General features: G+C 37.8%; 8 protein-coding genes across 19 annotated transcripts; 4 read left to right on the top strand and 4 right to left on the bottom strand.

Annotated features, from left to right (window-relative positions):
* Positions 1-330: 330 nt before the first annotated feature.
* On the top strand, positions 331-10,248 carry LOC137952160 (uncharacterized). The gene is made up of 2 exons (XM_068799228.1): positions 331-641; positions 9,683-10,248. Exon 2 carries the CDS (start codon positions 9,704-9,706, stop codon positions 9,878-9,880), a length of 177 nt encoding a protein of 58 aa, XP_068655329.1. The 5' UTR covers positions 331-641; positions 9,683-9,703; the 3' UTR covers positions 9,881-10,248.
* A 762-nt stretch (positions 10,249-11,010) lies between these two features.
* LOC137952299 (uncharacterized protein At2g29880-like) lies at positions 11,011-12,795 on the bottom strand. The gene is made up of 2 exons (XM_068799426.1): positions 11,918-12,795; positions 11,011-11,822 (listed from the first exon to the last, which is right to left on the bottom strand). The coding sequence occupies exons 1-2, from the start codon at positions 12,248-12,250 to the stop codon at positions 11,280-11,282; spliced, it is 876 nt and encodes a 291-aa protein (XP_068655527.1). The 5' UTR covers positions 12,251-12,795; the 3' UTR covers positions 11,011-11,279.
* Positions 12,796-20,166: 7,371 nt separating this feature from the next.
* LOC137951893 (mediator of RNA polymerase II transcription subunit 19a-like) lies at positions 20,167-25,086 on the bottom strand. Of its 4 annotated transcripts, none has more exons than XM_068798868.1 (7): positions 24,925-25,086; positions 23,644-23,709; positions 21,726-22,015; positions 21,427-21,651; positions 21,274-21,328; positions 21,027-21,177; positions 20,167-20,597 (listed from the first exon to the last, which is right to left on the bottom strand). In XM_068798868.1, exons 2-6 carry the CDS (start codon positions 23,672-23,674, stop codon positions 21,173-21,175), a joined length of 606 nt encoding a protein of 201 aa, XP_068654969.1. In that variant the 5' UTR covers positions 23,675-23,709; positions 24,925-25,086; the 3' UTR covers positions 20,167-20,597; positions 21,027-21,172. The 4 variants fall into 4 exon arrangements, with proteins under 4 accessions (XP_068654969.1, XP_068654966.1, XP_068654967.1 ...); XM_068798865.1 differs by having other exon boundaries at positions 21,269-21,328; XM_068798866.1 differs by lacking the exon at positions 24,925-25,086 and adding an exon at positions 24,565-24,583 and having other exon boundaries at positions 21,269-21,328.
* An 802-nt stretch (positions 25,087-25,888) lies between these two features.
* On the top strand, positions 25,889-31,197 carry LOC137951980 (BAG family molecular chaperone regulator 2-like). Of its 6 annotated transcripts, none has more exons than XM_068799005.1 (7): positions 25,889-26,327; positions 26,404-26,664; positions 26,773-27,034; positions 27,377-27,633; positions 27,754-27,900; positions 28,028-28,579; positions 31,168-31,197. In XM_068799005.1, the coding sequence occupies exons 3-6, from the start codon at positions 26,830-26,832 to the stop codon at positions 28,163-28,165; spliced, it is 747 nt and encodes a 248-aa protein (XP_068655106.1). In that variant the 5' UTR covers positions 25,889-26,327; positions 26,404-26,664; positions 26,773-26,829; the 3' UTR covers positions 28,166-28,579; positions 31,168-31,197. The 6 variants fall into 6 exon arrangements, with proteins under 6 accessions (XP_068655106.1, XP_068655105.1, XP_068655108.1 ...); XM_068799004.1 differs by having other exon boundaries at positions 26,407-26,664; XM_068799007.1 differs by having other exon boundaries at positions 26,414-26,664.
* LOC137951979 (pentatricopeptide repeat-containing protein At4g21065) lies at positions 30,875-32,667 on the top strand. The gene has a single exon (XM_068799003.1). The coding sequence runs from the start codon at positions 30,946-30,948 to the stop codon at positions 32,563-32,565; it is 1,620 nt and encodes a 539-aa protein (XP_068655104.1). The 5' UTR covers positions 30,875-30,945; the 3' UTR covers positions 32,566-32,667.
* Positions 32,668-36,626: 3,959 nt separating this feature from the next.
* On the bottom strand, positions 36,627-42,798 carry LOC137951383 (hydroxyproline O-galactosyltransferase GALT2-like). Its single transcript, XM_068798000.1, has 7 exons — positions 41,010-42,798; positions 40,606-40,838; positions 40,195-40,485; positions 37,744-37,872; positions 37,434-37,607; positions 37,168-37,275; positions 36,627-37,092 (listed from the first exon to the last, which is right to left on the bottom strand). Exons 1-7 carry the CDS (start codon positions 41,908-41,910, stop codon positions 36,886-36,888), a joined length of 2,043 nt encoding a protein of 680 aa, XP_068654101.1. The 5' UTR covers positions 41,911-42,798; the 3' UTR covers positions 36,627-36,885.
* Positions 42,799-54,014: 11,216 nt separating this feature from the next.
* On the top strand, positions 54,015-61,522 carry LOC137952376 (auxin response factor 6-like). Of its 2 annotated transcripts, XM_068799530.1 has the most exons (15): positions 54,015-55,035; positions 55,720-55,832; positions 56,086-56,184; positions 56,273-56,329; positions 56,418-56,573; positions 56,667-56,751; positions 57,692-57,782; positions 57,864-58,028; positions 58,133-58,255; positions 58,454-58,529; positions 58,687-58,834; positions 58,945-59,037; positions 59,125-60,338; positions 60,448-60,638; positions 61,028-61,522. In XM_068799530.1, exons 1-15 carry the CDS (start codon positions 54,993-54,995, stop codon positions 61,224-61,226), a joined length of 2,853 nt encoding a protein of 950 aa, XP_068655631.1. In that variant the 5' UTR covers positions 54,015-54,992; the 3' UTR covers positions 61,227-61,522. The 2 variants fall into 2 exon arrangements, with proteins under 2 accessions (XP_068655631.1, XP_068655630.1); XM_068799529.1 differs by having other exon boundaries at positions 58,945-60,338.
* Positions 61,523-62,801: 1,279 nt separating this feature from the next.
* LOC137951924 (uncharacterized) lies at positions 62,802-66,136 on the bottom strand. 3 transcript variants are annotated; one of them, XM_068798918.1, is made up of 6 exons: positions 65,737-66,136; positions 65,330-65,498; positions 64,534-65,211; positions 63,629-64,058; positions 63,428-63,509; positions 62,802-63,303 (listed from the first exon to the last, which is right to left on the bottom strand). In XM_068798918.1, the coding sequence occupies exons 1-6, from the start codon at positions 65,764-65,766 to the stop codon at positions 63,097-63,099; spliced, it is 1,596 nt and encodes a 531-aa protein (XP_068655019.1). In that variant the 5' UTR covers positions 65,767-66,136; the 3' UTR covers positions 62,802-63,096. The 3 variants fall into 3 exon arrangements, with proteins under 3 accessions (XP_068655019.1, XP_068655017.1, XP_068655016.1); XM_068798916.1 differs by having other exon boundaries at positions 63,629-64,070; XM_068798915.1 differs by having other exon boundaries at positions 63,629-64,073.
* Positions 66,137-69,230: the final 3,094 nt, after the last annotated feature.

The raw sequence follows: 69,230 nt of genomic DNA on the forward strand, positions 1-69,230 counted from the left end.
ATGAAAAAGAATGCATTAATCATGAAAAAAAAACATGGAATTAGGAAACAAAAAACATGGAGTCAGGAAATTAATCATGAAATCGAAAGTATAAAATAAGCCTCTGCCTCTCCCTCATACAAAACTAAAGATGAAGATTTCCAGGAACCAGGAAAAGGGAAAAAAAATTCCTAGCAAGCACTGACTTCTACAAAAATGGAACTGAAAATTAAAAGGCAGAGGAACGATTCAGAACCAAGAAGAACGATTTAATATGACTAACCTTCGATTTCCAAGAAGAAGAATTTACCCTAGTTTCTGTCGAATTGAGTAAGAGAGGTTGCCGAGGGGGGGCGCGGGGGTGAAGGTATTGGGTGTTGGGAGGAAGAGAGGTTCAGGGAGCGACGTTGCAGAGGGAGGTAGCGAGAAAGCCTTTTTTCTCAGCGAAGCCTATGTAATTCACTTTCACTCGAGTTATGTGGAAGTGAATTAGCTATGTAATTCACTTTCACTCCTGACTTAAAAGAGTGCACTAACGTCGAGCGTCGAGTGAAAGTTAATTTTCGAATAAGAGAGCGGCAGAGAGTGCGGCGAAGGGAAGGGATAGCGAAGAAGAGAAGAGGAGAAGCTGAGATTGGGGAGGAAGAAGAACAGAAAAAGAGGTAAGTCCGGAACTGCTTCTCCTTCTTCCCATTTCGTTGTTCTTCCCCCAGTTTTCTCTCCCTGTTAGTTTCTCCCGAAGGTGAAATTTTGGAATTCTGGTGTTGGTAGAGGTTAGAGGCGCTGAACTCAAGATTTTCACGTAAAATAACAAAAATATTTTAGCCTTGTTTTTCTGATTTCAATGGGATTGGGTTATCGTATTTCCTTTTTGAATCTTCTTCCTCTTAGGTTCTCGTCAAAGAGGTATTTCTGATTTCGTATCCTCTTAGCTCCCTTCTGATTTTGTGTCTCTTTATTCGGTTCCAAAAAACGAGAGCCCTTGATTTTCCTTAGGTTGGATAGAGTTGGTTACACCAAATTTAGGGTTTTTTTTTTTTCTCGTTATCATGGAGCATGCGTCATTTGTTTAATCGACTAGGTGTATTCTATCTTCTTTAGACAATTTTTTTTTCTCGGTTAAGACCTTGTAAGAGGGATTTTATTATTTCTGGCCTTAATAAAGGTTTGAAAAGTCGAAATAGAGGTTTGTATCTAAGTTTGTGGTGTGATTTTTAATCTATGCAGGTAATCTGATTTCAGTTCTTCTAAGTTGATAGTTTGATTTTTATGGAGTTGTGTGCCTGTAGGATGTTATGATATGATTAGACTAACGGGTTTTTGGTATTCAAGGTTATCTATTTATCCTGATTTGCCTATCGGTTTCTTAAGGGTGGTTGATGTGAATGTTTTTCGTTGTATGTATTAACTTTGAAAATATTATACCTTTCTGGTGTTCTGGCGTTCATTGCTTAACTTGAAAGGCTTGGGAAAAGCTCGCTCTCTGATATGCTAAGGCCTGTCATTTTCTCCTTTTGCTTAGATGGTTGTCTGTGATTGTGGTTATTTCTGTTGGAATTTGAATTTTGAGGTCTATATTGATTTGGATATTTTGTTTCGAAATTGTTGTTCTTCCCTTGCCGTTGTTTATGCATTAAGGTTGTGTTTTTTTATGTCTGTTATCGTTTATGTGCTTTAGTGTTTGGTCGTTTAATTTAGATGTTTAGGAGGGTTTTCAGCCTATGGAAAATTCAATCAGTATGTCATAAAAAAAGTGAATATTTCCTTGTTCTATTCTGCTCATTTATGTAGTTTCTTTGGTTTCAGAATTTTCTCTACCAGTATGCTGCATAAAGAGAAGGTTTGTTCATTATTTAGTATAAGTATTAGGTAAATGTTATGTCTCTCTCTAGCAGTAATTTATAAATACACTACACCAACAAGTTGATCTGAGTCAGTGATGTGGCTCGTCCATTCAATAGGCTCCATTGTGAATTCCTTGGGGATATTCATGATTCATCCAGGCAGGTCTAAAAATCAACGCACTGATGTTATGATTTTGAAAACTGAGGGGATAAACACTTTTGTTTACATTTCATTCTCTCTTTCATTTTTCATGTGCATTCAAACAAGAGTAAAAAAAAATTCTTTTTCTTTCCTTTTCTCTTCAGTTAAAATTAGTGAGTGTCATTAATGCTATAATTTGTAATTCGCAAGATAGAAAAAGACTTGGTGGAATGACAACTGAACCTCACCTTTTCCTGCAAAAGCCAGCCTTGTGTTCATGACTAGCTGCCTTGGTAGCAATTGGGCTTTCGATCAAAACATTTCTCTTGCCTAGCTTGCTCATCTATGGTTTTTGTGCAGAAACCGGCTCTTGACCACCTGAAGTCTTGGTCACTTGGCTTCCTCTCTCTCAGATTCCAGCTACCTATAGACTTGCTCCGCTATTCGAGATTCGTCTACTCTGATACCAAATAACTCAATTACAATTACTGAGTATACTTAAGTGATAGAATCTGTGATTTTTAAGGTAGAAGAAGCTTCAATGGAGTGATAAGTAATGGAAGATAATTCAACCAATTCGAGAAGACTTAGGTCTCCTAGAACTTTGCCAGTAGAAGGAAGTTTGGGGAAGGGAAGTTTGTTTGCTTCTCTCTAGACTCCTGTTTGTATTTCCTGATTTGTGGCTAAATTATAAGTTTGCCCTCCTTTATACATTAGTCTCCAATTACAAAGAGAATAATGAATCCCCTTATGAAATAAATGTCTGTTGACTAGCATACTAAGTAGCTAGTAACTGAAATAAAAGCTAGAGATGTATCAAACATATCATTTTTTCTTCCTTTCTCCCACTTTCTATGCTGCCAAGCTCAGCCAAGGTTTCTTGGCTGATACGATGTTGTTTTTAAGTTTTAACAGACACACACACACACACGCATATGGTTGTTGTGAAATGGCATTTTACTGTGATAGTTTTTGCTATCACAAGTAGCAAACAGGTTGTTTGCTGTTGATGGTTTTTTTAAGGAGATGTCATGCTATAGAATTTCCTTTATGATATTCATCATAGAAAAGATCTACATTTGATTGTCTTCTGTTTATTTGGTCTTTTAACATGTTCATGTAGTGATGTCATGCAGTAGAATATTTTTTATGCTCTGCATTCTCTCTATCTGTTTTTATGTCAATGTGATTGCATTGTTTTTGGTGGATGCTGGGTATGCAAATATTCTTAGATTTTTTGACCCGTATCAAGGAGACGGATACCATTTGAAGGAGTATAAAAGTAAAAAACTTCCTCAAAACTTTCTAAAAAAACTTCCCAAGAAATTCTCTAGAAATTATTCAGTCTTTGCCATTTGTTGTTACGAACTGCTATTGCTCGACTGTTACATGTGCAGAAGAGTAGATTTTTATTCTTGATACATGATCTATATAGTTGTGCTTGACATGAGAAATTAGTAGTTGCAGGTTGTTTTCTTCATATTTTCATTCATATTAGATGTAAATGATGGTTGACCAAAATCTCCATTAGTCATTGGTGATGAACTGTGTCAAATTTTGTTAGAGGAAGAAGATGATAGAGGGTGTGCAAAGAGGGTGATTGCTTTTCATGATATTAGTAGCTCAACAAATGTGGGATGATGTTCAATCTAGACATTGCTTTATATATTCTTTCAAGTTATTTTATTAGATCTCATTGTTTGGGAAGGTTTCCCCTCTTGTAATCTGTTCATTTGAGCTCTCATAATAAAATTCAGCATCATTTAAAAAAAAGTTATTTTATTGGATTGCTAAACTAAACTTGAGTTGTGCAAATCTGTTATGTCTTCTTATGTTTGAAAACATTCATATGCTACTATTTATAATTGAAATTGATAATTTTGGTTCAAAGCTTCTTAATTTGAAGCAAGTTTGGGTTTTAACTTATGTAAACTTCTTATTTTAGTATTTTTCATAGTTTTTACTTGAAATTAAGTTTGAAAACAAGTAGAAGCTTAAATCTTTTTAAAATTTTATTTTATTTATTTCATTATTTACTATATATTCAAACCCATCTCTTACTAACTCAAAACTTCTGAAATCCTTGGATTTAATTTAGACTCACTATGATAGGAACCCCTTCATGGTCCTATCTTTTTCAACTTAAGAAGAAAAACTAGGCCTAAATGGCTTTGGAGTAGGTTGGAATTTAGAGGTGTGAAAGGGATGTTTTGATGGAAGAGGCTTGATGGAATAATGGAGGGATGAGGAAGTATGGAAGGGCTTCTTGGGGAAAAGAGGAACCACATGGGGAACTTGGAAGAAGCAAGAGAAGGAAGAGGAGAGGGAGAGAGAGAGGGTGGGAATGAGTTTGAGGAGGGGGAGGGGGAGAGTGAGAGCAAGGCAAGAGGATTTGGAAAAGGCTTGATTGATTTGTATCCTTTAGCCAACATCCCTATTTGTATTTTTACCATTGCATTATTTGGGAAACTCAATCAATTAGGATTCCCTAATTACGTAAATCAAGAAGAGATTCTAGGAAATTGAAAGATTACATCAATTAAGTAGAAGTTCTTTTTAATCTGGTAGGATCCTATCTTTTAAAGAAGAGCCAAGTATAACTTGTCTTTGACTGGCCCCTTGCATTTTTAGCTTTTTGCCCTTATCCCCCTCGCCCTTTGTTTCTCTGAGGTGGCACCACCTTCACTTTTTATTTTGTAGTGGCACCTCCTCTATTTATTTTTCTTTCTTCTTTTCTACTCTTCTACTTGTCTTATTCTCTTGGTTCTTTGGGGGTAATTTTGGGGGTCTATTTGTCACCCCTCTTGACTATCAACCTTGTCCTCAAGGTTAAAAGTCGGGGAATCGAAGAAGAAATCCATCCTCACGTTGCCAAGTGGCTTCATCTAATGTTGTTTGATCCCATTGCACGAGGAGCTCTATATGTAATTTGGTGCCATGTCTTACTTGACGCTTTTTCAGTATAGTAAGGGAATGACAGTTGGTTTAGCTTTGATGGAGGGCAAAGTGTTTGAAACAAGATGTGCATCACCAAGTTGCCTTTTAAGCGAAGAAACATTGAAAATAGGGTGGATTGTGGAGTCTTTTGATAAATATAGACAGTAGGCCACCTTGCCAATTGGTTGAAGTGTTTTGAATGGACCTAAGAATCACGGGGCGGGTTTTTGATTTTTCCAGGTGGCTAGTGATTGTTGCCTATAAGGTTGGAGTTTAAGATATGACTATGTCAATGACGGAAAATTCCACTTCCTTGTGTTGATTGTTGTATTATCTTTTTGTTTGTTGTTGATTCTAGAAGAGGTGTTACCTGATGAGCTTTGAGGCTTGATCACGATCTAGCAAGGCTTCTTTGAGGGTTGCAATTTTAGTGGTGCCTTTGATATGCGAAGAAATGATACGAAGGAGGCTTGCCATAAACAACTTCAAAAGGAGACATAATCAAAAGTGTTATAAGAAGTATTATAAGAGTAATTTGCCCAAAGGAGGTAAAAGATCCAGGAAGTGGGTTTTTCTTCAAGGAACCCGCATAAGTACGTTTCCTAGCATCAATTAAGCACTTCTGTTTGGCCGTTTGTCTAAGGATGGTAATCGGTACTCATCTGTAGAGTAATACCCTGCAAGGGAAAAAGTTTCCTCCAAAAGAAGCTTTGAGAGATGGAGTCTCTATCTGAGACTATAGTTTGTGGTATCCCATGCAATTTGGCCACATGAGTAATATATGCTTCGGCCATGGTTTTTGCGGTGTAGGGATGCTTCAGGGCACAAAAATGAGAACACTTACTTAGTCTATCTACTACGATATAGATCACTGTTTTGCCTTTGGAGGGAGGTATTCTTTCGATAAAGTCTATAGATACGTACTCCTAGATTTTTTTCTTGGAATGGGCGAAGGTTACATTAGTCCCGCTAGGGTAGTTTTGTTGTATTTGATGTTTTGGTAAATATTGCAATGGGCCACATAAGTTTTGACATCAAACTTGGGGCCCGTGCAAAAAATAGAGCTTTTCACCTTGTGGTAAGTTTTGCGGAAATCTTTGTGTCCAGCCATGGGTGAGTTGTGCACTTCTTCCCATGTTACTTGGATCAAAGATTTGTTGGATATCGGAACCACCACTCTATTATGGAAGAGGAGTATAGATTTGACTTCCTTGTAGTGGGGGGGAGTGAGTTAGGGTCCCACTAGACGAGAGATTGAAGGGAGGTACCCAAATTAGCCTGACCATCTTCAAAGTAGTTAGCTGCCCGGTGGACACGAGTTCAGGTACATTATAAGCTGGAGGCAATATTACATATATCTAGAAAGATGTTCCAATGTCTCCGCGGAGGGGATTTGTACTTAGCGCACCAGTCAATAACAACCTTGGAAATCACCCTCAATGATGAGTGGCCCAGAGAATCCGTCGCGGAAGATAGTGAGACCATTGAGAAGGCCCATGAGCTCCGTAGAGGTGGAGTCAAATATGGCAAGAGGTCCAGCGTAGGCAGCAAGGAGGGAACCATCTTCCGAGCCAATGCCACCACCAAAACCAACTGGGTGCGAGTTGCCTAAGGAACTGACATCGAAATTCAGTTTGAGGGAGCCAGAAGGAGGGGGCTGCCATTCAGCCACATTGGCAGGTCGAGAGGGCTCAATCATCTGGGCAATAAGCTGCCAGTTACCTCTCAAGTGCATGCCCTGTAGGTGGAGAAATTCCATCTTGGTTAGGAGCCAGAAGGACACCTGACCAGCAATGGCTTTAGCAAGGGATTTAACACTAGTGAGTTTGCACCGGAAACGTCTATAGTTCCGTTCTTTCTAGAAGGACTAGTGAATGAACCCCATGCATTTTGCCAAGCTTGGGCAAATCAGAGTCTTGAAGAGTTGGATCATAGAGGGGAAGTCTTGGGTGGTGCAGGTCTGGATGCCAATCCAATGTAATGGATTAGACCAAACACTCCAAGCATAAGAGCAGTGAAAGAGAACATGGCTAACCGATTTTGGTTAGTACTAAAAGGGGCCAAGTTGGGCCCGGAGTTGAGTTGCCACGCTGGAGGAGATTGTCAGTGGCTATGATTTGACCAACCACCTTTGTTGCATGAGAGTAGTGATCCATTGTTGTAGCAAAAATTTGATTGAATAGTGGTCAGTGCGAATGGTAAACCTTCTTCTGATGAGGTAAGTCTCCAATGCTGAATTGCTTGGACCAAAGCAAAGGTCTTTTTTTCATATGTGGACCAAGAGAGCATTCTATAATTAAGAGATCGGTTGCTGCCATTTTTGCATCAAGATTGCCCTGATACTAGTTCGTGAGGCATCACATTCAATAGTGAAAGGTTTCAAAAAATTCAGTAAGGCTAGTTGTGGGGTGGTACACAGTTTTTGTTTGAGGTTCTCAAAAGCCTTGACAATATCCTCATTACATATGAAAACATCATTTTTTCAGTGAAGAGCTGAATGGACAAGTAATAGTAGCATAGTCTTTGACAAACCTCTTCTAATACCCAATTGACTCTAAAAATCCTCTTAATTGTTTGAGGGTGGTGGGTATGGGCCAATCTTGCATAGCTCTAATTTTGTCGGTTTCAGCTGCCACCCCTCCCCTTTCTTAGAGACCATATGTTCTATGTAGTGAACTTCCGAAGAAGCGAAGTGCACTTAACAATTTAACATGGAGATGGTGGTCCTGGAGTATGTTCAAGACCTCATACACATGATGCAAATGGTCCTCAAGGTTCTTACTATAGATCAAAATATTATCAAATTATACCAGCACAAATTTCCATAAGAGTGGAAGAAAGACATCATTCTTCAAGCTCTTAAATGAAGTTGGAGCATTGGTTAGCCTAAAAGGCAGGACCAAAAAATTCATACTGACTATCATGAGTCTGAAAGGCAGTTTTTTTAATGTCACTATCAACCACTTGGATCTGATGATAAGCCAAGTGAAGGTCAAATTTGGAAAAAACTTGTGTTGCACACAATTCATCATGTAATTCATTAATAACAGGAATTGGGTACTTATCTTTGACCATAATGTCATTGAGGACCCGGTAATCCACACTCACTATCCATCTTTTTTCACTAATAATAAGGGAGAGGAAACATGACTATTACTTGGTCTAATGATACCCTCCTGGAGCATTTTCCTGAACCAATCTTTCAATTTCTGTTTTTTTGGACACAAGGGTAACAATAGGGCCTTGTGCTAGTAGGAGAGGCACTAGTCTAAATCAGAATCTGGTGGTCATGAAGTTGCCTTGGTGGTAGGCCTTTCAGTTGTGTGAAGTCATCATGAAAGGTTATAAATAGATGCTGTAAAGGATCGGGTAGACCATTTAATCTAGGAGAAATTTTAGGAAGTTGAAAGATTACATCAATTAAAGAGAATTTTTTCTAATCTAGTAAGATTCCTATCTTTGCAAAAAGAGGCAAGTATGACTTGTCTTCGACCCCTGTCCCTTGAGGGGGTATTGTTACCTTTTTTGCTCTCATTCCCCACACCCCTTCTTTCTGGTGATGCCTCCTCTTTCTATTTTTCTTCTCTTCTACTTCTCTTCTTCTCTTTGTTTTTCGGGGATAATTTTGGGTTACTATCTGACTTTTAAAATTCTTAGGACTCGATAAAATCCTCTGACCCATGGATATAAAATCCATGTAAACTTTTAAAATCCGATCTCACTTGTCTCCCAATAAAGTAGGGTTTATACTGCTTGTCAAAGAAAAAAGGTAGGGTTTTTGCTTTTTTATCATATTCAATGGAATGGAAGATCTAATTCTTCATTGTCTCCTTTCCCCTGCTGCTACTGTTCTCTTTTGTTCAAGAATAAATCGAACCTCTGTAAGTTTGTTACTCTTCTAGTCTTTACCTTTTTTGTCCTTACACGCGCTGTTTTCCTCTAGATTTACTCTTCCAATTCTATTTCCTGGATTCTAAAATCTTTCTCAATGTCAACTTATGTTGTTGTCTAGGGCCTTGGGTGGTGTAAATCTGGTTTGATGTTCTTTGAGTGGTGAAAGATTGAACAATTTAAGTTTCTGGTGTGTTTGTATTATTTGTGCTATTATGTCATTTTATTGGTTCACTGAACCCTTTTGTAGATCAAATGGACAAGTATATTAGAAGTACTTGTAGTTGTGATTTATTTAATTTTGGATAAATTCCTTCCACGTTGAAAGGAAACGATAAATAAGATGTCTTGTTCTGTTGTTTTTGTTGGATGGGTTACCAAATATGAGCGTCATTACTAATTTTCTATAGATGGTTTGTTAATGTGAATTTTGTTTTAGCTTTGTTACTAATTTTCAATTATGAGGGAAGGTACAGCTGCAACCATTTGCAAACTATTAAAGGAAAGAAATGTCGATTCCCTGCTTTGGGGTGGGTATGTAGCAATTAATATTGCTGATGGGTTACTAATTTATTCAAAAAGGATAGTGAAACTTTTGGCCTTTTTATAGCACCTGCCATCTTGAATATACTCTTGATACAAGTGAGTATGTTTCACGTAGATGCTTTTGTTTGTTTTAAAACTTCAAAAATTACTGTTAATCCATTCGGTTTGCCATCAAAACTAGAAGCTTCTAAAGTATGTCATGTTCTACATGTCTTCCAATTAAATGAATAATCGTTCTCCAAATACGATATGGATTTTTCTTGTGGTGGCTTGATAATTTTCTCTTTTATATATCTCCAAAACATGTTTGATTCAGAAAGCATTACACTTTCCTTTTTTCTAGACTTGATTGGTGGAGAGTGAGATGGGGAAGGCAAAGAAGGCAGGCTCCATATTTATTAGACTAGTTTCAGCCGCAGGGACCGGGTTTACCTACGTGAAACGCAAGAATCCTCGCAAGCTTACAGAGAAGCTCGAGTTTCGGAAGTATGATCCACGAGTCAACCGCCATGTCCTGTTTACAGAGGCCAAGATGAAGTGATAGGAAACCCTTTTACAGACCTAGTACCGTCTGGGAATTTTTTTCCCATTACATTTAATGACATAGAGGATCAAAGAGGTTGCCAGGAGAAGAAAATTCCAAGGTAAAAAACTTTGCAAAAAATTCCATCAGCAGGGACTTCTCTTTATCTGTTTGAAAGGATGTGGAAGCTAGAATGTTTTGATGACAAGGTCTGTTTCCTTAAATCGTTTTCCATTCTTCTAATTAATGTTTAGAAGATTGATTGAAAATTACTTGTCTTAAATAGATTGACCTCTCCGAGTACAAGTAAGGTTGTTCATGGGTTGTTTTTACCTGAAACCAAATGATTTGCGTCTCATATAAAATGTGCAACAGAATATATTTTTTTATGTTAGTGGAAAGAATTATAAATAAATAGATTTTTAAAAAATGACTTGTTATATCGATTATTTGTTACTCCAAATTTTAAAAAATATCTTTTTAATGTATTTCAAAGAGATGACATAAATCTAAATTTAAAGATAAATAAGAATTAACTCCACAATTACGTTATTTACTTAAAATAATTTATTTAACAACATGGTTAAAATATTTAAACCTTCATATCTTTAGCATATTATACTTTAAGTTAAAATCAATACAAACACAAATAAATTTAAAAACCCATCAAACTATGTATCATACAAAAACCATGTGATGGATCTTTTCTACACATGGCAACCACATTACCAAAGTGCTCCAATAATGATCAAGATAATAAATAATACATACCTTGACTAAAGCAATTCAATTGCACAAACATTTAATCATTTAAACTCCACCTTCAAACAAAAGAATAGGATAACCAAGTCATTAATACTTGCATATCCAATGCACTAAAAATTAAAATACAATCACTTTTATAACTAATGTTTTTTACATATGCATTAAAAATAAAATAACCAAATAATTAATACTTACATGATACACTAAAAATTAAGAATGCAATCCCTTTTATCAATTATGTCTTAAATATATGCATCGAAGAAACTTACATAATCAAATTAAACATGAGATGTGTTTCTTGTTGTCATCTAATCACAAAATTATGAACTTTTATTATATGGCAAAAGAAATAACATAAATGTGAATCCACATAAAGGGGAAAATAAAAGGAAAACTAAAAGTCAATAATTAACATAAAACGTACTTCGAGTTCAAGTTCAAGTGAAAGTGAATCACTTGTTAGTGTTAGTGTGTACAAGTTCAAGTGCAATAGAAAACACTTTCCATTGTTAGTGCCCAAAATAAAAAATATGATATAAACAAGAGAATGAGTATCTTTTTATAATATACTTAAATAAAACATATACCTAAACAGATAATTAACCAAAACAAACATAGTTACTATACTAATAAGTCATTAAAAACATCATTACTACAATTTACGATAACAAAATTTAAGCCAATCGAGCCGCTCTTCCTTTGTCATTCTGATAAACATGTCCTTCTTATTTGGCGTCTCCAACCAATCAGGAGCGCGATACTTCAATTCTATTGGCAAGTCCGGGATTTCAAGGAGGGCTTCGTACCATGGCAATTTGGTATTGGCATCTTTAGGCTTGAAGACCTCCTTAAATGACTCAGCAATATCCTTCATTGCATCAATGAATCTGCCAATGTCATCAGTGGACATTTCAGTTCTCTTTCTACGACGAGTTGAAAGTGACGGGTTACTTCTTTGAGACTGCACAGGTGCCGCTTCATTCCTGCTAAGGAATGGCGATGGAATATCCCTAACTACATTGACATCCTCGAGCTCGTCCATCAGAGGCCCTTCTGGCTCACGAAGGTGATCAACGTCCAGATCTACACATGTTTGACCTGTTGTCCCCATGACTATTGAGTTTCCCACAACTAAAGACAATTTGTCATAAAGCGGACACCATTCACGTCTATACTTGTTAGCATCTCTATGCTCCTACAAGAAAAAAACATATTTTAGAAGTCTTGGAATAGAGTTTAGTAATGCGGAAAACATATAAAATGTTTTGTAGTACATAATGATTTACTAACCTTAAGATAGTCTTGCCATACAGACGGACTTGCAATAACTCGTTGTGTGTTTGCATCCCAGCTGAACCCATTAGTATTGAGACAACTCGTTACTATTTGGTAAGTTTTTTTCCATGATCTTGTTCGATTCTTGAGTTGCGAAACATTTTTTTTATTCACTACATCTTCATTGAACTTATTGACACATTCCAATAAAACATCATACTTCCAAACCCCATTGGGTAACTTGTTGCCTATATTGACCTGCTCGACCAAGAGATCAAGCATTCTGCTGTCTTCTTCGAAAGTCCAAATGTCATATGATCGAACATTTTTTTGTCTTCTTCCAGCCATATATAATCTAAACCATAAATCTCCTCAAGGAAAAAACATAATCAGACCACCTTAATCAGACTCTCTACCAATCATAGTAACTAGGGACACCAGGGACGCACGGAAACACAATAAAACATTGGAAAAAAAAATACCATGTAGTGGATATTTATAACACCCGATTATCCTCAACACATGTCAAGATCATTCCATTGCACTTCAAAATTATTCAACAACGTTGTATAACATTTAAAATTTAATAAAACTAATTTTATTGCAGATAACTAGTCCTAACATCGCAAAAACACACCCAAGTTCACCGAACACCCCTGGTGGAGCACCATATGACTTTGTAGTCACTACGAATTATACCTCGTTAATGATGGGGGTCAGGTTCATTGGCTAATGGACGCCCATGCACCCTACACCCTACACCCTAAAACCCTAAATCAAAGCCCCAAACCCGAAATTGCTAAATAACTTGAAAACCCCAAACTCTAAACCCCTATACCCTAATTTCTAGTAACACTAAACCCTACACCCCTAAACCATAGCCCCAAACCCAAAATTGCTAAACCCCTCGAAAATCCCAAACTCTAAACCCTAAACCCTAATTCCAGAAAGAACACCCTAATAAACCTAAACCCTACTAAATCCTAAACCCTAAACTACTAAACCCTAATTCCTGATAGTACACCCTAAATCCTAAGCCCCAAACTTGAAATTAAACCCGAAAACCTAACCATTTGAAAACCCAAATCCAAAACTGCTAAACACAAATTTTTATTAACCCTAACCCTAATTCCATATAGTACACCCTAATAACCCTAAACCATAAACCCTAAAAACCCTAAGCCCCAAACCCGAAATTATACCCTAAACCCTAACCCTAATTCTAAAAAGTACACCTTAATAAACTAGTAACCAAAAACCCTAACCCTAAAAATACCATTAACCATATCCTATATACCATAAACCCTAATTCAAAACCCGAAATTATACCCTACACACGAATTAAACCCTAACCCTAAATCCCGAAATTATACATGAATGAAACAATCAATACAGATACCACACAAAAAAATTAAATAAAATGAAATACAACAGTAAATTAAACTAAAATATATATTAGGGTTTAGGGTTACCTTCAGAAATTTGGGAAAAACTGAAGCCCAATGAGGCAATCAAAGCTAAATGGGGAAATTTGAGAGAAATCGACGTCAAAATAGGGGAAATCAAAGGAAATCGAAACCAAAATGGGAAAATTGAAGGAAATCAAGAGGATTTTTTGGGAAGAGTGTGAGAAACGAGAGAAGGGGGGAAAAGAGAGGTAGAGGGTAGAGAGGAGAAAGGTCAGAGGGGGAGAGGCAACGCTTGCATCAAGCCGAGAGCTAGAGGGAGATGAGAGACGAAAAAGAAAGTCGTCGAGAGAGAGAGGGAGATGGGAAGCCGAAAAGGGAGAGGGAGAGCAAGGGAGAGCGAGTGAGAGAGGGAGAAGGGAGTGTGAGACAGAGAAGGGAGAGAGCAGAGAGCAGAGAGCGAGAGGGAGAAGAGAAAAAAATTCGAGCCTAACAAGTTTCAAGTAGATGAACTAGGATTTTGATGGGAATCCTGATTCACCCACATTACTCTGGAGCCCGTTCAAGTGAATAAATTGGTTCATTCACTTGAACCCGGCTCTGAATGCAACACTAACAGGTTCAAGTGAATGAACCATATAATCATATGAACTTGAACTTGAACCGTGGTGCACTAAACCCCAAAAATATAAAATATAAAATATAAAATAACAAAGATGAGAGAAAATAGATTATTCAAGTCAAAGGAGAGAATACACTCAATTTTTATATTGAGATAAATTCAATATAAATTCCTTACAGCAAGAAAAATGCTAACAAATTTGTCCAATGATAATACATTGTCACGATTATATGGAAATGATCAAATTTGGGAGTATGGGAATGAAAAATGAAATTTTAGATGAGAAAAAACAAAAAGGAAAGCGCAAAGCTTTTGGATAAAATAACAAATAGCAGGATCCTTGCATAAATTATGAGGTTTCTATTAAAATTCATTTCAAACTTGTAAGGGTGAAAATTGTCCTATTACTCATTTTATTGTTGTATCTGTTTAACCTGAAAAACGATATAAAAATAAGAATTTTCCTGCTTGCTTGCATACCATTTATTAAATACTTATGAAAAAGGGTTATTTATGCATTTATTTACTATTTACATAGTTCATTGCGGTAGACGAATAAATGAAATACTTTTTGCCAGTTCTTAATAAAACCTGCAGTCAGTAATGATATAAGTTCGAACATCAGTAATAAACAGAACACCATTAGGGAGGCACGGGTCGGGTCGGAGATGCCCGTCTCCACCCCATTCTACTATTATCCCGCCCCATCCCCGACAAACATCAACATTTAAAAGATTAAAAAATCGAAAACACAACAAACCTCTCCGTTGGGAGAAGATAAAAAAAAAATGAGGGAAACAAAATCGAATCTGGTTAGGTTATAAGAAAAAATCACAATCTCTTAGAGGAACAAGTCTCTTACCGTTTTATGGCAGACTGGCGGCGCCGACGATTCGACTTTTTTACACAGACGTCGGCAGACTGTAGACGACCGCTGGCTGGATCCGATTTCAGCGACCACGACTGCACGAGACGCGGGAAAGAAAAATGGGAAAGGCAGAAGGGGGCTTTTGGGGGGAAGAAAAAATCGAGTTTTCTAGAGATTGAGGCCTCTTTTCTTAGTTCCATAATTATTCTAACATAAAATTGTTATTCTTTGTAAAAAGAAATGAGATTTGAGTCTTTACTTTTATAGTAGAGGGTATAAACGTCTATAAAAAAGTGTCAGTTATTTTCCTTAAATACCCATCTCCAAGTTAAAAAGTACTTTATTTGTTTTTAAACTGAATATTAATGGTTTGGGGAAACCCGGTGGGGTTTTTTTTCCAACCCCATCCCACCTCGCGGTGTAGAAAAGGAACCCCGATCTTGTGATTTCCAGGTCGAGTCGGGTTTCGCGCCGATGCCCGCCCTTGTCTCGTCCTTCTGCCATCACACTGGTAGCATACACCAACTCAACTTCTGGTAAGATTTAATGGTTAATCTGTATTATCATTTTCTCTAATTTATGTTTTCTTATATCAAATATCAATCATTCTATGTCACATTAATACAAGGCTTGTATTGCCATAAAATAGAAATATCAGTTCGATCTTCAGCGATTTGAATCAAATTTGAGAAAAAATGGTTTCATGGAATGGAAGAACATAGAAAGCCATTGCATGGTTACACAGAAGGTACAGAATAAATATAGGGGGGCGATTGGTTTGCTACAGCTCCTGCTCTCTAGTGTTTGAGAAACTCTGCACATTTGTAACTTCCAAAGTCTAATAGTCGGGGAAGAATTTCTTCTTCATTCCGACTAGAGTACTGGAGCTGAACATGCTCCTCCTTGTCGCCCATCACCACTCTCAGTGGAGCCTCGCAATTTGTTCTCCCTCTAACGGAAGTAACAGAAAAGGAATATATTCAAAATCAGGGCATCCTGCCAAAACCCAGTTCCTTCACTGCTGCTCTGAGTCCATTAAATACCCCTTTATCTCCACTGTCAAACCCCTCTTTTGCTCCATCCATCCTCCTCAGCGTCAACCGAGAACCATCCCGTTCTTTTCCCAGACTCCCTTTTTCTTTCTTGTTCTGGTATTTTGTTTCTCTTCGTTTTCTTTTTTCTCTCCTTCCCCGTGATCTTCCTCATCGATGGGAGGGACGGGTAGCATGCTGCACTGGGTGATGAGCTCATGAAAAGAGGCAGGAAGATAGAATTTAGGATGAACAACTGGGACAGATGGTTCTTTGCTTGAGCAGTGAATGGAGCGGAGGAGGAGGTGGTCAATGGTTTCCTCCTCGTGGAAGATTAACATTTTTCAATCCTATTTATTAATTATTTAAGATTTCCACCATTTAAAAAAAAATTATTTAAGATTTCCAGTCCATAAAGGCTTGATCACGGTTGAACTTTGAGAGGACCCCAAGTTTCATCGATCACTTTGGGGGGGGGGTTAGTCTACAATGAAATGGAAATGAAATGGAAAATTGAATTGAAGTGAGATGAATTGCTTCTACTTCAGTTATTTTTGGGTGTTAGTGTAGACGAGTTCAGGTATACTGGCAAACAAATTCCAGTGTTAGTACCCCCGAATGAAAAGTATGATATAATCAAAAGAATGAATAACCTTTTATAATATACTTAAATAGAACATATACCTAAAGAGATAATTAACCAAAATAAACATGGTTACTATACTTAATAGTTATTTAACGGGTAGTATTAAAATATATTAATATTCTAATTAACGAAAAATTATATTATATTATTTAATAATTATAATATATTATAAATTAAAACAATAATTAAGTGAGACTAAAATAATTTATTAAAAAAAAACTTAAGAGAATATAATAAATAAACCTAATGGTTTAATTAATTATAGCAATTGGATAATTAAACCAATTAATGATTACAATTTATTATAAATTAATATACTAATTACGTGTAACTAGAATAAATTATTTAAAATAAATAAAAAGTTAAAAATAACATAAGTGAATATAATAAATAAAAAAATTATTTTGGAATAACATAAGATATAGTTTAACATTAAAACTTACTATTTGAATACAAAATTAAAAAAAAAACATAATAAATAAATAAATATATTAATTTATCTATAACATAATATATATTTTACATATTATTAATTAATAATATATTAACAAAAAATGAAAAACTAATGGTTTAATTAATTGGATAATTAAACCAATTAATGATTACAGTTTATTCTAAATTAATATACTAATTACGTGTGACTAGAATAAATTATTTAAAAAATAAAAAAATAAAATACATAAACTGCTATGCATGGTTTAGAGAAATACTTTACTTGTTGATAAGGACATTATTTGCCATCTCATCACACTTTTCTAAGGTTTGTTAAAGGTACATGCAACATGTTTCAGAAAAATGCAATTACTTATTGGTACAAAAGAGAATAGAAGATGAATCAAACATCTTTTGAATTAAAAACTGAAAGAATAACATAAGAGAATCAAGAAAAGTTTGCAGGATTGGGTTTCCCTTGTGCAGAAAAGTTTGCAGTAGTATTGTGCATAAGAGAATAGCCAAAACTGAAAGCAAAATTACACGGAACCAGAAGTTCCAAAAGAAAATATTACAATAGTGACAATGGTGAATCGGATAATTACAACAACTCTGCTACCAAGATAATATACAAGTTTGAATTGTTCAGACAAGGTTAGACCTAAGTTCCACGAGTCTTTATAAGAAGCTCAAGAGAGAAGGTCAGGAGGTCAGGCAGAGCAGAAAACCTTAGAGAAGGAAACTGATCATCGGAATTTTCAGCTCCAAATGATGTTCTACATTTGAATTGCTATGGCATTCTTTTATTCTATCACTGTAGTGATTATTTTACCGAAGAGCTTGCCCCTCAGAAGGAGACAGCCTTGATGGCTGTGGGACTAGTAGCATGTTTTACCAGATTTTGGCTCTGAGTGTACATCATAGTGGTGGAACCAGGACATCATTTCCAAATCCACAAGCAATGAAAAACAACCTGCATGGAGTTTTCAGAGATTAAAATTGCAAAGCTTGTTAATTTTATTACAGAGAAGAACATGATTATGCTTGCAGGGAGTAGCTATGCAGGGCAACCTGGATCAACCATCACTTAAAAATTGCAACCTGGATTCCACAATACCATTTTCACAATTTTTTTTATAACTTGATACATTGTCAAGTAATTTATCCTTTCTTTCCTGGTTTAGTCTAGCAATTTTTCAAGGCCATTGATCAGATAGCTAATCCAGTATAAATGGGGGCATACCAGAACCAACCAAATGACAATCATAACTCATGAAGCTCAAGCAGGGTCTACCTAAACTGAAAATCAAGAAAACAAAATTACCTTACTTGCTCGGAACAGATCGCTGACATATCATATACCCATCATTAGTAAGAACCCTGTCTAACAGTAAGCAACATTATTTCTCCAATTACAGCGAGCAAAAAAGTGATCAGCAATGTTTGATAAAACATAGCACTACCTTATGATTCGACTAACAATCCTACGACTGCTTCCCATTCCCAGAAACTGTGGAGTAACCGGAGAACTGTTGGAAAGAAATTTTATCAATTTTCTAAAATTTACTCTGGCCAGGAAGAGAGAATCTTTGTATTTTAATTGCTTGAACTCTACTATAGGTTTGAGCAAAATCTATGTTCCTGGAATAAATTGCCCTCTCGACAAGCCCACTCAATCCAAACTCGTAACAGTCTCTTTCCACCATCTCCCTCGAAGAATTAAAATTAACTCAAACACAAAACTAAATTAGTTGAAAAAAAATTAGGGTTTCGGATTACCTTCTGTAATTTGGGGGAAATCACCGCTGAATGGGGAAATGTAAGCCCAATGGAAGAAATCGACGCCTAACTGTCGAAAATCGAAGAAGATTGAAGGAAATCGAAGGATATCGAAACTGGAATAGGTTAAATCAAAGGAAATCGGGGGAGGAGGAAAAAGAAGAGCGAGAACGAGAAGGAAGAGGGAGACCGAGAGTGAAAAGAGATCGAGGCCTAAAGGGAAAAGAGAGAGGGAGAGGGAAGAGAAAGGCCGAGAGAGAAAGAGACGAGAGAGGGAGATGGGGTGAAAACGAGAGATAACAAGAGAGAGGGAGCAAATACAGCAGAGGGAGCAGAGAACGAAGACGAGCGCCGAGCGAGAGGAGCAGAGACAGCGAAAAAGAGAGAAGAAGTCGGGCAAAAAATTTCGTCGGGAGACGAAGGCTGAGCGAGAGGAGAGGAGAAGAAGAAATGAGCGGGACTTTTAGTTTCGCGGGGGAGGGGGGAGGGGGGAAAGAAGCGACGCCGTCGCTCGCGGTAAGTGGATGACTTGAAAAAAAGGGCGGAATCAGATTTCCGTCATTTTTGCCTGAGGAGATGAGATGGTGTTATCTTACTTCAATTCAAGTCATTCTGGACTAACGACATAAGTGGGATGAACTAGGTAATGCGGGGGGAATTCATTCCACTTCATTGTGGACTAACCCCCCCTTTGATACTCGTGCTTCATCTAGTCTTCTTTCCTACTTTGTAGTTGATTGGGTCGAAACTTGAAATGTGTCTTTGTTAGCACATTATACTTGTATTTTCCTGCATCTGATTCCAGGATTGCAGTTTCCTCCCTTTTTCTTCCTTCTAAACATCGATAAGGATTTCAGTTAACCATAACATTCTGCTCTTTTACAACAGTTTGATTGCATCTCTGCAGATATAAACCCCATTAGTAGTATTAGTACGCAGGATCTTCAATCATTTCTACGTTGGGCTGTCATTCATCTTGGTTATCCATCTCTGACCGATGCTGAAGCAGCTCCTCCAACTACTAAATTGGAGCCTGTACGATCTGATTACAACTAGGTATAACTGAGCCATTCACCCATAAAAATGTAGGCTACTTAAGTATCTCCTAGTCCATTTTGCGGAAGATCTTTCGATGTGGATCTGTTTCCATGTTTCAGGTGAATTCTACATTCTCCTCAGTTTGTATGCAATTGAATGATAGATCAAAGTTTGATCACATTTCCTGCTTTCCAAAACATAGAATCTGGGCGACAACTTTGGTTCTATCATGACTTACAAACGTATAAGGATGGCCTGCAACATAACTAATGAACTTAAGAGGCTAATTAATGAGTGCTGGAAAAAAGTTGGCAGTTTCCACCCTGCCACGAGCTGTTTAAAATCATTTTGCTCCATCAATGCAAGAATTTCCCCATCAGATTTCGAAAATTTTAACCTGGAACAGAACAGAGAAATTCATGCCACAATTTGTCAATACCTTCATTGCCTAACAGCTCCACTTGTAAGCTGTTACCGTGCTTCCTGCCGTCCCGTGGGTTAAATAAATTACGGGACAATACCACCATTGAATTTTACTTTTGTTCATCTAAAAGATTAAAACACTACCCCCCACATTGACTAGAATTCACTCACATAACCTCCGGTAAAGAAATGATGAAAAGTTTTGCTTTGAACAAGAATAATGAAATGTTAGTGACAATTTACACAAGGGGTTTAACACCTAATAATAGCAACCCCATGAAGAATTTGAACAAGATGGCGCGCGTATCAGCACCCTATTGTTGTGCAGTACAATGTCGTTGTGTACTAATTCACAATGTCATCAAACAGTAAACTATTAGTTTAGAAGTGGCACCCAGTAGCAAGATTACCCTGTTTGGAGGGTATTCATCCGTTCAATGGGTTTGGAACCTACAGAATCAAAATGGAAGGATATATTATTAGCATGTTTTCACAGTATATGAGTGGCCCCATGAGTAGTTTTTAGGTAAAGAGAGCTATCCATGAATTCATCAACACATGGTACAATAACAGTTACCAAAACAATGATTGTTCTAATCAAACTCATTATAGTTGGGCCACAGCATCCTGATGGGCAAAGTGATGGCCTTCCTTCAGCAATTGATACATCTAAAAGATCACAGAAAGGAAGAACAATGTCTTCCGAGCTGTAAATAAATCTATACAAGTGCCTATCCACCCCATATACCCATATGAAACCTCCACATAAAGCTAATGCTTCCATTTCAATGAGTACGCAGTAAAAGTCAAGGAAAGCAGTAAATAAATGGAAGTAACATAGAAGGCAAGATAGCAAGGCAAAGTAGAGAGTAAAATGACCTTGGGAGTGTGGACACCGGAAAGAGGACATGACCTCTCATATTCCCAAATGCCACGACAAAATGAGAGAACAAACAACGAACACCCAACGAACAAAGTATTAGCCAGCAACCCTTATTGCCCCCATTTCCTCAACCTTTGAACTCTTATGCTGAAAATTTTCATGTAACCAAAATAACTGTTCAAAACAAGAATAAAGTACATTTTAGAGTTAAAAATCTCTTATGCAGAACACTTTATACCTTACTTTTCTTGTGCTTGTGCATGTCAGTAATATCATCAGTTCCTTCATGCTTCCTCTTCTTCAGCAAAATGAAACGGGAAACATAAGCACAAAGACACAAGTAGAAAAAAGCAATTAGCAATCACAAGATGTGAAGGCAATAGGCAAAATAAAAACCTTATCATCATGCTTCTTCGAGTGATCCCCACCAGGTTCCTTATGCCCACTTTTATCTTTCTTGTCCTTATCTTTATCTTTACTTCGATCTTTATGCCGATGTTTATGTTTCTTGTGCTCCTTGTCCTTTTCCTTATCCCTATCCTTGTGCTTTTTATGCTTCCTCTCCTTGTCTTTGGACTCACTTTTTGATTTGCCACCACTAGTAGGCATCCCCTTCTCTGCCTGTGGCATAAACACAAACTTAGCACAAAGGAAGAGCTACAGAAATCCCACTATAAGAGTGGAATAAAAGTTACCGATGGCAGGTCTATGGGAGCGGTTTCGCTCAGTTGAAAGGCCTGACGGAGTGTATCCAAGTCAAAAGGTTGTATATGTGCAGTTGTATCCCTATCATGTGAGGTATTTTGAAACAGCTGATCCAGCTCCATACCATCTCCTTTCCTAATCTCTGTGTCACCCACTATGTTGTGAAGATAGTGAGTCTCTGAAATTGACACTGGCAATGACCTCTTGCAAAAAAATTCATGGTGCACACACAATTTATAGTGATTTATAAGATCGACTGCACCAGTCAGTTCCCTTGGCCCTGCAACAAATCAGATTAAAAAACAAGGTTGTCAAAGAGAAGATTAAATCTAGTTTCCCTGCTTAAGTAATTAAGATCTAGCATGAATTTAGTCAATATATATAGGATTCCTTATTATCACTTTGCATCAAAAGTTTGCAGCAAATCAGATTAATGCTTCTGTATAAAACACGAATATCACATCTCCTCTAACATTTACATAACAAAAAAGCATAAATATAAAAATTCTCTACAAGTGTATCCAAAAGTATCATAGTGATATAAGCACTAAAAATAACCTTGTCAAACTATTCTATCAAATTCTCACATAAAAAAGCCAGTCCAACATTTTTTTCTTTTTAAATAGAGCTTGTCCAACCTTAAAAGCCTCAAATATCCAGAAGAGCAATTCTTTACATCTAAGGAAGGATAAGTTGTAGAAAGAATTGATACATAACAGAGAACTGTGGAGCTTGTGGCTGGAAATGGTTTCAGTTCATTTGAGGTATGAGGAAGGAAGAAAGAAAGATCACTGAATCAATGCCTACAAAGCTTAACCAGTAATATCACACATATAATTACCCTGCAAGTGACAGTAAATGAATCTGGCAGAAGACATTACCTTACCCTACCTATTTGATATTTAGCAAGACTTGCACACAACAAAATTGGAAAGAGACGGATTGGCAGACAAGAGTTATTAGAAATACCAATTTTGATAACAACTATTACATCAGTTTGTGACGGGATTTCATATTTTTTTCCCTTTCGATGGATGCTGTTTGGAAATTAACCAGCTATGACGCACCGGATGAACATGAAGCCTACAGTCTACAGCCTTCAGCAAACTATTTTAGTTGAGCTTATATAAGAGTACTCAACTATCCACCACTCTCCCCAGGTTTAGTGAAAACCTCAGTGGCAACAGATAAGTGAGTATATTATTATTAATAATTCAAAAAAACCAATATCTTTTTTTTTTGAGAAAGAAAAAATAAAAATCTACTACCAGTTCTTCAGAGAAATTTTCACACAAGATACTTCATGCAGCATCAAATGGATGATGCCAAGCACAAGCTATCTAAGGTACCCATTAAACTACACAAAGAAATCGTAATGCACCCATTACCAAGGCAGCTCACTTGAAAGCAACAGGCTATCTGCAAAAAACTCACCTAAGTAAAAAACTAATGGTATATTTAATTTTCAGAAAACAACTCTTCCTTTTTTTTTGTCCGAAATAATGTTGACACAACTACACCAAATGCAGGTGAGTCTTGAAACGGAACCTCACACAGAAACTCCACCAAGTGGCCATATTCCAAAGCAAGAAAAATATCATTGTTATAACTTCATATTTCAGGATTATTTTCAAAAAACACATCTTTCACGTGAGGAATACTTTGAGCAGTCAGTGCAGCTGCACATCAGTATCAATTTTCAGCAAGGGACAGTTGCCAAACTCATCCATTTCTTTTGTAGTTACCAAAGCTTAAAATAACAAAAATTGAAAAAAATAGCTTCAACTGTAAATATTGGAATAAAAGCTTCCATCAGATAGAGCATCCTAGAATCCATTTCAACTGACCAGAGCATAAAAGAATATAAAAGAGAAAACTTTTTTCAGTATTTCATTTTAAGACAGCTACCTCTTCCAAACTTCTTGCTTTCTGGATCCATTCAGTCAAACCCACAGAAAAAGGCACATTTTAAACCTGTAAAAATTAACAGAATTGAGAGTAAACATCAAACTTCTAATTGAATTTTTTTTTGAAACTCCACATCAGCAAGCTATAACCACGCAAGCAGCAGTCAGGCAACAAAACTCGGAATATCATGGTTAAAAAAGAAATGCTGACTCAGACTAATTTTCCTTCTTTGTTTGATAAATTATGTATAAAGGCATGGATATATACATGTGTGTATGCGCACACACACACACACATTCACATATATAATTGAAATTTGTCATTAAGCTCAATATAAAAGCATTGGATTACCTTCTCCAATAAACAAAGAAAAGAAAATGGGTCAGGATTTTCAGATCATTCTAAACAGTTAAGACAGACAAATAAAGCAACTGGTGTACAGACTATGACACTCACCCTCAAACTCCAAGCTAAGAAACCGCTACAGATATCTCTGCAGGTAAGAACCCAACTTCATTTTAATGGAAGACAATCCTAAAACCACTCTAAGAATCCCATGGCACACTAGTTCATGCAACTGTATCTTTTTCTAGTGTCTTGCTAAGTAATGAGACTTTAGCAAATAAGAATAAAGGAAAGAAACCATAAAAGTATAACAGCAAGGGCATTTTACCAGTTACGGTGACCTAGGAGGCAAAAATAATGTTCTTCAGTACAGTCACCGAATCACAAGCAAGAAATGATAGGTGAGTTCCGTCATATACCGAAAGCACAAACCAAGATAATAAGCTTTCGACCGTTTTCCAGTTAGTTAGACAATCATTTAACTTATTATATTCTCATTTGTAAAATGCAACACTGCTTACCCAACGAAAGCAGCATAACAGAAATACGTTTCTCTCGTTACCAATAAAACTGTACCTTTTTCGCCCAAATAAAGCTAAGCCGAAAAGTTCTCAAAGAAAACAAATCAATCAGCGCAGACAAAGTGATCCCCCACAAAGAGTTAAAGTTCCAGCACACGAGAACCGGAATATCTAGCGGTAATCCGCAGAGTGAGCTGGAAAACGGATAATTTCGAACACAAACATCCTAGAAAATGGCAATCTTCAACAACGAAACTGAAACCCCAAACGAGCACTACAAATCAAGACGACGGAGTTCAGATGAAAAGAACCAATAAATCCGAAAAGCCACTTTTGGAGTAAGATACGAGATTCCAACAGTTCCCCAAACACCAGGAATAAAAGGAAAATTCGGACAGAAGGAAGAGTTTATTACCCAAGTCTTGATGGATCTTCGCTTCAAACAATACGATTCGAGAAAACGGAACTCTCCGAACCTTTTAATTTGCTGGGAAAATGCGAAGGAAACACGCAGAGTGCCCGAATCTCAGGAGCGAGAGGTGGTATGAAACTGGACTAGCCCTAATGTGACAGACGATGCCCGTAACCAAAGGCTTAATGGAATTGTTTCCTTCGAGGCTTAACAGGTACTTAATTATTTTCAATGTGACTAAAATACCCTTCAAGAAGACAGAAATTCCAGTGAAGAAATACGTAGAGAACTTGAAGACGAAATCCGATTCAGGGGATCTGATAAGCCGACACGAGCTGGATGTATAGGCCTGTGTAACCCAAATTCTCATATGTGTCGACCGATATCCGATACGGACAACTTTGTTACAAAGTATTATAAAATTTTAAAACTATTACTAATTTTATTTTTTCTGAATTTTAAATTTTATCTACAATTTGGCTTTTTTGAATTTTACTTAGTTGGCTGCATTTGTAAATTAGTTAAAAGAATAATATTTCAATAAAAAAATGGTAAAAGCAAAAATAGTTTTTTCCGTCATTTAATCTTCCTGTCACAATTACAAACAAACCTCTGAAGTAAATCAAAAACTATCATTTTATTTTTATTTTTTGAAAGTTATTGTTTTGAGTGATTAACCCAATAATCGCTTCCAAGTAAACTAATAAAAAAGTTAACAATCAAGTAAGCTGGAAAGCCCATGGGCCCATCTTAATCCAACTACGGGTTAAAGTGGGGCCCTGATAGTCGAAACTCGATACCTACTACCATCGGCCCAATCACAACGCTGACTTTTATGTCCATTGGATGCCTCTGTCAACCTATCATCATCTTCGCTTACCTGGCAGCTTCATAAAGTCGCCGCGTGTCATCCTTCTACAGGCTGCATATTTCTTTATTTTCTTACATAAATCCAGATCCTTCAATGCTGTCGGCAAGCAGATGCTTGTGATTTTGTTTTTCTCCCATAAGCGAAGATCACGAGCGGATTTTTGCACGGTTTTAAAGAATAAGTGCTTGAATTCATCCGTAATTGATTTTTTTCTCCTTCGGTTACAGATTTAAGCTTGTTTTTTTGGATGAATTCCAGTCAAGAAGTTCTCGGATTGACATTTGAAAGCTGTTGTGTCGGAGAGGAGTTGTAGTGCGAAGAACTTGTCCAAGTGGAAAGTTTGGATGATTCCAAGTTATCTTCGAAATTTGGTTAGATATGAGGAGTAGCGATTTTTATTCGGCAATGTATAAAATCTAGGCGGGAATATAGTCGTGGGTGGTCAGGATCTCGGATTGCTAAACTCAGCAGCTCAACTCATCTACGAATCAACTCAATAATGGAGCGAAGATCACGAACTGAATTTTGCCAGAAGGTACACAATCTTGAAATTTTTGCGTTTTCTACTCCGAGATTTAAGGTTTATTTTCTTTGTATGACTTTCGATGAAGAAGTTCTCAGTTTGATGTTTGAAAGCCGTTGGTGTCCGATCAGAGGAGTTCTAGTGCGGAGAAGTGGTGAATGAGATATTTCGAATTCTAAGTTTTGTTCGAAAATTGTTAGATACAAGAAGCTGAGATCTTTATTCGGCAATGTATGAAATCTTGGCGGGATATAGGCGGGTCGGGATCTCGGATTGCTTCTGTAAACTCAGCAGCTGAAACCATTTATGAATCAGCTCATTTCTGAAAGTAATCTGTACCGAGTTGAAGGTATCTTTTAGGTTGCTTTTTGTTAGTTATATTTGTCGATTAGTGTTTTCGTCTTACTTTAACCATAAGGGTGGTGTTGAGTTTGGTTAGATTTGGATTTTACTGCAGAGGTTGTTCACTGATATTGGCTTGGCCATGCGAGAAAGGTAAAGAAGATTGATTACGATGATGAAGAGATCAAGTTTGAGAGGTGGAGTTGGGGAGAGTCTAACAACGATGGAAGGCGATATCGAGTGGGAATTGCGGCCGGGAGGTATGCTCGTACAGAAACGGGCGGAGCAATCTGCGAGTTCGGCGCCAATTTACAGGGTCAGAATTGCTTTTGGTGCCGTACGGTACGAAATCTCCATCAATTCGCAGTCAACTTTCGGTAACTCTCTCTCTCTCCCTCTACCTCTGTTTGCTCTTCAGCTCTTTTTCTTTTTCGTGGATTTCTTAAATCACCCTACTAAATCTTGGAAACCAGTAAAGAGACGTATCGAAGCGTCAAGCGTCAAGATCCAATTATACAATTTTAAATGAGGACTTCTTCATTATCGTCTAACATCATGTGTTCTGCTTATCGGAAAATGCGGGGTATCAATCTCCGTACCTCTGGCATTCTTAGCGAGCAATCCACCACCAACTGAGTTACATCCACTTTCTTGTTTTATGATTCACTGTTCCACTGACAAAGTCGAAGTAATTCATGAATTTGTTATTCTTTATTCAGGAGAACTGAAAAAACTCATCTCTTCCGAAACGAGATTGCAGCCTGAGGAGCAGAGACTTATATTCCGAGGCAAGGAAAGAGGGAACAACGAGTATCTGGACATGACCGGTGTTAAGGACCGCTCGAAAATCGTTTTAGTTGAAGACCCAACGAACCTAGAGAAAAGATACATTGAGATGCAGAGGAACGCCAAGCTCCAAAGTGCCCATCGAGCCATCTCCGACGTTTCTGTCGAGCTTGACACATTTGCAGAACAGGTGACTTACTGGTTTAGCTGATTTTGTTTGAGCTTGTGCTAATTTTCGTGGGTCTTGTAATTAATCACAACTCCATAGTATGCCAACTGACCGTCTGATACCTCATCTATGTAATCACAGGTGTCTGCCATTGATATATCCATCTCAAGTGGAAAGAAAGTGGCTGAATTACAGATTACTACATTGATTGAGATGTTCATGAGGGTAGCAATAAAGTTAGACAACATTTCCGTCGGAGGAGATGCCGCTGCCCAGAAAGATTTACAGGTATTTGCTTTCCCAATTCGCATTAGATGAAGTCTTGTAACCGGTCTGTACTGGTTCAATCTTAGCATCCGATACGCCCACTGTTTTGTAAAAGTTTGCATTCCGTATTTTATTCTTGCATTTGCAGGGTAAAAGGATTCAAAAATGTGTCGAAACTCTGGATATGCTGAAGATGGCAAATGCAAGAATAAGACTTCCAGTTGTGACGACCAAGTGGGAGACATTTGATCCTCCTTTCTCAACGCAGTGGGAACTTTTCGATTAAGATATGATGGTCTTATATTCTACCCGTTTTCTCATTCGCTTTAGAGCACCAAACAAGCTTCCATGAGCAAGACCCTGTTACATTTAGCATTCTTTAGTTTCGATGCATGTTTAGCTTTTTTTCTAGATGTTGTTCAATGATGAATGAACTCTTTTTGTTTGTATATTTCAAAAAAAAAAAAAAAATCTTTTGTTTGTAATTCTAACCAGGCTTATGGAGTTTTGACCTTTGTTAGAGCAGAATGCATCTGTGTTGTCTTTTTCAGATCCTCAACATATATTGCCATTTTGTTAGATATATAGCACCATATTTGGATCTGGATGCAGTGCTGTTGCATCTCAAGACTCTCAAGCCGCTCTGAAGACAGACTATCCTTCCGAGTAACTTTTTTCTTGTCCAAACAAGTATTGGGAGGTAAGAGTTCATTTTCTTATTATGCAATGAGTGACTTGAAAATTGAAAGTTATACTGATGTCGATTGGGCTGATCTTGGTCCGTTCGAGACCGGGTCACTCGGCAAATAAATAACACGGACCTAAGTTTAAGCAAAAAATATAAAATTTATTGTACCTCTGCTTCGTCGAGACGCAACTTCTTCTTCTCGACAGTGCGTCTCTTCCCTTTCGCCGGCGCCGATTGGGCTGACAGTTTTCTAGAAGGCCGTCGTCGGTGCAAATTGTGAGGTCCGTCTTCGTCGAGACGCACGCTAGTGCAGCGCCGGTGAGGCTTTTCCCTTTTTTTTTTTTTTCATCGGTCGGCGAAGCTTTCTGATGGAAGGCCGAGCAGTCGCTGACTAAGATTACGGAACAGAGCTTTCGCTCTGTTCTTCGGCTACAATAGACTACGGAACAGAGTTTTTGATCTGCTCTTCAGCGACGAGAAGGAGTAGGAGATGATTCTCTTGCTCTAATACCAAGTCAAAAATAATACATCACTTTCAATCTTCATTTCTCATTCACATCATCGGCTTAAATAGCCGTTTTATAGAATATACATGGAAGAATTATGAGTGATTAACGGGATTACACAATCACCGAATTTACATAATATTTACATGATTTCAACTTAAGGAAATAAATCTCAGTGTAAATCTTAACACAATTTACCTCTTAGAGTGCCCATATCCAGTATCATGTTGAAACTCATATCGAGACCCTTAATATTCAATATAACATTGTCTATGGGTGTTGTATTAGGTCTGTGTTGGATAAATGAGACGACAAAAATTAAAAGTTGCTACAGACCTCTCTGCGCCAATATCTTGCCATCCAAAATATAACATGTATCAGCTATACAAATGCCATGTGACATATTATAGAATTTATATCTTCAGACATTAAAAGTGAAAGTGAATTATTTTTTTGTATTAATGTGTTCAAAGCAAAGTAGTGTAAAATATTTTCTTGTGTTAATTTAATTTAAGTTGAACAAAAAATAAATTGGTATTTTTAAAACAATTTAAAGTATTGTAAATTAAATTAAAATAACACAGAAAGTAAATAAACTAAAACATAAATTAAATAGAAATAAAAAAATTTACTTTTTAAAAATAATTATTATGCAAAAAAAAATCTACAAACATAATAAATAAATAAATTGAAAACATATAATACTGACAATAAAAGGATCCAATTTGTACTTTTCAGTGTTTTGGTAGTAAGTTAAATCATGTAAATAAATTTAAAAGAAAATTAAAAGTGATTTAAATAGCTATAAATAACACATCCAAATGTTAATATCAAAGACAATAATTAAAGTTAAAATTATATAAATAAATTTGAAAAAAACAAATGATTTAAAATAAGAGAGTATGAGATATTTTTTATACAAGTGACAATAGAATAAGATTTTTTTTCAATTTAAAAAATAAAAAAAGTTATTTTGCCAATGTGACTAGCGTCAGTACGCTAGAACTTCTTCCTTAACCAACATTAAGCAAGGCAGGAAGAAGATTGAAGGGAACAAAGAGAGGGCGGCGAGAAGGGGCAACGATGAAGATGAACAAAAAGGGGAACGTATCAGAAGGGCGAGTTCAAGCGACGGTAGGAGGGAAAAAAAAACTGAGTAACGAGTTTGAGTGGCTGTAACAAGACAACTGTTAAAAAATAGTTCCACATGGATTATGGATAAGACCTTCGACCCAATTGCAACAACGACCAAGCAAGGTTGTCCGACAAAAGGATAGGGACCGGAGCACAACAAGAAGGAGGGGGGAGAAAAATCAGAGGGTCGAGAGAGGAGGAAAGCAACGACCGGGCGAGAGGAACGTAGAGAGAAAGCGAGTGAAAGTGAATTATATAATAAATTCACTTTCACTTGTTGAACATACACTAACGATGTTGGAAATTCACTTTGACTTTCCCTCAGCATGCACCACCAAGGAACAATTTTGGTTAAGGGAAAGTGAAAGTGAAACAACCCACTTTGGCTGTTAGCCCCTTGGTTGATACTATGTCGGATTTAATGTCAGTGGGTAATTTATGTATCATATCAAATTTTTTGTTTTTCTAAATCTTGTTGCATTTCCGGTGATACCATTTGGGATTGCTAACACCGTAGCCTATGATGCGCCAATGTTCGCAGAGCGAACCGTTCGGTCCTCCGCTCCCCTTAATTGCTCTCTCTTGTACTCAGCTTCAACGACCGCGCACCCGTCTAATTCAAAACCTCCCACGCTCAAAAGATGCATTGCCCTCTTACGAATCTGGACTTCCTTAACGAAGCTCAAACAAATTCATGCTTTCTCCATCAGAAATGGAGTCCCAGTCACGGACCCAGACATGGGCAAGCATCTCATTTTTGCTCTCGTTTCTCTGTCATCGCCCATGTCCTATGCCTACAGGGTCTTCTCTCACATCCTGCAACCGAATATCTTCACTTGTAACTCTATGATTAGAGGTTACGCCGAGAGTGAAACACCTCAGCCTGCGATGCAAATCTATCATCAAATGCATGTCTCTTCCATTAAATCTGACACTCACACCTACCCTTTTCTTTTGAAGGCTGTGTCAAAGATATTGGATGTCAAAGAAGGGGAACAAGTTCACTGTCATGCGGTAAAGGATGGTTTTGAATCCCTGGTGTTCGTACAGAACACATTGGTGCACATGTATGCTACTTGTGGAGTAGCTGAGAGGGCTTACAAGATGTTTGAGAGAATGACGATTAAGGATCTTGTGACCTGGAACTCTGTGATTAATGGTTTTGCTGTAAATGGGAGACCAAATGAAGCTTTAACTCTTTTCAGGGAAATGAGTCTGGAGGGTGTTGAGCCCGATGGGTTCACCATGGTTAGTTTGCTCTGTGCTTGTGCTGAAATTGGCGCATTGGCTTTGGGCAGAAGGACCCATGTGTACATTTTCAAGGTCGGGATGAATGACAATTTACATGTGGGGAATGCACTCATTGATTTGTATGCTAAATGTGGAGCCATTAAGGATGCTTATAGGGTGTTCAGGGAGATGGACTTGAAGAGTGTAGTCTCTTGGACAAGCTTGATTGTGGGGTTAGCTGTGAATGGGTTCGGAAAGGAGGCACTCGAGCTTTTTGGTGAACTAGAGAAAGAAAAGTTGCAACCCAGTGAAATCACCTTTGTCGGAGTTTTATACGCTTGTAGTCATTGTGGAATGTTGAATGAGGGGTTTGAGTACTTCAAGAGGATGGACAAGGAATATGGGATTGTGCCTAAGATTGAGCATTATGGTTGCATGGTTGATTTGCTAGGAAGGGCCGGTCTGGTGCAAGATGCTCATGACTTCATAAGAAAGATGCCTCTGCAGCCCAATGCTGTAGTGTGGAGGACCCTATTGGGTGCTTGCACAATGCATGGGCATTTGAGTCTGGGAGAAATTGTTCGAGCTCGTCTTGCTCAATTGGAACCTCAACACAGTGGTGATTATGTACTCATGTCCAATCTATATGCATCAGAGAGACGTTGGACCGATGTGCAGAAGATCAGGAAGACAATGTTGAAGGAGAGAGTGAAGAAGTTTCCTGGACAAAGTTTGGTAGAGATAGGGAATTGTATGCATGAGTTCATTAGGGGAGACAAGACGCACCCTAGGAGTGGAGAGATCTATGAAAAACTGGAGGAGATTTGGAGGATGTTGAAACCTGAAGGATACGTGCCTCGGACTGCAAATGTTTTGGTCGATATCGAAGAGGAGGAGAAGGAGGATGCACTCTGTTATCACAGTGAGAAGTTGGCGATTGCATTTGCTCTCATTAGCATTCCTCGTGGAGCTCCTATCAGAGTGATCAAGAATTTGAGGGTGTGTGCTGATTGCCATGTTGCTACTAAGCTCATCTCTAAGGTTTACAACAGGGAGATCATTGTACGGGACCGCAGTCGGTTTCACCATTTCAAGGATGGGTGTTGTTCTTGCAAAGATTATTGGTGAACAAATCATTATCTTCTGTTCTAGATCATCTTTGTTAGTTTAACCTTCGTTTTTCTCCTCTTTTTTTGGGCTGACATTGTTGCACAAATTGGTACTGACAAATTGTTGGATTTGAGTCAAATCTCCTTTGCCGCATATATGTATTATATGAAGGAAATGACGTTTGACTCAATTCTTATTTAAAAAAAAAATTACTTTCTTTACAAGAACACCATTTATTTCATTATATTTATAGTAATATTATTATCACAATTTTATCATTATAAATAAATAATAAATAAAAAATAACATCAACACGATCACATAGAATAACAAAGGGGGGGTTAGTCAACTTGAAGGACAAGATGATCTTCAACCACATAATGCCCTTCTCCACTTGAAGTCGTTAGTGGAGCGCAGATGAAGCATCATCTCGATGCAGGGGATGAAGGGGCCCTTTATCTCCACGGTTTAATTTCAATCATGTGGAAGAAGGCCCTTTTTGATCTTCTTCGAATTGAAGGACGGGCGACGCCCTCGGCCTCGCTCTCTCTCCTCGCACCCCCCCCATCGCGCGTCATTTTTTCTTTTTTCTTCCTCTCTCCCGCACTCCCTTCCCCACCGCCTTTCGCCGGGCCAATAGCTTTCGCCGCGCCACCGTCGTCCACCACCGTCCAGCAACCGAGAACAAACCCGAGGAGAGCTCGAGAGAGTCTCCGTCGAGGTGAGTTCGACAGTAGTCACTCGCCAGGCCGAGAAGAGATCCGAGAGGGCTTCTCCGGTGCAACTTCCGCTTTCCGACCATCCTCCGGCGTCGATTACGTATTTCCGACCAGTCCCGGAGCTATTCCGACTCCAACCGAGACTTGAGAGAGCCGGTTGGAGAACGTCAACTCTGTTTCGCTCTTCGCCGGACGTTACCTCCGTCCGTCGGCTTCTAACCGTCGTCGTCGGCGTCGTCTCTACCTCCAGCCACTCACTATTGCTACCCGACGCCACCAATTTCCGGAAATTGCAGCACCCATGAGAACGAGTTGCTGCCCGAGCGAGAGGAGGAAGAAGGGGAGTAATTCGTCATTATTGAATTTAATTTTTCATATAGTTTGAACTTAGGTTTTGAATGTTAATTGAATCTGATTTGATAATTAAGGTTTATTTAAGATTTGTTTTCTTGATATTTGATTAAATTAGCTAATTAGGATAAGATTATAATTGAGGTTGGATTTTGGTGTTTTAATCCGATTTCTGTCTTTAACTCTAGGCGACCAAGAGGGGCTAGACGCAAGGATCGAGAATCCGGATTCGTGGTTACGTGGCGCTCGAGAGAGGCACGAATCACGGTAAAATCCAAAGTTGATAATTTTAACATCATCACAATAGGAAATTGATTCTCTGCATTCTATTGTAATCCGATCTTTGTCATTAACTCTAGGCGCCCGAGAGGGGCTAGACGCAAGGATTGAGAATCCGGATTCGTGGTTACGTGGCGCTCGAGAGAGGCACGAATCACGGTAAAATCCAGAGTTGACGTTTCCTGTTGTGCAAGTAGTTAATTAAATTATTGTTTGACAATTTTGGAAGTAGTTAATTAAATTATTGCTTGATAATTTAGGATATAATTAGTGTTTAGTTCAAATTAATTCATCATATTTGGTTAGGCTAGTTGACTGAAGAATACACAAAATTCAATCCTCCCTGGTAAATAAAATATAATTAAAGTATGCATTTGATTAATATATCATCATTAATTATGTCAAAATATATTATTAATTAATACAATACAAATCTATCTTATGTTATTAATATAATATTTTTTATTCATTAATCAGAATTTTTTTTATTCACTCTATTGTATTAGTAATTTAATAGTGGTAATTAAAATATTGTTAACTCAGACACTTTGGTTTAATTAGTTCATTTTTATAATTATTAAAATCAATAATTTTAAATTTCTATAAGATGAAGAAGAAGATGAAGTTATCTTGACTAACACCCTATTTCAAAGATTTCGAAGATGAAGTTGTCTTGACTAACACCCATTTCGAAGATGAAGATCATGTAGATACATAAGATGAAGATCAAGATCAAATTTTCATTTTGTTGACTAACCCCCCCAAATACATACATAATAAAAAGGAATCATCAGTTTTAAAGTCATTCAATTCAAAATTAAATCTAAAAAATAAAAATTGAGAGCATCTAAATGTATATCAACTTAGTTGAATCGTATTAATACATCCAAACTCCAAGGGGCTTAATCGAGGAAAATCAAAGAAACAAAAAACTGTTCAACAAAATGAAGCAGAAGAACTAAAGATAGATCTCTGTTCAACAAAAATCCAAATGAAGGAAATAAGATTGAGGAAATTGATAGATATCCAAATCTTGGAAGAAAAAGTGGAAAGCGGGATAGTAAACAATTCTCTAAGTTCCCTGTGGTGGAAGCTAACAATGAGAGAACTTTGGGTCAAGGGACAAATATCAGCAAAAAGAGGGTCAAGACTAAGCTCCAGAGTTGCAAAGCAAGAGAAGCAACAATCCAAAGTCAGTACTATTGGTGCTGCTGTTGTTGAAGATAGTTCTATAGCTAAAAGATACAGAAAATTGGTTTATTCCTTCTGTGCATGATAAAAATAATATTGTTTTTTTCTGCTACGAATCATTTGCTACAAAAATGCAATGGTGTCCCCTGTAGAACACCATGTGAGTTCTGTACTTCTTGTGAAGTATCAGAATTGTTAATGTTGGAATTTGTGTTTGTATTGACTGGGCCAGTCCTTGTATAAGATCCGTGGGGTTGCTTTCCTAATAGGTTCGAGCCTTTTAGCCTACTAGTTTCAACAATTAATTTTGCCTTGGAGTATAAACTTCATTGTAATCAGCCATAGTCACTACTAAACAGTCATAATTAAGCAAATATGGCTTCAGTTAGCAAGTCTTATACATAGGTAACCTTACCGCAAAGGTCGATCCGCGTACGAACTCAGCGTAGCCGTTGATTAGGCTCCACAACATAACATCCTCCATCTGAGTTTCTTTCTCAATTTTCTCTTTTGCTACTTTCTCTCCCTTTCATTCTTCTCTTCAACCTTCTTTCTTCTTATTTTTTCCAGGGTATTATGTTACTTGTCTCTTAGTGCTGAAGAGAAGGTAAATTGAGTCTTCTGTTTTTTTTATTTTTTTTATTTTTTCCAAGGGATATAAATGAATCAAATTTGTCCTCTCAATACTAATATTGGAACTGCAGGAATGTGTCTCAAAATTAATTAAAGTGTCTGGACTATCGTTGGCAAAGACATGGCTATACCTGTTATAGCATCAACTGATAAGAATGGGGCATGTAAGAGGACCCTAAAATTTTTAAAGGGTATATATCTTAGAAGGACAATGTGTTTTGAAGACAGACTGTGAGTAATTTCCTTTAAACACTGACTGATGAACAAAATTAAGCCACATGGAAGACACATTTATGTGCTTCACTGTTTTGTAATCTAGGGGTGAAGGCATGCTTGACAGCCTTGCGACCTGTAAATGAGGAGAAATATGAAATTGTAGTTGATATCCTTGGAGTCAAAGGGGGATCTCGAGAAGGAGACAAAGAGTAATTAATAAGGTTATTTCCACATTATCCAATTATCATTGTAGCCTTTATAGTTTTAAGCTTAGGAAGACATATCTTAAATGTTTATATTTTGGACTCTATTGCTGCTTCCAAGCTACAGGTCCTAGATGAGAACACTTCCAGATGCATGAAGACATACTAGCTAGAGACATGTTAATGCTGGATGAGTGGTTTCTTGATAGTTTATGTGAATCCTTGTAAAAATGGTTTATTGTCACTAACGAGTTTGTATCCTCTTTTGCTCTTTTTAGTTGATTGATTTGAGTTTTTTCTTCAGTCCTGTAATATGTATCTTAGGCCTGCTTTTGCAATACAAGTTAGCACATTAGATTATGGTTGCAGTTCATTGTGGTTAGAACGCACAACATAATCAACTGAACAGCATAGATGACTTGCAAAGATAAGGTGAAGACAATAAATGGTGCTATTGAGTAAACATAACCATATTCAGCACCAAGAGAAAAATGTACAATTACAATGTGACCGAATTGCAGTGAAGTTAGGAATGAATTCTGTTCAATTATATGTCATATACCACCGTACGAGCTTTTACAACAAAGGTGCTCTTCTATTTCTGATGATTGAAGATTGGAAGGTCAATCCCAAGACCAAAAAATACACCAAAATTGGCTACAGTTGCTTGGAATGCTTCAAAAAATAGACTGGGGAGGGGAAAAATTAAGAGAACACAATTCAAGATCAACCAAAGAAGACCATGGTCACCTAAAGTTGCAACAATGGGCCCCACCCCTGGACAACTTGTCCCTTAAACATATCATCTGTCTTGGAGATTGGTAATGTGCTGTGTAATAGTCCTCCATGCATCCATACTGACAAAACTTCCAGTTGTGGGAATACTGAACTGGACTTGATGCATTGAACTCTTCAACCCACATCCCCATGCTCACATCTTCCATCTTGAAGAGCTGCCAAAGTAGAGCAATAGTTTAGAAACTAAGATGGCTCAAAATATATCAAGATGGTTCACAAAGGCAACTAACCCTTAAACTCTGATTTGCATGCTGGGCGACGACATATTTTGAAATATCACTTGAAATTATGTATCCAGGTCCATTGGCATATGGAGGGTATACTTCTTCTGGCCATTCCTATTTTATCATTATTTTGTGAGTTAGACATGAAAACGACAAAAGAAAATGGATATTCATATTGGCAAACTCGAAGTTAGCAAATTCTCCAATCCACTTGGAATTTTCTTATTTATTGACAATACTGAAACATCAACAATAGTGTGCAACCAACTAACCTCATATGTGACTGCCCATTTTCCACTTCGAAGTGGCCTATGCAGGAGGTTAAGATTTCCCATGTATAGAGATTTCTTGGAAGCAATGCCCTCAATTTCCTTTAATACTGTATCTACCCTTACAAAAGTATCATCATCACACTTCATTACATAAGCAGCTGTAACATTGCGAACCTGCAAGATAAGGGATCAACAAGTAAAAGTGTAACAACTGAATTTCCTATTAGGTGGTGCTAATCAGTAATCCTCAAGAGCAAAATTGGCTAAGATGAAGATGCAGTACAAAATATGAAAAAAATTGACAACTTACCCCGAACTCACATATGGCAATGGTTTTGAGAACTACAAGCTCATATCTATCCATAAATGGCAAAATGACAATGTCGCCAAAATAATCTGCTTCCTTCTTTAGCGCAGCATTGACTTCCTTCCTTTGATTCTATATGTTGATGTACGATATTAGAAACTCAAAAGGAACAGAAACAAGAAAATAAAACTAGATGTTAAGTAGTGAGATATCACAAAGATAACTGTGAAGTTGGGTCCAAGGCCCATCCCAAAATGACTACCCAACTTAAGAAGCCTCTTTCCTAACTTATAAATTCAAGATCTCTGTACTCACTAATCCATGTAGGACAATTCATTAACACTTTCCCTCAAGTGTAGGTCCTCTTTTTGTAGCTCTACAAGTGGATAATTTAGGTGTAGGCCATTTTTTGTGACTCTATAAGTAGATAATTTAGGTGTAGGCCATCTTTTGTGGCTCTACAAGTGAATAATTTAGGTGTAGGCCTTTTTTTTGTGGCTCTACAAGTAGATAATTTAAGTGTAGGTCCACATATGAGTACTGGCTCTGATACCATGTGAAGTTGGATCCAAGGCCCCTCCCAAAATGACTAACCAACTTAGGAAGCCTCTTTCCTAACTAATAAACTCAAGATCTTTGTACTCACTAATCCATGTGGGATTATTCCTTAATAATAACTTTTTAGTTTATTTAAGATTCAACTTCACAAACAAGAACTAACCTTATTCTCAAGCATTTTTTCTTCCTCCAGAACAATTCAAGGACAGCCTCACTTAATATATTTTCACTTTTAAATATATTGAGGTAACCATAAGTTTCAAAGACATGCTGAATGAGTAGGCAATCAGTCCTTCCAGTAACAACCAGCGTGTCTAATTTCATAATCACTATCTCCACATTATTCCACTAGGGCTCAGTTTTCATCGCATCAAAATATTAATTGCCTGCCATATCCACCAGGGACTTTTATAAGAGAGCAAATAGAATGATTAATTAAGAGACCAGATTCGTTTGACTAAGTTCATGCTAAACTTCATAGATCAATCTGTAGGAAACCAGTTAAAAATATGAGGGAGATTCATGCTGTTTGCATTTGTGGCTTGGTATGTACTGTTTCCTGTACTCCTCCGTGAGCTTTGTGTATTTGCTTTCTTTATCTAGTTCTCCTTCTCACCATCTCAAAACACACACACACATACACAACAAGGACAACCTTCCTTATTTTTTTCTTTAACAAGACATTTTTTCTACTGGGTGGGAATTTTCCTTTCTTTCTTCTTAGAAGTTACTGTTTTGGCTTTTTTCTGGTAAACCAACTCAACCAAGTTGGTGCCTTTCCGTTTAGTAATAATCAGTTGCCTTGAGCTGCTCCATTTTAACATAGAAAATGGAGAGCGGAATAAAATACCACTATCTCCTATACCACACCAGAAATGCTGTCTTCTGGTGAGGCACCTGAAAATGCCATTTGGATACCTGCAGAACCAAAAATAGTGTCATGTCACAGTATGAGCAGCAGAAAGCTGCATCCTCACTTTATCCATGGGCCCCTTTCTAGGAATGACTTTGTCAACAATTTACTCGCATTACTTCAAGAAGCTTCCAAGTCAATAGTTTCTTAAAAAGGCAGAGTGTCCTTTTTTAATTTAGACAATGATAAGAAGTAAGAGTTCAGGAAGAGAAACAGGTAGGTCGAAAGAGGCACAAAGGGGTGTGGATAGTGAATACAGCACAAAGGAAACATAAAACTATTAAAAAAAAAAAACTAATCTGAAATGTTATAGAGGAGAATGAGAGTTTATGCTTCCACCTTTTGCATTTATTGGTACCAAGAGAAATTATAGTGCAGACTGCTAAACTAAAAAGGCCACTTGGGAATGTTCTGTTGCCTCTCCTCTCCCTTTTGATTTATGCATGCGATTTAGTCTTTTTCTATCTTACATCTTTTTATTGGGATCCCTCTAGCATATCTGTAAGCCGATTTACTTTATTGGGTTCCCTCTAGCATCTTTTTATGTTGTCATTTAACACGTGGTTCTCTGCACACATGCAACACAGATATTCACAGAGCACATTGTCCACTGAATTATTTAAGGGCCTATCTCAAAATGAGCTCCTTCTCTAATTTCAAAGCTAAAGTAATAAATAGTACAGAATAAACATGAGCATATAACTATTCTTTATCATGTGATAAACTGTGAAGTTTTGCATATCCAAACGCACTTTTTGACAATCCCTGCTTAATCAGATAATCGATGAGCCTGCTATAAATGTAGTTAACAAAGTGCAATCACATTAATTAGTAAATAAACCAAAAAAATCCTTTTTTGGGGAGGAATAGTTTTGGTCCATTTGGAATCACTTAGGAAAGCATCCATAAATACACATTATAAACATGGAGTACCAGGACCTTAAAGATGAACAGGACAATGGCAAACACGTTAAAATTCTCACCAGTGCCACAAAGAAACGGGCCAACACCTTTGATGTCTTGAAATCGCGGTATTGCATCCATGTTTTTCTAACAGCCATGCGCTCAGCAAAGTGATTTGTAGCAGATAGAATCCCAATGAAAAGATGAACTGGGCCTTTTGGCAAGGGAGGAGACCTCCATTTATCAGACATTTCCAAGACTTGGTGGAGCGAAAAACTAGGATGAGAGACAGGAAGAGAAGTTGCATATACTGAATGCAAATCCACATTGCCTTTAACTGCCAGTCCCGTTGCATCTTCGAGAGTAAAACCCTGATGATAGCAGCAGAACAGATCAGCAAGTTCATAAAAGTTATAATTGATCGTCAACTTTGCTAAAAAAATTAGAACATAAAATATTGTTTGTTTTCATTTTAGCTGTGCAGTAAGTACCGTTCTATATGGAAATGAGGTCACGTGTTGACCACCAATAATAATGTGATAGCCTTCCACACCAGCTCGTACAGTAAGAATAAAAAGTCTACCCTCCACAAAAGGAAATGGCCATGTCATTTCAGGCTTCTTTGCACGTCCAATGAATCGTTTAAGCCATGAAGTTGTCTTGGATTCTTTGGAATCAACAAGATCATTGCGTATCCATTTCTCACATCTTCTAAATCCATCAACTACCCAAACAGAATTATCAGAAACTTGCCAAATTCAGGGGACTTTACATTACAACGATAACATCAGAAACATAACATGCTTTTACGTTATCAATGGTACTTTTACTAAAAAAAGTAAGCAAGGAGCACATCAGTCTATGTATATACATATAGAAGTAAATAAGAGATTACCAGTGTCGTCATCATCTCTAGAAGCTATCCCTTCACATCTCTGACCACGTCCCCACTGCATCCTATAACACGTATTGTGCTCAATGACTGGCCTCTGACTCCAGTCACCCTTTAATCGTGGATTCAAATGCAAAATTCTTGGTGGATCCTTACCATTGACTGATTTCAACCCTTGCAATTCTACTATGAACTGTGATACCCGTACCTCTGGGTCTCTCCAATGCATTCTTGCAACCTGAGAAACATACTCCTTGTGAGCATAATGTGGTGTGCCCACCACTGTGATGGATGATCCTGCTGCCAGTCCACAAGGAAGGAACATGACATGGTCCCCTCTTGCAAATTGATCTCCTGTCTTTGAAACTGACGAGGGGCAAGACTCAGGTCTTCCATCAATCAACTGAGTCTGGTTAAGTTCTTGCAGTTCATAATTCTCCACATCTTCCCACGCTTTCATACCCAATGTCCAAGCCTCATCTGCCATTTTCTCCAGGTCAGAAAGGTTGCTTGTTTTATTCCTCCGTCTCATGATCTCACCTGTAATCCGACCATAACGGTTTTGAAAAGGCCTAATGGTCCGTAGTCCATCATTTCCTTCCTGAACTGGTACTTTACTAAGCAGTTGTGGTGCATCCTGGTTCCTTTCATCTTCCAATCTATGATTAAAAGTGTCTTGGTATATCGAACTAAAGAAGTGCTTGTCACCAGCTGAACCATCAACACCAATAAAAGTCTCATCCCCACTCAGAATACTAGCAATTTCAAGAAACTTATGAAACTTTAAGTAGATGAACATCAAGTACAGGGCTCCCAGTCCTATCAGCAGGTGAGACAATTTCAACCTCCTTGAACCCAGTGCATCACACTTTGGTCTTAAAATATCACTCTTGGGTCTCTTCATTGGCAGTTGATTGTAGAGAATCTAATAAAGCTGAGTCATTAATTTCCCAGCCCGTCCTTCCTTATCGAAGTTTCACATCCAATAACACTACTGACAGAAAGCCAAATCCTCATCATTCATTCAAATTCTCAGAAACATTTTCCACTCAGAACCTTACCTCCCCGGTGCAAATGTAAATGAAGAAAAGCTTGAGATCTGAACCCGAATTTTCACCACGAGGGATTAATCCCTCTACAATCCCCACGCAGATTTACTCAGAGAGACTAAAGTGCACGTAACAAAAAACTTTAAATTCAGCGAAAATTCAAACCGACCCTTCTGTCTGACCCACCAACTCTTTAACCAATCACACCAACGTTTCACAGAGAATGCAACCCACACCAAGTCCGAAAAGACATATAGAAACAAAGGAAAAAAAAACATAGATAGAACATACATAACACCTCAGTAATCCAATACTAACCACCGCCGTCAATCCAAACGCCCGCCCAGTTCCCACCACCGCATTTCTCCCCCCTCTCAGCTCAACCCGATCCTAACAGCCTGCCACGTTCCCAAAACCCTAACACGAAGGAGAAAACCCAGATAACCGATCATAGCATCGAAAACTCCAACACCCCAAAACAACCTCCTTGAATCTCCTCATAGAGAAGACTCTCGAGCGTCGTCCAAACTCCAAAACACCCCAGAACTCTTCCACAAAGGAACAGATCTTCAAAATGAAGAAGAAAAGCTACAGAGACATCCGAAAGCCAAAATCTGAGGGAGGACAGTAGACACCATACGAGGCGAGGACAGAGATTTGAAGCGCTTGTCTTTTTTCTTTTATTTAACGAACTTGTTTCGTGAGTTTGGTTTCTTCAGTTCCTTTGGCAGGGGATATGTCTCGTTGAGAGACTTTTGTTAACAGGTTCAAGATTGAACTAACAAATCTGACCTACTTAATCAGGTTTTGACCCATTTCTTGGTATTGATACCTTTTTAACTCACTAGAACCACCAGAATGAAATGAACTTAGCCAATTCAGTCTGGGTCAGGTGTGGGCTCAATAAGAGAGCTGCTCACACATCTGACAAGATGTTTCAACCTTGATATAAGTTACACATGAGACATCTCAGATTTTGTCAATTACTAAATGGGTCTCATATTACTTATAGGGAACTCATTACCATGAATAGGATGGGTTCCATTCACAACAATTTCAAACCCATGAAGTTTGTATAGAACATATTGGAGGAGGGAAGAACGAGGGCAGTATAACATAAGAAGTTGTTAACGAAGAAAAGAAGTTGATCTAATGGATGAAGATAATGTAACAACATAAACTGGGTTAGTTCATACTCCCTAGGTTATCTGTAAAATGTGAGTTCCATAACATTCGAGTTTGTATGTTATGGACTCCACGAAGGAGTTTATGTGTCTCATTAAAGTGTTTGTGCTCACGTCTAAGGCCTGTTATATGTAGCCTAGACGTGAAGGACAACGTTGAGTGGGAAAAGAACCCCACAATGAAAAAATGAAAAAAAAAAATTAATAAGTTATAAAATTGAACAATAGGACCCAAAAATCCAATGAGAAAGCTTATTTTCCATAGGGTATGATCAAACTACTCCTGATATCAAGTTTTTTTAATAGAAGAAAAGATGAAATGGTCATCCTCCTAGGCTACTACTTTCAGCTCCCAATTTTCCAAAGAAAATAAATGGATATCCAAAGACTTTGCAGCAAGGGTAGAAGGTGACTGTTGCTTTTTTTTTTTTTTATCTAACTATTTGGGCTTGTATGCTTACTAACAAAAAGACTATGTTCCATTGATAGATACTAGATTGCCAGGTTCAAGAGATCTCCCCTCAAGTTGATCAACAAAAATTAAAATGACAAGACAAAGAGTCTTCTGAAGATAGAGGGATCGTCTCCTATGCCCCTATTTTCCCAAATTCTATCACAAAATTTCACACTTCTACCTCTCAATTATCACCTTCAATAAGAGTAATGCAGAGCTTTCAACCTTAGTACCATTGTTCTACTTGCAAGTAGTAGGGCACTTGTCAACCTGTTTCAAAATCAAGCAAGAACTCAACCACCTCTTTTAATGTCATGCAACCCTCTTTCTTCTTTTTCTTAAAAGATAGTTGAAATCCAAAGTTAAATTTTTAAGTACATATAAGAGGTTAACAAATTGTTGGATGTTATCACTTAGTTACATAGCATGAATTCTCAAATGATTCACTTAGAAGCCATGATTGATCCTGATATTCCATTTGTAGAGCTATCTAGGCTCCTCAAAATCTTAAGAAGGAAGATTGATGGACTAATAGGAAGTTAAGGAAAGAAAAAATGAATGAACAGAAGAGTGAAAAGACTTGAATAAGGAAGACACTTCCAACATAGCTGTGAAAATCATATGAGAATGATAAAGATAAATGTTAGAAAACAACAAGAAGGGTAATTTGCTAATTTTACACTGTCTGTAATGCCTAGTGATGGCACCATCTTGATCAAGATTTGTAGATGTATCTATAGATGTGATTTCATGTAATTCGGTGTATACATTGAATTATAGGCATGTAAGTGTATAGGGGGGCATCATGTCTTTTTACATATTTTTCACATTAGTTATCTTTGGAAGGTCGTGCATGACTCCCAATGAGAGCACTCCCAATTATCTTTTTTTTTTTTTAATTCCTTTTCCTCTCTCCTTCTCTTATTTTTATATAAATCTTCATTCATCTGTTATGGTATTAGACCAACCAATTCATATTGCAAGGTCATGAAGACTTCTTCTCCTCCATTGAGGGTAGTGATTCCATATGAAAGGTTATTTCAAATTTTGGGATATCTGGTTGGTAAAATTTTGATTTTTTTCTTCTTCTCTTGTCATAACCTAAAGGTTGATGGTTCCTACTATAAATTGAACATTTCTATGCCTAATTAGGTCTTTAATTAGGGTTTACTGAGTTGAGATATACCTATTTTGCATTTCGCGCACCTCCGTTACTGTCTCCTTGTCTATGTCATTCCTTGATAGGTTGATGTCAACCCAAATTGCATTGATTTGGTGACTTGTGTTGCTTGGATTGATATCCTATCTTGGTGGTTGGCACACATTGAATTATTTGCCCTAATCCTAAATATTGAGGTGGGCCCCACCTAAACTGGTGTTGGTGTATTTGTATGGTGAAGTGAAATTGTGGTTAAAGTGAATAATATTTCCTTATGATGGCTAATTTTGGTGAGAATTATCATCCCCTCAAGAGAATTTGGAAGCTTTGAAGCAAAATATACAATTTTCATTATATCTAAAATACTAAATAGTCAAAATTATCTTAGCTGGTCAAAACCAATTCAGATATATATTAAGACAAAGTGGAAGTCCAAGTTTATTAGGGAATATTCAAATCCCTTGAATGATGATAGAGAAGCAGAAGATAGTCAAGTTATGACCTGGCTAATTACCAACATTGATTCCAAGCCGAGGAATCAAGTTATGAATTATGAAATTGTGAAAGAGATGTGAGTGTCTTTAAAAGCTCTCTATGGTCAAGAGAGCAATTTGTCCCAAGTTTACTAATTGCATGCTAGATTTTGTGGCCTTAAAAGATGAGGGAGATCAGTTACAAAGTACTATGTGAACTATTGGTTGTGCTTTAGGAGATACATATTTTTCATCCTTGTACTACTGATGAGAGGGAACTGAAAAAATACTAAGGACAATTACATGTTACAAAATTTTTTGATGGTTTGGGGTCAAAATTTGATGTTGATAGGGCATAACTGTGAGCCTCAAATGATATTTGTCTTTATACATAGATTTTAATAGAGTCATACGTATAGAGATTATTGTTGTATCCCAAGGAAGTAAAGATATTAAGAGTGCTAATGTATCCGCCCTCCACACTTTGGGTAACTCAAAATTAATTAGAGGTCGAGGTGGAAGTGTTGGAGGCAAAAGAAGAGATAGCCCTAGCAAAAACAGATGTAGGGCTGATAGTAGACCTGGCAAGAAATGTGTTGATTGTGGCTGCTCCAATCATTTTTCTGATAAATATTAGGCCAAGTTTGGTAAAGTGGCATGGACACACTCTCTTGTTCACAAAGAGTACTAAAGCATCTATTGGGCCCATGATGAATATTGTTCCCCAAAGATTTGATGAGATATAGCATCTTGCCCAACGCATGACACACTTAGCCATTGTACCCTCTACCTCAACATCTATAGCTTAACCCTCACTTCCCACTACCACCTTGGTAAGCTTAGGTATATTTGTCTTACATGTGTGTCCTACATCTACTTGGGTTCTTGACGCAGGAGCTACCATTCATATGTCAGGTATGTTTTCCATGTTTTCTTATTTACAAGAATCTTTTGTTATTAAGCATGTTACCCTAACTGATGGGTATGTACCATTGGTTCAAGGTATGGGTTTACTTATCCCATCTTCATGCATGTCACCCCAATCAATTCTATTTGTTCCAAAGTTTTCACATAATTTGTTGTCTATGAGTCAACTTACTAAATCCATAAACTATTTTGTAGTTTTTAAACTATCTCATCGTGTGTTTTAGGATCTCACGACAAGGAGGACAATTAGTTTCATGCATGAGAGAGGTGGACTATATTACCCGGATTACAGTTAGCCATTGCTCTTCATGTTGAAGTCACACCATTTCAATGTCATCTCCAACATCCATCCCTAGCCAAGCTAGTTCAACTATTTCCTAACTTTCCTTCCAGTTTATCTTTTCAGTGTGATTCATGTTTGTTGGGCAAGTATCATCGGACGTCTTTTCCTGTAAACGTAAATAATAAACATCCCTCTCAACTTCAAATCGAATAAACTCATTAAAGGAGATAGAAGTCAAGAAAGTAAACAACTAATAGCCATCCCACGTTGTTAAACCCCGACAAACTCATTAACTTGAAATTTTGGCATGACTCAACGAGGAGCAAAGAGAATCCCACAGGCCAAACAAAACTGGTATGCATAACCATTTGTACCATATTACATCAGCTTTCTTACCTAAGAGCTCTATATGGAACTTTAGTTCCAAATACAAAAAGAAAAACAATAAATACTGCATTTTGCATTAAGAGAGTTTAATAAAGTAAAACAAAGTCATACTTTTTCTTCTTCTTTTGATACTTTATCTCCAAGTGCAAAAAGAAAAATAAATATCGTCATACTATTTTTTTTATGTTTTGCTTCTTCTTCGTACTTTTTTTCTAAGTGAAAAAAGAAAAATAATAAATATTGTCATACTTTCGGTTTGTCTCTAGTTACTGATACTTAATATTTGACCAGTAATTAGTTAGATTATTTATTTAATTAAGATTTTTTTAAATAAAGGTCAATTCCGGCACTTGCCGGTGGGTGGTGTATGAAATTTGTCCAACGTACGTCGCACCAAATCAGAGCTCATTTTCTCAAAGGCAACTAACACTCTAATTTCCATCTTCGGACGCTTAAACAAAGCATACTTTGTGGAATCCAGTTGCAAGGCAGTAAAGTGATATGTGAAGCAAGCTAAAACAAAAAATTCCCAATTCAGATATAAAATAATGCCCAGACCACTTAAAAAGAGGGTCACACTTGACCATCTCCATACTTAAATTCCCATGCAAATGTTTCAGGGACCATCTGTGCTTGGATTAGATACGGTTATTTGACTAGAGTTTGTCCTTAATACTAAAGGCAGGTTGCCGTTTTCAAACTTAATAATGCTCTAATGGCCCCTTTTTTCTCCCTATCTATCCTCGTTTTTCTCTCTCTCACTCTCTAATGGGTCTAGGGATTGTATATTCTTAGTGCTGATAATTATTCCTTTTCAACCTTTCTTAGTCACCCACCAACTACCACTTTTAACCTGGCAAAAAGAGAGATGGCTATTTGTGATATCTCTCCATGCTTATTGTTAGTGCTGGCTCTCACACCGTATTCAAGTATCATCAGATTGAGTTTTTGATTGTTTAGATCATGAACAGTCTCATCTATTGAAAAATCACATTTTTCTATAGTATAAGTGCCACAAAGTAAGGGTCCTTTGCAATTGACTTTAAGAGGTTTTGCTTCTCAAAGATTATCTTTGTGCAAGAAAGAATATTTTAGATTTTTTTTTATTTTTTTTTAAAGATTTGGCCTTGCTCTTTTCAAGGTTTCAAATTAATTCCTACACACCCTTTGTAATATGACCAAACCAACTATTCGATACTTAATCACATTATCAGGGAATTAGTGTCTTTTTTTATATTATAATTTTGTCATATTGTGAGACATATAAGCTTAATTAATGCTGATTTCTCAGGGGTTAGTAACCATTTAGCCCTCCACAGCAATTAAGAATAGACCCGACCATTAAGACACATCCACACCTATCCAAACCTGTCATTAACACTCCTAATGATGTGGATATGATCGATTAAACAGGTTTGTCAACCAAAAGCCAATGAAAATGCAAACTCTCAACAGGCATTAAGCAAAGCCTCCCTGATCCTGTCACCCAAGACACGAACCACGGAAACTACAGAAACCCTGTCTCCCCCCCCTCCCAATGCGCCTAAAGAGCATTTTTGTCGAACCTCGTCTCGGTGATAGCTCTTGCTGGGCATCCTCTGCTCTGCTCATGGTGTAGGAGACACAGATTTGCTTTTAAAATCATCAAATTCTCCTGTCAACTTTTTTCTTTCGTCACCCACATTTTTCTCCCATGTCAAAAAGTATAGGGGAATCCATGGATCTTCCAGGGGACCACTCCCCTTTACTGCTACTGGATTGCTGTCGCATTACCTGCTTCCATCACTGCAAAACTTGTTTTCTAGGCATTAAGATATCATTGAGCTTTGTATTATTATCTGTTAATAGACAAACTGAATGTTGGAGAAAGAAATATCGGTATTCTGAGCAAATCTAGGGACAAATATATGTCCTTGAATTAGAAATCAAACCATCAGACTGAAAACAGAGAAAGACATTAGCTCACGTGCTGCTTCTCAGCTCTTTCAGCAAACCCACATCAAACAAAATAACTCAATGGAGAAAATTTACCAAACAGCGAATCACCGTTTCACGATGCTCTGAGCTTGGAGCTAACTCCATTAAATATAATCCGAGCTTTAGATGGAGTTCATCGGACGAATCACCACTGATGCACAACTTTTGATACGATCCCTTGATCCGACTCGGGATCTAAGTATCTAACTCCCTATCAATGTTTTCTTTTTTCCTGTTTCCGATCTGAGTCGTCAAGGAATCCACCGAACATCGAGCTGTTTCAACTTTCAATTGAATAATCCAACTTCTAGTATCCATCTCGATCTTCCAAATGGACAGCCAAACCGGCCGACGTCAAAAATCTCACCGGAGACCTAAATCGGAAAATTTCAGCAATTAAGATCACGGCAGTAGAGAAAATTAGTAAAGACCTAATCGATGAATTTACCACGTGACGATGCTCCAATCTTGAGGTAATTCCGCCAAATTAATACAATATTTGGACGGAGCTCACCGGAACAACCTCCACCGACACATAAAGATGCACGCGATTCCCCGATCTGAGCCATCGAAGAATCCACTGATCTTCGAACCGTTTCAATTGAATAATTCCGAGATCCATCTCAATCTTCCAGATCCACATCCGAACTCGCCGGGGAAGATTCAGACAGACGATCAAACTGTAAATAATCCAAGACAACATGCAACGTGTAATTTCACTGGTATTAGGGGGAAGAAAAGTGAGTGATTTTTTTAAACAGCACACAAGCATCGTGAACACTAACAGAGAATGCCATAAAAGTGACATGTACGATCTAACACCACTGGCCACACGAAGACAAGTCCGCGGATCTGGTCGGCGGTAACCGGTAGCCGGGGGCCGGGGGCCGGAGGCCGTTGCCGACGAAGGAAAAAGCAGGAGAGGTCGGCTTGACTCTGGGCGTCTTGTCAAGGGCGGAGCCCACAAATCCGGAAAAGAAAGAAGTGTGGAGCCCACAAATCTAGCGGTGAGCTGTTGCGCTTTTGACAGGTATCACTTTTCCCATTTCAAAAAGCCATTCTGGATACCTACCGTTATATTATTTCTTTCTCGTATCTCTCTCTTATCTATCCATAAACCCAGCTGTTTTATTGATTTATTTATTTATTTATTTAATCAATTTTTCTATTGGTTTCAATTGAGCTCTTCCAAATAAATCATAATGTGTAGCCCACTTCCAATATATCACTAATGGCACTTGGGTAATTAATAGTCATTTGATAAGGGCTAGGGCAGAAAACCGAGAGGGGAGAAAAAGTCTTGGCTAAAAGAAACGGTTCGGTGGCCACTGCCGGGCCACAGAAATGAATCTCATTATAAAATAAATAATATTTGTTTTATTCATTTTTTTAATCTCATTATAAAATATTTCTCTCATACCGAGATGATGGGAAAGTAACGGTAAATGTGACGGACCGAGGATCGGTAAGGCCGCAGCGGGGCTGGTGTAACGGTTCGGGTGAAACTTTGAGACGGACAAGGTAACGATCCGCCTCTCGCTTTCGTATTATATACAGCCAACTTGTACTTGCAAGTCGCACGTCGACCCTCACGTGGATTGGAATAGGGACGTCACTGTTGAAGATGGGGATGGATCATGACTGAGCAGAGCTGTTCATTCGCCAGTTGGCCAGTCAAAGTGTGTCTATTTTTCAATTCAGTGTATCTCTCCTCTACTATATAATTATGAATTTTATTCTATAGTTTTATTTTAATAGTAAATAAATTTTATATAACTTCAAGTATAGAATAATATGGAAATGCATCACCATCGGTTTCAAAATCCATGATAATTAATTATTTCGGTGACATGGCATACCCTCCTTTTTTATTATAACTAATAACAAACTTGATCATCTGATTATTTCAAGTCAAACTGATTTGAGTGGAGTCACGAGTTGGATCTCCGTATTATAAAATTATTGTGGAAAAAGCTACTAAAAATATTTAAATAAATTATCTTTGGTGATATAGAATAATGGCACCACATTATTCGAAAATAATAAAAATATCTTTATGATGATATTTAATTATTTATTTTAATCATTTATTTCTCCAACAAATTACCATCTAAGCTTTAAACAAATCTATATCGATCATATATTACATTAAAACAATCACAAAATAATTATTTTTATAAATTAATGTAAAAATAAATAATTTAATTTTTTATTTCTTTGCTTATTAGCTACATGGACAAAATTAACTAAAGACTTGTACTAAGAGGGCAACATCAGTTTTGTGAGCCTAAAATTTTGATGATATGTTTTCAATAAGGGCTTGCATCTACCATCTTAATTGTCACATGGTCACGCTTCTCTTTCTAGTTATTGTGGTTTGGCTTTTTATTCATTTTTTAAATTATTTTATGTACGTAAATAATACAAGAAATGTATAATAATCCGATGGTGGCTTTGTTTTATGAGGGTTGTGATGGAAACCACATCCTAATATTGGGTGTGGATCTTCTTCACAAAAGGTTTTCCATGTACACGAAAATAATTTAAAAATAAAGAAAGCCACTTTTTTTTACTCTCTATGCATATTTTGTAAAATCTCAAAAACATGTAATTATGGTTTAATAACCGAATCATACTAAATCTCTAAAAAATGGATGGGGTTTAAGTGATTGGGGTCAATTTATTCGATGATTGAGCTCGAAAATGAAGTAGGTTAAGATCGAGTAAAACTTGTTCCTCTTTTGGGTATAATTTTAAAGTATGAAAATTTTGGTGTGATCGATTTATGTTTGTTCACTCAAATTAATAAGTAGGGACTATGGGTTACTATTTTACTCATTTTAACTATCTATGTTTCTTTTTTAAAATATTTAATTAGGAATAATAAATAGGTGAATAAATTAATTTATTTATCCAATTTATATATTTGATAAATAAATAAGGTAATAAAACCTTTGTAAATAAATTAATCAAAGTAAAATTATAAAATATAAATAAAATTAAATTATTTAATCGTGATAAACTTAAATAAAATAAAATAAAATCGAAGCTATAAATAAAAATAGTAAATAAATTATCTAGATAAAATAAATATACCATGTCTCATTCACATCACCAAACGTTATTTTTAAGTGACGAGCGTCTTTCAAACTGCGAGATCCCTTCTGATATTTTCGACGGGTGAGATCGAGGAATCAAGTTGGGCCCCACGAAACAAACGCAGTGGTACAGAAGTGGGTCCCATCAAACGGTGGTTGCATGTACGCGCGACAAGAGTCACCCGTCAGCAATTAAATAAATAAAATATAATTCCAATGTATTTAAATGAGTCGACCTCCGAATGTTTTGTCGCTGTCACGTGCCTTCACGCGCCTTCTATCCGATTCGGCACTCCTCCATGACTCGGCGATTTATTTATATAAAAAATGGGTCAAACCGGCGGTGGGTGTGGGGTTAATGCTCTCAAAAACTCATGGTCTGAAAGCGGCTCCCCCTTTTTGCTTTCCGTAGGCTTGGCGGCGGCTTTTCAAGTGGCTCCAACTTAGTGGATATTTCATTCGATTATTTTTTTATTTTGAAATCATTATCTAACATCTGATATTATTTAAGCTGAAATAATATATTTTTGTATGTTTTGTTTAAACATTTTATGATTAATGATAGTTATATTTAAAAAATAGATAAATTAAAATGAATCAATATATTTGTTACTTCCATTATATATATATATATATATATATATATATATATATCAGATTTTCAAATCCTTATCCTTAAATAATTTATTAAAAATAGCATAAAATATGCCAAAAATATTATATCAAACATTGGCTTTTCTTTATAAAAGACTATTTTATTAACTATAACGTCATTTATATTATTATATTTACAATAATATTATTACCAGCATTTTATAAATAATAAAGTAAAAATTTAAATGCATGGGTAATAAATAAAATATAATAAAAATATATCAATTTTTAGATATTTAACTTAAATGAGATGAGTAAATTAAAAATATGATGTAATTAAAAATATATGGATTTTGGTTTATACTCTAATTCTCCGTAATTTTATACGGCGATCTAAGTGAATTATTGCAATTGTTGAGGATATTGGGATTTAGTTTATAGGGTATAGTTTTAATTAAAGATCTCACTTAATAACTAGAATAAAAGAATCAATAGATCTCCTCCGCAAAAACAAGGAATGGGTTTAGGTTGTAAACTTATACGGCGGTCATCACCGCGCTTGACCACATGGGCCCACCAAGGAAGATCCGCGGACTCGATCTGGGCCCCATCTTCTCTAATAAGCCAGATCCTTCTGTAAAAAAAACATGGAAAAAGCGCTTTCCACAGTGGCCGCTTCAAGTAATTTTGATGTAAAGGAGTGGCATAAATGCTGGGTGTAGCATGATTGAGTGTAAATTCACTAAGATAAAAGGTGGGGCCTACTTTGGATTTTTTTAATTTATAATTTATAATTTTTTATTACTAATGCTAATCGCTTTGTTTCGTTCTATTTAATATATAATATCTTATGTAAAATATATTTTTATTGGTCTTTATATATTTTACTCAGGATTTATAAAAATGTAATGAATAAATTAAAAAATCATGAAATATAAATTCTTATTTTAATAATATGGAAGTATATTCAAATTATAATAAATTATATTTTTTTAATATTTTGACTAATAAAATATTAACATAAAAATCATAAATAAGGCAAGGCGTCTCAAATTTTACGTATTAAAAATAGCACATAAACATGATGGCAATAAGATATTACATAACGTGTCACCTATTTGATATATTACAAGAGACTTATACACTGGCCTTGACGGTAGCAGAGGAAATACCCGAATTAGATGAAATTTATATTATTTTACAACGAAATATTTTCTACCGAATTTTATTTTTAGTTATTGTAACTAAAAAGAAAAAATACCTTAAAGAATACAAAAGTGAAAAAAAGCTGAGATGGAAAAAGCTAAAGCCAAGGAGGAAAGCGCGGGCTATCGTCCTCCCTCTCTTTTCTTACACGCTTTCGTCCTTCTCGTTTTAACATATAAAAGGCAGCGAAAATAATGGCGGAGAGAGAGGTCGAAGCGCCAATTCACTTCCTTAGTGAAGCCCGAAGCTAGCAGAGGACGCAGCAGACGGAAGCGTCCGAAAGAGCTGAAAATTTTTCAACTCGCAAACTTTGAGATGCTCTTGAGCTGTGATTCGAACTCTCGAGAAATTATCTCTGTTTCATGCTAATATTGAAACAACCGATATTTTGATTCCATGCGCTAATCGTGGAATCGGAAGTTGTTATCGGAGATCGGAAGCGTGTGTGGGGTAAATGGAGTTCTTCGAGCTTCGCGTGGTTAGTTGAGGTGGGTGAGCGTGGAGTTTGATTTTGTGTTTGAATGCGTGTTTGTGAAGTTGTAGACGAGGATCTGGTAATAGGAGGAGTTTAAGGCACTGGTTCGTGGGTTTCGGCTCTTTCGTCTTCCGTGTGTGTTAAAATGTGTGTTTGTGGGCAGGGATTCTGTTAAAGAAGCTGGCTTTGTGATGGTTTTGGGGAGAGCAAGCTGAAGATCTGAAGTTTATGCTGGTTTTGAGGTGGATGTAGTGGTTTTTGAGGAGTTGTGTTGATTTTCGAGCTGAAATGCGTGTATTTTGAACTTGGGATAGTGGTTAATGCTATCTGTGAAGATTGGGATTACTAGGGTTTCAGTGCATAGGATCAGGTGCGGATGAGGCTGAAGACGAGTGTATCTTTTAGTGGAACCGGTTTTGGATGACGTTTTGAGGAGGGGAGTTGAGGGGAATTTGGAGTTGGTAAATGGAAAAGGTGAAAGCGCGGCTCACCGGTGGAAAAACGGTTTGGGATTTCTCATGGAGGTAGGAGTTAGGACAGAAGATTCGATAAAGGTATGTCAGTCTTTTGGAGGAGAGGTTGAAAGAGACGGTTCTCTGACGATGGAGCGTCGGTGGACGTTCGAGGTTTCGCACATTTACTGAGGGCAGTTGGTGGATTCGGATTGCGTTCTGAAACGAGTTCAAGTTTTTCTGCGTAAATTGTCTTGAATCTGCAGAAATGAGGTTCGCTGCATCTGGCTTCGGCCATCAGGCGCAGGAAGGTAGGTTGATGGTGGTTGCAAAATTGTTTTTTTCGGGCTGTTTATGATGCCATTTTCAGATACTCGAATTTCTGAGAGGTCGCCCTTTGAGGTTTCTTTTTTCTTTCTTCTCCAACCCTAGGACCTTAGGATTGTATTTTATTTTTTATTTTTATTTTCCGCGCACCTGTCTTATTCCTAAAGGGCTGTTCTGGTCGGGGCTCCCCGTAAGGCTTCTGTTTCTTGGTTCTCTGTGTCTAGCCTTTGCTGTTCTAGCTGTTCTATTTGGCATTAAGCACCTTTGACCATTTCAATCCAGAAGGCTGGGTTCTTCTTCTTGCACGTTTGGGATCTATGTACAAGCTAAAACGTCAGATTGAGCTCAAATATTTGTTGCGACACTAGGACTAAAGCAATCATTAGTTTGCTTGACTCTATACTTCCTCAGAATATATTTTAATTATTTTGATGTCTTTGAAGTTTCGTTTTTATCAAATTTTGCCTTATGGCTATTGAAATGTTTACCTACTAGCTGATATATTGGTCACAGATGCACCATTTTGCTGTTTATTTTCTTTGTTCGTGTTTCACCATGTTCGGCGATCAGATTTCAGTCTCTACTTTTTTTTCTTTTTTTTTTGGCTCATTTGAACTTATATGAATATTTTGCACCTGATCCATACCGCTGTGTGGTACATTTCTCAGGAGAAAAGAGAGTCCTGAATTCTGAACTCTGGCATGCATGTGCTGGTCCTCTCGTGTCTTTGCCTGCTGTTGGGAGCCGAGTAGTCTATTTTCCCCAAGGTCACAGTGAGCAGGTCAGGATACGTATCCCATTCAACTCTATCACTAGATTTAAATTTAAGAAAAGATAATACTAACTCCATCTTAATTATTGATAGGATCAGGTTTGTTGATCAGCAAACAACAAGCTGTAGATTAAGTGTAATTCTAAATTATTGAGTAACATTGTACTTTCATATATATATATATATATGTATGATGTATGTATGTATGTATTGAATAGTGTCGGCTTAGTGAAACCTATACTAATGATCCTCTCCTTTGCAGGTGGCTGCTTCAACCAACAAGGAAGTTGATGCCCATATGCCTAATTATCCCAGCTTATCTCCTCAACTGATCTGTCAACTTCACAATGTAACAATGCAAGTAAGTAGTCTTTAGTTGTCTGTATCTACATCCATCTTGTATAATTTTTCTTCATGATATAAGATTTTAGTAATATGTGCCAATGCAGGCAGATGTGGAGACAGATGAAGTATATGCACAGATGACCTTGCAACCTCTAAGTCTGGTATACTTTTTACCTCTGTTCTGTTTTGTGCGACGTCCTCATTCTTTTGGAGTACCTAGTCTTCCCTTAACACAACTGTTTCCTTCAGCAAGAGCAAAAGGATCCATTTCTGCCTGCTGATTTAGGTACCCCTAGCAAGCAACCAACCAATTACTTCTGTAAGACATTGACTGCAAGTGACACTAGCACTCATGGAGGGTTCTCTGTTCCTCGCCGGGCTGCTGAAAAAGTTTTTCCTCCATTGGTAGGATACTTGTGCTGCTTCATTAATATTTTCAGTTATGGCTTCTTTGCCAGGAATACTTACTCTCCTATGCATATGTTTTCTTCCTTTTAGGACTTCACCCAGCAACCTCCTTGTCAGGAATTGATTGCTCGAGATCTTCATGATAATGAGTGGAAATTTCGTCATATATTTCGGGGTAAGTTTGCAAAATTTCTAGGCACATGTAATAGTTATCTGGTATCTCATTGTACACAAAGCTTATCGTGCCTGTTATTAAGTTCTAACTTACAATTTTCTGTTGTGAAAGAAAGGAAACTTTATTTCTTGGGGTAGTGTAGTTGCTTTTTTAAGTTTACGAGGAAGTTGACAAAGTAGAGAAAAGGGGGGCTCAGGCACAAAAATATTGAAAAGAAACTTTGAGGTTGTGAAGGATTTTTATCTAAACCAGTTTATCAGTTACTTGGCATTTTATTTCTTCAGTCAAAGATAGCACATGTGAAGGCATCACTTTCTTTTTCCTTTTAATGAACCTGCTAAAGTATAACTAATCAAAGAAATTGCATCAGAGTTAGGCGATGATCCTATGCAGGATTTTGCTACAATCACTATGGCTGATACCATATAACTGTGTTACATCTAAGTATAAAATTTCATAATGTCTGAAATATGTCCCATGAGATTATTTTCATTGGTCAGTCTGAAGCATTGATGCATCTTCTCATATCAAGATAGACGCTTCTTTTGCAGCATTTATGCTTCTTTGTTGAAGAACTATCTTATACAAGCAATGCAAACTTTCAGAAACTTGTTTAATAAGCTTATGGATCTGGCCCATATAAGTTGCATTGTCTAGTTTGCTGTAATTGATTCTGCATTCGTTTACTATTAGCTGGTGATGCTTTGTGAATCTTCTATTGAGAGTCTAGTTCTTGGAGGCATGGAAAAAATCTCCATGAATAAGTTTCAAGAAAGTAACACTTTCGTTTGAAAGCTTTTAGTTGGATACTTGAAGGGTAAGTGGCCGAGTGTGTGAGATAAATGTACTGGACCTATTATTTGTTGAGTTATGACACAGTTTCCTTTACTTGAAAATTAAACTAAAATAGTTTTGTGTGTTTATTTTACTTGAATTGCAGGTCAGCCAAAGAGACACCTACTTACGACAGGCTGGAGTGTGTTTGTGAGCGCAAAGAGACTTGTTGCTGGTGATTCAGTCCTTTTTATTTGGTAAATGTTCAGGACAATTCAATTGTTTTCTTAATGATCGACATTCATCCTGATAGCCTTGGTGGTGCTTGTCTCTATCAGGAATGAGAAGAACCAGTTACTCCTGGGAATTCGGCGTGCTAATCGACCACAAACTGTTATGCCATCATCAGTTTTATCCAGCGACAGCATGCATATAGGGCTGCTTGCTGCAGCTGCCCATGCTGACGCAACAAATAGTCGTTTCACTATTTTCTACAACCCAAGGTAATACATGCAGTTTTCATGGAACTTGGAATATGATATTGTCAATTTCAAAAGTTATCATTTTTTTTTAATTAATTAATTAACTTAGTTTTTTTTTTTTTCAGGGCTAGCCCTTCTGAGTTTGTCATTCCTCTAGCAAAGTATGTGAAAGCAGTATATCACACTCGTGTTTCTGTTGGCATGCGCTTCAGAATGCTATTTGAGACAGAGGAGTCAAGTGTCCGGCGGTGAGTCCAGCATTTAGTTTCATACTTTCGTTTGATTTCCTATGTACTATTACTGCATAGTCTCACAGGATATAGCACTTAGAAATTGCTTCGCTCTAGGATATTTACTCTTGGCACTTGTTCTCTTCTTGTTACTTAGAATCAGTTTATACATGGACGCTTGATAGCTTGATAATAATATTATGTCAATATATCCAGGTACATGGGCACGATTACTGGTATAGGTGACCTAGATACTGTTCGTTGGTCTAACTCTTACTGGCGGTCAGTGAAGGTACTTATCTTGTAAAAGTACAGTGCTATAATCTGGCATATGGAAACTTTTGCTTGCTCACAAACATATGCCTGGCATCTGACGTGAAAACTTTTGTCTAAATTGTTTTGACGTGCATAATCTGTTAAAAAATTATATGATGATCCTGTTTTAACAGGTTGGTTGGGATGAATCAACTGCTGGAGAGAGGCAACCAAGAGTCTCACTGTGGGAAATTGAACCTTTGACGACATTTCCGATGTATCCATCTCCATTTCCTCTGAGGCTGAAGCGCCCATGGCCTCCTGGATTACCCTCGCATCCGGGTATGCTCTTTGTGCTGCTCAAACTCAAAAACAGAAAAAGAAAAAAAAACAATAATGTCTCTGTTATTACTCAAACTGAAAAGTATGTTGCTCATCTTAATACCATGCAGGTGTCAGGGATGATGATATTGGCTTGAATTCTCCTCTCATGTGGCTGCGCGGAGATGGGTCAGATCGTGGATTTCAAGGTTCGAATTTCCAAGGTATGGGAGTTAACCCTTGGCTGCAGCCAAGGCTTGATGCTTCCATGCTTGGCCTGCATCCTGACATGTACCAAGCAATGGCTTCAGCGGCTCTTCAGGAAATGAGGAACATGGATCCCACGAAGCATGCGTCCCCATCTGTCTTGCAGTTTCAGCAATCTCAAACTGTGCCTAACAGATCTGCTCTATTACAGAGGCAAATTTTGCAACAAACTCAATCTCAATCTCCACAGACCATTCTTCGGAGCATCCAGGAAAATCAGCCTCGAGTTCAATCTCAGGCCCACCTTCTTCAGCAATTGCAGCAACACCATACGTTTACTGAGCATCAACAGCAACAGCAGCAGCAGCATCAACAGCAACAGCAACAGCAACAGCAACAGCAGCAGCAGCATCAACAGCAACAGCAACAGCAGCAGCAGCAGCAACAACAACAACAACAACAACAACAACAGCAACAGCAACAGCAACAGCAACAACATCTACCACAGCAACAACAGTTGTCTGATCAGCAGCCTGTCCCAACTGTAGTTTCAACATTCTCGCAACTTGCGTCAGTGTCTCAGGCCCAGGCACTTGCATCAGCTTGTCAGTCCCAGGCGCTTGTGTCAGCTTGTCAGTCCCAGGCACTTGCATCAGCTTCTCATTCCCAGGCACTTGCATTGGCTTCTCAGTCCCTGGGACCATCTTTGCAGAACATCTCCTCGCTGTGCCAACAGCAGAGCTTTCCAGACTCGAACGGGAATCCAGTGACCACATCTGGTATCTCCCCCTTACATAGCATTTTGGGATCGTTTGCTTCAGATGACACATCAAATCTTCTTAGCCTTCCAAGAACAGTCCCGCCAATCCCTTCCAATACATGGTTGCCCAAACGAGCTGCAATGGAATCATTGCTTCCTTCGGGGGCTCAGCCCATTCTGCCTCAGGTAGATCAGTTAGTTATGCCACCGCCAAGTATCCCTGCAAATTCTGTTTCATTGCCTCCATTTCCTGGAAGAGAGTGCTCAATTGAACAAGAGAGAGGTACTGATCCCACCCAAATTCATCTTCTCTTTGGGGTCAATTTAGACTCCTCATCACTTTTAATGCAGAATGGGATGCCTGGCCTCAGGGGCGTTGGTAGTGAGTCTGATTCAACATCTATTCCATATGCCCCTTCCAGTTATTTGAATGGATCAGGGAATGATTACTCACTGAATCAGGAAATAGCAACTTCAAGCTGCTTAGAAGAGTCAGGTTTTTTGCAATCGCCGGAGAATGCTGGTCAAGTGAATCCACTGACAAGAACCTTTGTGAAGGTGAGTTGCTACCTTAAGTGTGACTTGGTATGGTATGATTATTGCTTATGTTAACTTTTAGTTTCTTTTTCCTGTGAAAATTGTTTGAGAATTGGATTTGTATGAGCAGGTTTACAAGTCAGGGTCCTTTGGGAGGTCACTGGACATAACCAGGTTTAGCAGCTACCATGAGCTGCGCAGTGAGCTCGCACAAATGTTTGGCCTTGAAGGCCAGTTGGAGGACCCTCTGAGATCAGGCTGGCAGCTTGTATTCGTCGACCGGGAGAATGATGTTCTTCTTCTTGGCGATGACCCCTGGCAGTAAGTTTTCCTTTCCTTGATGTCCTTAAAAGTTCCAGCTGAGAACCTTTTCCTTGATGTCCTTAAAAAGTTCCAGCTGAGAACCATTTCCTTGATGTCCTTAAAAAGTTCCAGCTGAGAACCTTTTCCTTGATGTCCTTAAAAAGTTCCAGCTGAGAACCCCTTCTCACCTGGAAACATTCATTCATCTCAACATTGTTATTTTACAAGTGCCAATCTACTTGAAGAGGACTGACCATGCACGACCATTTGCTGCTTAGCATGTGAAAATAGTGTTCTTTCGGTCTCACAAGAAGATTTTGGAGTTGCCCTTACTCCTTTCTTCACTGTTAAGATTTTGAGACATGGTTATCAGTCTTGACTTGTGTGTTGGTATGTACTTGTTGCAGGGAGTTTGTGAACAACGTCTGGTGTATCAAGATACTCTCGCCAGAAGAAGTGCTGCAGATGGGCAAGCAAGGACTTGAGCTCCTGAATTCGGTCCCAATCCAGAGGCTCTCCAGCAACAGCTGCGATGATTACGCTAGCCGACAGGACTCGAGAAATTTGAGTTCTGGGATCACATCCGTGGGGTCTTTAGACTACTAAAATGAAAAGAACCCTGGGTTACACCACGTGGCAACCAGTTCTGTAATATTAGCTTCCCACATTGTGGAGGTTGGGACAGCACCCAGTAAAGTGGCTTCTAGCAGAAACAGATTATTGTATTATATCAATATCCCACATATCACAGTGATACATGTGTAACAGCTACCTATTTATTTTAGAGGATCAATGCTGTAAAGAAAGCACTTATATATTTCCTTCTTTTGTTATCATCTTGCAATGTATTATTATGGACCATGATTCAGGAGCAAATGCTTTTATTCTCTTGCGCCCTCATCTCTTTGAGTGAAGGTTTCTGGCTTTCTATACTGTCCGAGTTTCTAACGGAAGCAATCCAATCTTGATCACTCATTTTCAACAATAACTACGGGCACTATGGCCCATCTGAGAAGACTGACAATGAGTGTTTCGCTTTCCATACGTTTCCTCACTTTTTAACTTCGTGTATCTAATCTGCTCAACATGTTCAGGTCATAACACTTTTTGATCTCCATTGCAGGAAGTTTATCCGGGTGAATGACAGCTCCGGACAGTGGTAGGAAGAGCGAAGTTCCCTGGGTGGGTGTACTAATTAAACCCCATGTGAGAATGGGGCCTTCTGGGTGTCGGAGCTTTGCCACTGTTGCTGGTCCTCATCCCTTCCAATCAATACGAAAAAGTGGGTAAGCCTTTTTCTTTTTCTTTTGTTTTTTGTTTTTTCTGGTTCAGACAGGTTGTGTGGCTACCCTTTTCTTTCCATATCCCTTTCTGCTCTGTCAATCAAACTCGTCTGGTTGCTATCACACGTGTTCTGCCCTTTTGCAGATCTTTATAGTTTTCAAACTCCCGAGTTGTCAGGTCGATCTCCTTCGCCTTTGCCGACCAGGTTTCCGATTTCTTTTCTCAATTCTGTTTAGAAACATTTTCATTTTCCCAGATTTGATTGCCTCTCTCTATAATTTTCTAAAATTCTCCAGCAGAAACTATCTTTATTAGTAACTGGAGGAGAAACTTGATTCCACTTACTAAATTTATCTCTGCTAAACTTGCCATACTGTACTTAGGTCATCACACGATTTTATTTTGATCATCTGTTCTACTCTTCTATTTATTTAATGGTCAGGTACATTTTTTTTTTTTTTTTTTTTTTTTTTTTTGGGGGGGGGTATGATCTTGGATTTAAGTCTCACCAGAGATCATAGGTATATAAGTGTGTATAATAAATATCATTATGATGTCTAACTTAAATTTTAAATAAATAAAATACATTCTATATGTATTAAAATTATCGGTTCAACTAAACTAATTTCCAATAAAATATTTAATTATATTCAATTTCCTGATATATACAGAGGCTACCCAGGTGGCAGAATTCCTTTCTAGTTGAAACCCAAGCCAATGATGCTTGTTGCCACTTCTTCGATAGATGCAAATTTAAATTGGGGAATCTTTCCAAGGCGAGGGATGAAGTAGTTGAGGGCAAAGTCACTGGGGAGACACATCTGGATACCAATAAGGTGAAGTAAATGGGTCCAAACCCTCCAAGCAAAACTGGAGTGAATGAGCACATGGGTAACACTCTTGTCTCAGCTCACATAATCTTCGTCTCAGCCATTGTTTTGCCTTTCGAAAATGTGAAAAATATTAGTTGGATAATGTAGTAGGTAGACAAAAATCCGATACATTACACCAATATCGTCTTCACACCAGAAACCCCCCTTATTTGATGTATACATTGTACATTTGCTTCTCAGATATCAACTGGATTGAGATGATATGTCTATAAAGCAAGACAGAAGAAGACAGAAGAAAACAGAAGAAAGATATTATTTGCGGAGAAACCTCTCTAGAGCAGCAGCATATCTACCTGATTTTAGTGAAAACACCTAGAGAAGATGATATTAGTTGACGGGATTCTTCCCGTTTGGCAAATGTATTCTGCTTGTTGGGCAGTTTTTGCTGCCTGCTGGTTTTTTCTAGCTTCTGCCATTGCCCGCTTCTCTTCCGACCGCAGCTGCAAACTTGCTAATTTGTTCATCATTCTTTCTTGTGCTTCAACTTTCCTCCGTTCAACTAGAGCCTGGTAGGGATTCAAACAGAGGCACTGATTAGGAAGTAGAGTTGAGCAATTCTCAGACTTGAAGACAATTAGCTGGTTAACTTTTAAAAGTTTCCATACCATGGGCAGAAGAATCTGAAAATACCTCTAATCTCTTCATCTCTGCTTCTATTTTTGCCTTCTGGTGACTTTCCCATGCTTCAATCTTGATCTCTTCCCGCCTGTATCTGAAATATCCAGACAAAATTTCATTAATCTTAAAACCACCTGAAAGAATAACACATGATTACATCAAAGTGAAATTTAGCAGAAAAAAAAAAATCACTTTATCAGTAAGAGAACCAACCTTGCTGTGTGCTTAGACTTTTCTGCTTCCTCCCAAGCTGCTGCACGGTTTTCATACTCGAGCTTTACAACTTGTTCAGGATCCCTACTCTCAGGAGAAGCCTTGACACTGTTTTGATTTTGTACTTTACTTGCCCATGTTGCAATATTCGTCTTACCGAGCTGTAAACCAAGAGCCACTATCTCTTTCCTTGTCTTTATCTGCAGTTCTTTCTCAGACATTTCATAACTTTTATTTTCCTCTGTACTTGTTTCAGTTGTGAACTCCGCAGGAGAGGGTTTTGGCTTCCCTGTTCTTGGAGTAGATGGCATTGAGGAAGTTGGACTTCGAAGTGGTGATATAGACCCTACAGGAGTTCCAGTCCTTGAGGGCTCTTGGCTAGTCATTGGGGTCATTTCAGTTCCTGCATCTCTCATGGAAATTGACTTCACTGCAGGAATGGCTGCTTTATGTCAAAAAAATTGCAGATTTATATGAGAAAACGCTTACAAGAATAAATCCTACAAGGAGATTGCACATATGAATCGAAGTGCATGTCAAATAACTGAAGGACCTGAAGTTTCCCACGAGAGGGTTTAACATGATCAGTCAGGCAGAAAACATCTTGCCATTAAAGACCCTCAGTACTACATCAATTGCTTGTAAATGGATGAACCGTTAAACTGGTTGAACCATTACATATAACTGTCCAACTGTGCAATGCTTCACAGATGGCCAATCGATCAATGAAAATTTGGCTCATAGACGGGTTCAAAGTTGTTTGCAGAAATCAAATGTTCTAAATGAATCAGCTCATCTTCTATTCAGTTTGTTTCTTAAAGGAAAAATTCAAATATTCTGGGACAAGCAACATCCTTAAGATGTCTAAGAATGTTCATTTTAGATATAGAAGAAAACCAACTTACTAGTCATTGCAGCATTCTGGTTTGCTTCCTGATCATTAAGAAGATTCACAGAATCAACACCACTGGAACACCGATCACTGGAACACCGATCAGGAAATCTTCCTTCAGCCACTAAATCTGGAAGAAGCGACCTAACAGCCATAAACTTCTCCAGTCCGCTCTGTGATGGTGGATGGCATGTATCAGATTGTTTAGTGTCCATTACCGCCATATGATTTGCCCTTTGCTCTGGAACTATTACTTCAGGTGGAATCCTCATCTGCTGTCTATTCATTTGGGACTGCATGATAGTCTTCTTTACCAAATTTGGTTGATCTGTATGCCGGGTCAGAATCCACTTTTCTGCATCGTTCCACTTAGATGGGATGGGACGAGAAAATATAGAATTGTGCAAGGTCCTTTCTCCTTTGTGAAATTCAAAGCTGGATGAACTTGCATTGTCATGACCACTATCATTATCAGAGTAATCTTCTTCAAGAGATCTCACAGGGTGAACTGAGCTCAAATTAGTATTGAAATGAACTTGATGAGCTACACCTTTTGAATTGTTCTTAATATTAATACGACCTGTATCTCCGGTAATTTTACTTTCAATCTCTTTTGAGTGTGAAGAGCCCTGACTGACTTTGATGTAGTTAGATGCCAGAGGAGATGTACCAGGCAAATCTTTTGGCCCACCTATATATGATAAACCATAAAAATCCATAGTAACCACAATAAAAGTTTTTACTAATATTTCTTAATCAAATCAAAGTAGAGCTTGATGCTTGTTTAGAGTGGAGAAAGTGGGTCAGACCTTCACTCTCGAATTCCTCAACTGTGTCAGCTAATAGACTGTTTTTTGAGTACTCCAAATCCGCAAGCTTCGATGGAGAAGTTCTTGAAGAATTGCTCCCACCCTCCTTTCTAAGATTGTGAGCTCCTAAAAGTTTAATCCTCAGTTTACTAGGGGAAATCATTCCTGTCTGCAAAAGAAGATGAAGATACAAGCTCAAATCTACTCATGAATACACGCAGAGTAAAAGAAAAGGAACCCAGAAAACAGGTTCTTAGCACACGCAGAGTAAAGGAAAAGGAACCCAGAAAAACTAAGCAACAGCGAAGAAACAAATCAACAAAGACGCAATATCCAAAGCCATAACCCCTATCTTTCACCAAATCAGAGAAAATCGATAGGACTTTATGCATCCAGAAGCTCCTCACCTTTACTTTATCAATCCTCTCATATTCCATTGAACTTTCTTCTTGCTCTCTGTTCTCAGAGAGTATGAGAAAACAGATATCTGTCTGCTAAAACTGCGAAGTGAAATATCTCACTGGTCACAGCACTGGCCGCCTCTTTTATAGCAAGGAAGAGCACGAAGAAGACAAAAACCATGGACGGCGATCTTTCTTAGCCTGCCATCATCGATTCAGCGATCTTTTTTACTACTCGGGTTTGCTGTTTGAAACTTTGAAATTCTAGCCACTAATCATTATTTTTCTCCCGCTTTTCCTCTTTTTCGACTTTGAAACCAAAAAGTTCAGGAACCCATGATGCTGTAATGGATTATAGCGTCATGTCAAGCAATTCAAACCTCTTCCTGAACCGAATCTGTTTCAGTCTGCCCCCTGCAATTCATCCTTCAATTGATTTTCTTATCTGCTACAAGTTCAAAGCTCTTTCTTTATATAGCTTCTTTTGTAGAATTACAGTTGGGAGTTGACATGGTGACGTACCATCTTGACTGCATTGTCGCTTTCATGAGGAAAAAAAATAAAAAATCTCACCGGTTAGAAGAAGATCTGTAAATGTCCATTGACAAAATTAGATTTCCACAACCCAGTGATCCCTCTTATGAACACGTCCACTGTTGATAAAAAACTGAAAATCCTTTGATATGTATACCAAAGTTTTCATCCAATTAAAAATATGGACAAATTAATTAATTAATAATATTAATTAAAACAAGCAGCTGACCTAGTTTTGTGAGATATTTAAATTGAACTGAATTAATAGAAAAAGTTATCCAGATCAAGTTAGAGAAATACTAAAATAATTAAGAAACAGAATTCCGAGTACAGTGTCGATTGCTATTCTCGGTGCATGCTCCCCAATTCCTCGGCGAGTTTCTACCAACTAATTAAGACCCACCTTTCTTCCTCAATCAGTCAATCAAAAGTACCTCCCCACAGACTTCACAGACTCTCTCTCTTTCTCTCTCTACTGTGTTCTAATTCTCTCTCTTCATCCACCAACTTTCCCTCTTCTGCACTCTCTTTCTTTCTCTTCAGTCTTTGGTTGAATTGAATACTCACCATTAATCTCGGGCCTGCACAACTCTATAACGTTGAAACTCATGTATTTATGTAATATTATATTCACACCATTAATCTCTCTCTTCGTACACCATTATCAAAGGTTTAATATTTCTTTATCACAGACCTCAATTTGCAGGAATTTCCCTCTTCTAATGATTTGATAAACCTTAGTTACAAGTGATTGATCCATCACAAATATCACTTGAGATTAACCCCAAGTAACCCTCTTAAATCTAATCATGCGGGTGAGACCAATGCTGTGATGATTTCACCCACTAGTAAATCTGAACTCATCCTTCATAATCAAAATATCCTTTTCTTCTTTTTTTCTAAATGAAGGTAAGTAGAGGCGGCAGTCGAGTTGAACTTACAGGGTAGTCATGGTCTCTGCAGACACTTTGATGGGACTTGCTTTGAACCCAGTCTGCTTGCATGCATTTCATGGGCATTGCCTGGGCAGACAGGGTTAGGTTTCTGTGAGGCAAATTGTCAAACATGCTGCTTGACCTCAAATCCATCGTATCTTCACATTTTTCTCGCATAGGACCCACCCCATGTTCTACGTTTCCTGCTCTGCCTCCTCTGATGCATACGGAGATTTCCATTCCTTCCAAATCCAAGCCCTGCTGCCTTTTCTTCAAGATTAGGTCGCTGCAATTTCTAGTTATTTTTCTGCAGACCATGTGCAAAGAGAAAGTTGAACTAATCTATCTTTGCTGCGGTCTTCTTCTAACATTCTTGAGGACTGGGGAGGACTGGTACTCAATCTGTACTGGCCAATGCGATCAGACCCAGAAATTTATCGATGGAGACAAAAGCAAAGGCTTGGTTCAATGCCTTTAATTCGCAGAGATTTTTGACTGTCTGCAAGCATGGTCTGGTCAGTACTCGCAGACTTCTTAATTCGGAATGGAATTGATTGACAGCTTGGAAAGAACTTGACGAATGAGAAGCCTCTATATCCCTTAGACTCGTCCAGGTGGAACTCGTGAACCGAAACCTTCCAAGATCGGCGTCTGGACTTTGGATGCATCGTTCTGATTTCTGTGTGTTGTCGACATCGCTTTTCATGCAGTTTTGTCTTTGATTCAATTATGGAAACGGTGACACCGCCCGTCTCTGAAATCATCTGACAGTAGAAGAAACTTGGAAGTTTATTGGGAATGATGTCTCAGATGAACAGGGATTAAAACCTGATATTGCTGTACTGGGATGCAACCATCGAAATAATTGAGGGAAAACATGGTCGGTCCACGCTGATTCCTACAGATTGGGAATGATGTCTCAGATGAACAGGGATTAAAACCTGATATTGCTGTACTGGGATTCGAAATAATGGAGAGAAAACATGGTTGGTCCACGTTGATTCCTACAGAATGTCAATAATAAACATTGACGAGACCCATGTTTTGGCCTGTGATCCAATTTATCTGGCAGATTCTGTATTTTTAATGGAGAAACAAAAGATCAGCCATTATTATTGAACGCAGAGAGGATGAGCAGAGACGATGTGGGCATAGGGGTTAGGGACTGTACTTAGTCATGAGATTTCGGCAGATATGTCATATCGGCTGTGACGTTCTTCCGTATCTGTCAATAAACTCGCCCATGGTTAATGGAAATTCATAATGTTTCAGAATTTGAGAAAAGGGCAGGAGATTGTTACGACCTTCATCTAAATTGCATCTGGGTCTGAGATAGAAATAAACGAAGAGCTCTTATTCTGAAATCTTAAACCCTAAACCCTAATGTTTAAATTATAAAGCATTTCACTTTAGCCTATAAAAATAAAAAATAATTTTAAATAATAATAATAGAACAGAAGATTTTACAAAAAAATTATTGGGTTTCACTTTCACTAATTGAGAGAAGAGGAATCATGCAAAGTTGCTTGCATGAAAAACAGCTTGATGCAGAATCTGTCGGTCAAACCATGGCGATGGCCGCCTACTTGTTGCCATGCGTGGCGTGTGCCCATATGATGATCTCATCCTCTTTCGTGGTGAAGGGGAGATGTTGCACGAAACGACTCAATTGGTTGCACCACCGCAGTCGGCACGACTTACCCGACCTCCCCGGCATACCCACGCTTATGGCCAACTAGCTCCCGGCCCGTTCTGCTTCACCAGCCTCTGTTCCCAAAAACTCAGCCTTTCCCGTCACCACCGCTGCTGCTGCTGTCGTTTCTACTGCGGGATGCCATCCTCATCCTGGCATCGTCGAAATTCAATTAGTGAGGATGTGATGACACTCGACGACACGCTTCAGACCAAGGAGTTCTACTCAGATTCCTCTTCCTCCAGTCGGCAGCGGAAGAACCTCAAACGGTCTCCTTCTTCGTCAACAGCAACTCGGACCAAGTTCCAAACATAGCACGTCTTGTTGATTATTGAAAT

The sequence above is a fragment of the Aristolochia californica genome, unplaced genomic scaffold, assembly GCF_029961685.1.
Source record: "Aristolochia californica isolate CCGP_79_NKW_82.1479 unplaced genomic scaffold, dmAriCali1.0.hap1 SCAF_15, whole genome shotgun sequence".
Taxonomy (NCBI): domain Eukaryota; kingdom Viridiplantae; phylum Streptophyta; class Magnoliopsida; order Piperales; family Aristolochiaceae; genus Aristolochia; species Aristolochia californica.

Bases quoted from the DNA above. Each gene is read 5' to 3' on its own strand.
- LOC137952160 (XM_068799228.1), top strand. From the start codon at position 9,704: ATGGGGAAGGCAAAGAAGGCAGGCTCCATATTTATTAGACTAGTTTCA.
- LOC137952299 (XM_068799426.1), bottom strand. From the start codon at position 12,250: ATGGCTGGAAGAAGACAAAAAAATGTTCGATCATATGACATTTGGACT. The intron at 11,823-11,917 runs GTTAGTAAATCA...TTTTTCTTGTAG, and splicing joins TATGGCAAGACTATCTTAAG to GAGCATAGAGATGCTAACAA.
- LOC137951893 (XM_068798865.1), bottom strand. From the start codon at position 23,674: ATGGATCCAGAAAGCAAGAAGTTTGGAAGAG. The intron at 21,652-21,725 runs GTAACTTTTATT...TTTATGCCACAG, and splicing joins CTCCCATAGACCTGCCATCG to GCAGAGAAGGGGATGCCTAC. The intron at 21,178-21,268 runs GTATAAAGTGTT...GAAAATTTTCAG, and splicing joins ACAAGCACAAGAAAAGTAAG to CATAAGAGTTCAAAGGTTGA.
- LOC137951980 (XM_068799005.1), top strand. From the start codon at position 26,830: ATGATGAAGAGATCAAGTTTGAGAGGTGGAGTTGGGGAGAGTCTAACA. The intron at 27,634-27,753 runs GTGACTTACTGG...ATGTAATCACAG, and splicing joins TTGACACATTTGCAGAACAG to GTGTCTGCCATTGATATATC. The intron at 27,901-28,027 runs GTATTTGCTTTC...TTGCATTTGCAG, and splicing joins CTGCCCAGAAAGATTTACAG to GGTAAAAGGATTCAAAAATG.
- LOC137951979 (XM_068799003.1), top strand. From the start codon at position 30,946: ATGGGCAAGCATCTCATTTTTGCTCTCGTTTCTCTGTCATCGCCCATG.
- LOC137951383 (XM_068798000.1), bottom strand. From the start codon at position 41,910: ATGAAGAGACCCAAGAGTGATATTTTAAGACCAAAGTGTGATGCACTG. The intron at 40,839-41,009 runs GTAATCTCTTAT...CTGTTTGGGTAG, and splicing joins TAGAGATGATGACGACACTG to TTGATGGATTTAGAAGATGT. The intron at 40,486-40,605 runs GTACTTACTGCA...TGCTATCATCAG, and splicing joins CCTCATTTCCATATAGAACG to GGTTTTACTCTCGAAGATGC.
- LOC137952376 (XM_068799529.1), top strand. From the start codon at position 54,993: ATGAGGTTCGCTGCATCTGGCTTCGGCCATCAGGCGCAGGAAG. The intron at 55,036-55,719 runs GTAGGTTGATGG...TACATTTCTCAG, and splicing joins CGGCCATCAGGCGCAGGAAG to GAGAAAAGAGAGTCCTGAAT. The intron at 60,339-60,447 runs GTGAGTTGCTAC...TTGTATGAGCAG, and splicing joins TGACAAGAACCTTTGTGAAG to GTTTACAAGTCAGGGTCCTT.
- LOC137951924 (XM_068798915.1), bottom strand. From the start codon at position 65,766: ATGGAATATGAGAGGATTGATAAAGTAAAG. The intron at 65,499-65,736 runs GTGAGGAGCTTC...CTTCTTTTGCAG, and splicing joins AGAGGATTGATAAAGTAAAG to ACAGGAATGATTTCCCCTAG. The intron at 64,074-64,533 runs GTAAGTTGGTTT...TTTGACATAAAG, and splicing joins CCAGAATGCTGCAATGACTA to CAGCCATTCCTGCAGTGAAG.